A 71,764-nucleotide genomic window follows, 5' to 3' on the forward strand; every position below is an offset into this window, starting at 1 on the left:
ATTTTTATCATAAAACCATTTTTTAAAAATTAGGTGATATTTTCCATTTCTAAAATGCATAATATATACAAGGTATCAGAGAATCTTTATCTTATTCTTCGTGGATTATTTAGAAAAGTTACTAATAAATTAGCCTATTATTAGGGACTTACCTGGTCATAAAGCTTATCAGCCATCGTGGGCTTAGGGGCCGTGGTCCACTTGGCACCACGGTGGAAGTAGTCTTTGATAATTGACCGGTATGCTCGGTACTCAAAGAAGCGTGCACGCCACGCCATGGGAGCCTCGATGATCTCATTTCCCACGACTATCAGGATGTCTCGCGGCATCGCACTGTATAAACCTGACAGACCAAAAAGTTCCACAACAACCTCAGTAGTGCTAATTTCAAAGATAGAAAAGTCTATATGTTAATAATATAATCTCATTTTTAACTAAAAAAATTACTAAAAGCCCTGTACATGTGCATACATATATAACTATATAAAAATGGAAAAAAAATCTAATAATACATACTAGATTGTTAATATGAATTCTGTGTGGGGGTGGGGAAGCCAAGCAAAAAAAGAAAAAGAAAAATATGAAGCAATCAAGTCTGCACAAAGAGATCTTGAGCTGTTAAGCCTTTACCATTTGTAAGTTCCTTTCTTGCTATCCAGAAACAGAGTTCTTGAAAGATTACCAGTAACATAAGATAAAAACTGGGGCAAGAATCATTCTAAAACTATGAATTAGAACACTGAATTCAGGCACAAGAACAGTAGTGCAGCAATGTCAGTTAAAAATGGAAATGTTTCTATTCCCCTCTTAATTTCTGTTCTTGTGGAATATTAAGTGTAATCCACTGTTCTTATGTAAAGAAATGACCATAAAGTTTAGAAAAAACTGCTTCTTTAAAGGAGATTTCACCAGATTTACTATGGAGTTTAGAATGTGCATATCTTTATATCAACACAAACCAAACCATTCCTAAATAATCTTTTTTTCTGCTGGTAAACTTAATTATGAGCATTAACTAATCTTTAAAGTTTTGAAGAATAAGTAAAACAAAGGAATCTCCAAGAAATTCTGAGAGCTTTCTCCTTACATGTTAAGAAAGAAATAGAAAACGAAGACACTGATAATTTAGTTATCTAATGTCACTTACCCGTAGACTCAAAATCAGGAGTTTTATACTTCAGTGACCAGTCAATGGGGTCAGGCCTCTTCACTGTCACTCCTTCTATTTTTAAAATATTGCACATTTCTTCAATTTCAGCAACAGCCTTCTTCAAATGATCTTTGGGAAAATAATGGCCTCCATGCTTCTGGTAAAATGGCCAGTATTTTTCATATGTGTTAGCCTAGAAGCAGAAGAAAGTAAATGAAATACTTATAGGAGAAAAATATGACCCACAGGTTCACAGGCAGGAACAACTCTTTGTGTGATGTGATGGAATTGAGACTACAACCAGGACTTGTTCACCGTCGATCCCCAGCACGGAGCATACTAGCACTCTGGGCAAACACTCCATATTTGTTGAATGAAGAACTCTTAAATTATCTTCATATTTTGAGGCCTTTGGCTGCTTCCACCTGAGATCTCATGTCCAACCACTAAGAGCATGTCTGTCCACAGACAGGCTTGGAATCCTCTTGCCAGTCTGTACCATGCTTTAGGTACAAAACAGGACACAGGGATTCCCATTAGAGAGTCTCAGTGATATGAAACTAGGGAACAAACAAAATAGCCTAAGAGAATAAAAGCACCTATACTAAGCCAAAGCCATGGACGACCCATGCATCCCAGGATTCCATGGGATGCTGGAACATGGCACCTCAAGATATTTTATGGCAAAAAAGAGATATTTTAACTCTGTTAAGGTCAAGAACACACTTTCAAATATGCTTTATTTCTCTTAAAAACCCATTATTGATTTTTCCATTCAACAGACTCCGCACTAGGCAAAACTGTGCAGCTGTGCAAGTCTGCCTTTAGTGCGTCCCTGTCAATGTGTCTCATGCCAACCACCCCTCTCCTCTCCCCAATCCATTCGAGCTCTCACATCTCTTTGGGTCCTTTTGTCACAGAAGAAAGTGATCTGATAAACAAATTCACAAACTTTTAGGAGCTAAAAGAAAATAAAAAACCTTAACAACAGAAAGTTTCTAGGGGTTATATGTATTTTAAAAGACAACAAGATAGTAAACAGTTGAATGCTTTAAAATAGCTCAATCTGTAAAATATTGTTTTTCAAAAATGTAAAAATCTAGAAAGATTCTACATTCAGATTGTTTTGCATATGTCTAAAGTTCTCAATTTAAAGAAATATACTGGGAGATATACATGATGCATTCTACAATTGATCAAGATAGATGAAACAGAACTCTAATCAGAGAATCCAGAATCTAAGAAAAATCCTTGGACCTTCATCAAAAGATTTGCAAAGCAAGGTACACTTGTATGCTTTAAGTTAAAAAACATTTTCAAGTTTTTAAATTTTTGTTAAAAAATGTTTAAAGCAGAAATTTAAAAAAAAGTTTCTTTATACCATAGATTAACTGTCCAACTACCAGTACTGATCATGTCAGATAATAGGGTTTCCATCATAAATCAGATAATTTCAGATGGTGGTAAGTACTAGAAAGGTGTAAAACTGGGTATCGGGCTCAAGGGTATCTAATTTAGCTAGATATTCTCCCATTTGGTGCTCCCAGCAATGCTGCCTAAGAGATAGGGCAAGTACTCATATGCTCATTTCACATGCAAGGAATGGGGCTCAGGGAGGTCAATGCTCACTTGCTACCTGCATAAGCAGGACTAGAATTCAAATGCTCTGTTACTCTCACAGTGTTCCTAATACACCAAGGGACGTGGTTAATACACTGGTTTGAACATTTTTATCGTGATGTGTAAAAACTTTTAAAACTGGAATTGCTTAACATAGTTTATAAAGTTCCCAATGGTTTCTGCTCATCAAGACCGGACTCAATGTCTACATGTCTACTTCTTTAATGTCAAAGGAAATATTTTTTCTAGATTTTGTGTCTCTAGTTCCATTTTTACCTTCCATTTTGACAAATATAAAATACATGAAAGCAGACCTGCCTCTTGTTAGTTCAATATCTAGGTTCACATCAGTTAGGCTGGAACCTAGCTTGGTTAATAACGAATAAGCCAAAAAACAAGTCTTTAGAAAACATGAATGATGCCAGTGAAGCTCTAAAATAGGGGTTGGTAAACAAAGGTCCATGGGCCAAATCTGGCCCACTGCCTGTTTTTGTAAATAAAGTTTTATAGGAACACAGGCACACTCATTTGTTTACATATTGTCTAAGGCTGTTTCTGCACTACAATGGCAGAGTTGAGAGTTGAGTAGCTGCAACAGAAACTGATGGTCTGCAAAGCATGAATTATTTATTATTTGGCACTAGACAGAGAAAGTTTGCTGACCGCTCATCTGAATCATGAATTAGTTCCTTTACTTTTGAAGATGTACAGGCAAACAGCAGGCTCAATTTCTGGCCTATAAAAAATGTTATCAGCATTAAACATTTGAGTAATTTTTAAGACCAATCTACCCTTTCAAAAAACAAAACAAAAGCACTTCACTGTTTTCTACTCCTAGGAATTTGTGCAGCAGCAGCCAGAAAGAGAGGGTAATAACGACTCTTTATAAATTCCTCTCAGACACATCCTGGTACTACTTATCCATTCACCATTTCCTCCTTCTCATGCCAGGCACATCTCCTACAATCCACTAAAGCACAAGAAGCCTTTGAAAATTTAACCCTGGGTTACAGCGGATACAGAGTTATGTTGTCTTGCCAGACTCATTCCAAAGAATCCTGAGTGACTATTTACACAGAGTAAAGCTTGCCTTGATAAATATATAAAGTAAACTTCCCTGGGAGAAAAAAGTTATTTGAACAAATGTGAGTTTTCTTGAATAGCTGATAATCTGGCAAAGGTTGGACAAAGTCCAAATGACAGGGCGCATTACATTTTCCAAGAGACAGCTGGAAATTGTTTACGCTTCCTTTATAACCCAGCTAAGTGAGTTCATACTCATTTACCAAGCTGTCTGTAAGATAATGAACACTATTAGATGCTTAGCATATGATATTTTAAATAATCTGTTGCAGAGATGTGGCTGCATTCCTGGAAACTTTATAGTCTTTCAGAGCCTAAAATTCTTTTCCAGGGGCTTGCCAAATTAATTTTTAAATACTGTCTTTGGAAGGCTAAGAAATGACAATAGAAACCTACTTCTTATTTATCCAGCTGTAAACTTATATTAACCTTGATTAATCTTGTATTTTATAAAAGGTCCTTTATCAAAGGGCTTTATTTTAAAAAAAGATAAAAGCAAAACAAAAAGCACATATTTGATACCAAGTATTTACAGATGGTAAGTATTTTGTTTTACAGAACAAAAGCCATATATATAGCTTTTAAAGATTGCATTTCCAAACAACTGTGTTCCTCACTCCTTTTCTCAAAATTCCTCTAGCACTTACATCTCCCAACATCTTATGCTCTAATTGCTTATAGACAGTTTACTATTTTATCTTTTATTGTTCCCAAACTGATTAACATATCTGTGGCATTCTTCTCCACTAGAAGGCACAGCCTTGTCTTCTCGGGGTCATGTATGTCTTATATTTACCTTCTTCTCCCTCAATACCAACCTTAGCATGTGGCATAAAACAGAAATAACCAGGCAAATGAAATCAATTCTGTAAATGTTGCTAACATCTACAACCAGTACACTCCCAATGGACTTTTGTAACATAACTGGCAAATAGGATCCATGCAACTGTAACCAATTGTAGTTCTGTCCTTTAAAATAGTGAACAAGTAACCTTTTACCTTCAGATTAATCCTTTAGGTAGACAGCAAATTTCTTAATATCTTCATTTTACTGGGGCCCAGAAATTTCTGGAATCTTGCACAAGGTCAAATAACTAATTAAGTGAGACTCGCTATCAAGCTTTTATCAAATACCTAATTCAATCCCAGTCTCCTGACTTGTCACAAACCCATGAAACTACAAAGTCTAATAAAGTCATCTATCAAGTGACAAAGAACTCAAAATAATGTCTGAGAATTCTGATTCCATAAGATCACACGATATGAAAGTCAATAATTTTAAAGATAAATGGATGGATAAATTATTGCCTGAATTTGAACTTTAATTTCATCCAATTAAAACGGTTAGGGGATGGGACAACTTCTTTTCAAGAAAAGACTTATAAAGATTATGTGTTTTTAAAACATGTAGATGATATGTAAATTAATCTGCTCATCAAATTTCAAATATCAGAACCAAATATAGTTTCATAACAATTAGAAGAAATTATTACTTTTTCTATTACCCTGTCTCCTAGGTCTAACTCAATTTTCTTCAAGAACACTTCCTAACTATCCAGCACCTAGTCATTGCTTTTTTCCCTTCTCTCCTGGCACTAAAATTCAACTGCCTTGCCAGTTGATTGGAGTAAGATACTTAGTCTTCATTTCTATGTGGACATCATATCTCTCCAAACAGAAAGGAAGTTCTTTTGTGTTAACACCTCTAGAGCCCTGATACACAGTAGGCAGTATTTCTGATGACCATGACAATGCTGTTACAGAACTTATTTCCTCAATCCTCATTAGAAATAAAAATGTAGATATTCAGGAAGAATTTAAGTACATTGAAGATACATTTGTAACCCATTATTAATGCGAGTTTAGGCTGTGTCTACACTTTAAATGATGCTCCCTTAGTATGACCCCCTTATACTGTATACAACCTGAACACCAGTCCATAGAGGCCCTGACCATAAGAATATCACAGATTTAAAAACACCAGGAGTTTTTAAAAAGAGAGCTATTACATGTTGCCAGGGAAATACTGGAAGGCTTTGTGAAAGGAGTCTTTGGAGCTAGGTGGTGGTAAATTTAAACTACAGGTAAGAGGGTGCAGGAAGAGGGTGTAAAGTACAGAAAAGAGGATGAAGGAAGATATGTGGAAGAGATTTAGGTAGGAGCAATGACACAGGGGCTTTCTAGGGAACAGAGAATAATCTAGTTTAGGTGCTCATATGGTTATCTTATAAAGTCTGCTGACAATCAGGGTGGAATATTAGAGGAGAGGAGAGACATAAACAGGAATGAACATCTGCTAACCTGCCATACTAACACATCTCTAATGTGTTTAAACAGGGAGTCCTGGAAATACAGACAAGTGCCAGCTTGTGAAGGATCTTGAATACCATGAGGACTTTATCCTAAGCAATGGGAGGCTAGCAAAGTAGAGGAGTGAAGGGAGCAGGATGAGCAGCATGATCAAATTTGGGTTTAAAAAAATCACTTGGATAGAAGCTGGAAGGTATTTTGGAGAGAAGAGTGAGTAGGGGAGACCAGTTAGGAGTTAACTGCAATAGTTCAGGCAGCAGATGAGCTCCTGACCTAAGGCAGAGGCAGAAGAATGGAGGCAAGATTCATTTTGACAAAATATGTGTTAGATCTTGGAGAATGGATGTGGAGGGTGACTGAAGGAGAAATCAGAGATGATTCTTTGGTGTTTTAGCTTGATTAAATAGGAATGCCAAAACTTAAAAGGAAGGAATGAAGAAGGGTCTAATTTAGTGGAGTGGCCGGCAACTGAACTCTAGATGTACCAAGTCTGAGGTCCTGTGGCAATATCCAGTAAGCAGTTTACCATGTTGATTCAGAGGGAGATCTGGACCAGAGTGGAGGTGGTGGGTGGGTAGCTGTGAGAACGGCTAAGAGAAGGAGGCCAACTGAAATTCTACTCAACCCCAACATTACAGACTGTGAAGGAAGATCTGAGGAGCAGCAAAAGAACTAATATCCCCAGAAAAGGGCTCTCAGAATCCAAGAGAAGAGTTTCCAGAAGGAAGGAATTATCATTGTGTAAACAGTGTCAAATACTAGAGGTGTCAAGTAAGATAATTCAAAATTAACCACTAGATTTGGGAGGTCTGGGGGAGGAAGCCAAACTGAAAGCAGTTATAGAGGAGGTAGTAGCAGAAGCCAGACTGCAGAAGGTAAGGAGGGAACCCACTTTCAGACACATGAATATTACCTTCACCTCCACGGTGAATGGTGGAACACAGGCGTTTTCTGCTCTGCCCACTATCACTTCCTCCAAGGGGTCCCATTCATTGTAAGAGGAGACAGGGCAGTCCTTGGGTAGAGGATCAGTGGCCTTGTCATCAGCTGCACAGGAGTTCTGGGAGGAAGCCGTAGCTGCCTGGGTGCTCTGGAAATTTCGCTGCACCCATCCTGTTAAGGTTCTTCCAAGCTTCCAAGAACAAAGAAAAGATTAGTGTGCACCCCTATACAATACTTGGGAAGAGGAGGACGTGGAAACGGATGAAAACTCAGAATAACACTACCATTTAAAACCCTGTAGGAGAACTTAAACCAAGATGTTAATAGTGTATAGGTGGGTAGTGGGATTATAGGTAATTTTTTTTTACCTTCCCGTTTATCTATAAATTCTTTTTATCTATTAATTGCTAAAACTCTTTAAAACCCCTCAGAAGATTGTATCCGCAGAGACCATACACCCCCATTTATATCTCAGATTGGGTTTCTGCGATCAAGCTTTAAGCAACTCTTCTGCAGATGATGGGTCAACACTCTTTTCAGAAAATGGTAGAAGCTGCTGCACCTCTTCCTGCCAAGGGAGGGAGCCTCCTTTCCCCTTCAGTATCAAAGGTTATCAATACTAGGCTTTTTTTCTTTTTTTTTTTCCAAATGAAAATGTGGAAGCATTTGTAAAAGACTTTGTCTTTCAGAATAATCAGCTTCAAACCAAAATGTTTTCATCTTTGACATGCACTTCACATTCTTTGGCATGTCAGTTCTGAGAGTGACCGACTGCCATCTGCTTCGTTTTACAGACGGTCCACAGTACCCTAGCCAAGATAAGGATTAACCCGGGCACAAATTTAAACACCAAAAAAGGAGATCTAAGAATTTCAAGAAGCCTTTAAAAAGTGTAGGGCCTGTAAAATCTAGAGTAGGGAGCATCCCTCTCAACCACTGAGCAAACCACAACTCGCCAAATCTCTATCCTTCTGTGTTAAAAGCCTCAGGAAGGGGAGAGGAGGGAAGCTGGGGTGGAGATCAAAGCAAGAGGGAGAGTGGCAGCTGTTCAGAACCGGTTCCTGGGGGAGCCAGACTGTCCAAGCTATTCCAGTCCCAGGAGCAAGGGAGAGTCCGCAGGCGCATGCTGGCACCTCAGGGAAGCCGAGGGCGGGGACTGGGCAGAAACTGCGTGTATAGACTGAACTCGCCCCAACTCCTCTCTCAACTCAGGACTCCATGTTACACTTGAAGCGAGCATGCTCGCCCGCCCTGCGTCCTCACTCCCTTTGATGCCTCTTCTCCCCATCCATCCACTCCACACGCATTTCCCCTAAAGCCCCCCAATTCTATGCCCACCCAGGGCTCTGAACCCAATAACGCCCCCCTTTCACTACGCGGAGACCCAGTCGTCCCCACCCCCTCGCCCAGGGCGGGAAGCTCGGTGGCAAGAACCAAGGTCCAGACAAGGAAGGCGGCGCCCCTGCGCTGTGGGCCACCGCGCCGAGACGCGCAGACAGCAACCGAACCCTAAGGGGTGGGGCCGCAATGCAAGCCCTCCTGCCCCGGGGACGCCGCCAAGTTCCTGGCAGCCGACAAAGGCTCTTGAAGCTGAGCTTCCAAGGGGGACCAAAGGGCCACTGCCAGGCAAGCCTGGCTGGGGAAAGCGAGGGAACGCGGAGGCCCCGGGAAGGAAGCGAGCGCCTCACGCCGCGCGCAGAGCCCAGCGAGGGGGCGACTCGCGGCCGCCAGACCAGGCCGGTGGTGCACGCACCCGAGACCCGATGTAGTGCACCGCCTCGGCGCCGCGGCTCCCGCCGCGCAGACACCGCACCCGCAGCATCGCTCCGGCCCGGCTGGTCCACGAGCGGAATGTTCCCGGTGCTCGGCCGCGTCCGTACGAGGCTCCCGAGAGCGCGCCCTGAGCGGGGTGGGCGGGCGCGCGCCGTCCCCGGCCTTTTGTGGCCGCGCCCCGCCCCCGCCGCCCCCCGCCGCCCCATTGGCTGCCGGGAACAGGTGGTGGGGCCCTGGAGCGGGGCCCGCGCCCGCCGCCCGAATTAGGAACTGCCTGGAGTCGCGGTGGGGCCGGGTCGGGCTCCGGGCTTGCCCTTTTTTAGTTTGTCAGTCCACTGCTTGGCTTCTACTGCGCCCCGGAGCCCGGCCCGGCCCTGGCGTGGCCCGGGAGGCCCACTGGTGTCCTGGGGAAGCGGGGAGGACCCGACTTCTGATGGAGTAAACTTAATGTTATATACATATATTGTTTTAAATGAACATTTGTGAATTTAAATATGCAAAGCGTGAGTACAAGCTTACGTTTAAATTCACGTATGTGCACTGACCCAGTCCCCTCATTTTACAGTGAACGAAAGCACCTAAAGACTAGGTGGCTTCTTAAGGCAACGCCCGGTGTGAGGCTGGAGGGGACCAAGTCTGGAACGCCGGTCATCTGCTCCCCCCGTTACTGCGCTTTCCATCCACTAGCCTGTTGGGTGTTTGGAACACTTGACATTTCAAATGGTCTTTGGCCATATGCCCCTGGCTTGAGGAACTCAATCATGAAAATAGAGACAAATGTGGGTCAGATATAAGAGAGGACTAGAGATAGTTTTTTTCCTTCCAATTTATGTATTACAACTTTTATATTTATTTATTTTTAATTTTTTTCTTTTTAAAATCATGTATTAAAATTTTTGTTTCGACTCGATGGAGATGCTTTTTAAGAAAAGCGTTTCTCTCACAGTGCAGTGTTAATTTCTGTGAATTTGTGCAAAACTAAAGCACAGTTTAACGTTTAAGTTCCTAGCAGGAAAGGGGGCAAAAGATTTATTTCATTTTCGTACTTACAAAAAATTTGTAACTATTCATTTCTAATGAGCTGTCTTTTAAATTCTGGTATCTCAAACTTGTTTTCCAGAGATCATTGATGGAAGGCACCCATCAGGATGTTATGGTTGAAAGAGCCTTGGAGAGGGAACTGCGAGAACTGAGTTTGGTCTTGACTCTGTTACAGACTACTGTGTGTCTTCTTGAGTTGCAATCTTTATCTGCAAAGTGAGAACAATTGCATTTATTGTCCCTAGCACACTGGGGTTGTTGAGGGGCCAAAATGAGAGATTGTGCTTGCAGAACTTGATATGGCACTAAGAGATATATGAATACGAGGTACTATATTACCACTCTAACAATAAGGAGGCCCCCAAAAGTCATAATATGGTGAAAGGACCAAGTCTAAATTCATATCTTAGCTCTGCTAATAACTTGGTGTGTGACCTGGAACCAAATCCCTTGATCTTTCTAAGGAAGGCTTCACATTTCTAGTGAGGGTTTTGGGAAACCTCTTAACATTTCTCAAAATTTAAAAGTATTGGCTGGGCATGGTGGCTCACGCCTATAATTCTAGCACTCTGTGAGGCCAAGGCAGGAGGATCAATTGAGGTCAGGAGTTCGAAACCAGCCTGAGCAAGAGCGAGACCCCATCTCTACTAAAAATAAAAAGAAATTAGATGGGCAGCTAAAAATAGAAAAAAAAAATTAGCCAGGCATGGTGGCACGTGCCTGTAGTCCCAGCTGCTCAGGAGGCTGAGGCAGGAGGATTGCTTGAGCCTAGGAGTTTGAGGTTGCTGTGAGCTAGGCTGACGCCACGGCACTCTAGCCTGGGTAACAAAGCGAGACCCTGTTTCAAAAAAAAAAAGTATCTTCTCCCAATAATAAAATACAGCCACCTCTGAGGTCTCATTCTTTCAGTGTATTTAGGGTGCCCAGAGATGTGATCCTCCTTAATAAAGGAATGAGGAGTACAGTGTACACATTACAAGGCCTTGACATTACCCTATGCCATTTCTGTCTAAGATCTGAGGACATCCTCATGTCACCCATTTAAGACACTATTTTAATTTTGCAGATGTAAGAATTGGGAGTGCCTGGTAATAATGAGAGTAGGGTGTTATTAGGTTTTACATAAAGCCGTACAGCACACCCTTATCTCCTAGGATCCAGCAGAAAGTGTGTAGATAGAACCACCCAAATCAGTACTATTGTTATAAAAGCAAATCATATCACTGCCCTTCTCTCCTTTATTTTTTGTTCTCCAAAAGAAATTCTGTAACAATTTTTAGATTGACCTCATAAATTGAAAGCACAGCCTTCCATACTAGATTGTTTGTCTAAGACTGGGCCAAATCTGCACAGTTCTATAGCGATACTTTGTAACTCCGTGGTCTGCAGTTGCTGCCTTATTCAGAATAAATGGAATAGACTGTGAATTCTTGCCTTCCCTTCCTCCACTGGCAGTAGGTAATACTAATAACTTCAACTGAACCAGTAATTTTAGGATCTTGATTGTCTCATACTTAGTGGTTATACACATATTCAAGTCTAATAGTAGTGTACCCTTGTAGCTTAATTTAAAGGCATGATTTAGGGTAGTGTGGCTGTAAAAGGGGATAAAAGGACAAGGAATAGAAAACACATCAGAAGCATGACAAAAGATTCTGCTTTTCAATTTCTCCCTCATTACTATTCCTTTGGGGATACAACTCTACCTGGTTCCAACCAACAAAGTACAGAGTTTTTGAGATGTCTCTTGAGAGTAAAATAACACAAAAAATAAATAAAGTCATTGGGTCAACAAAATGAACAACAAAAGAGCCTGTTGTAAGAATTATTTCATTATCATGGTTGACTTCAGAATCTGTACAAAGGGAGCAAATGTACGTACAGAGTAAGGTGTTTCTAGAACTTAGAGACACAGATACTCTGTGAAACTGGTAAACCTGTAAACACAACATCTGCCCACCACACACACTGGATGACATTAGCTGTCTTCAGAAGTCACCCATTCTATGAGACATTTGTACCTATAGTTTAGGGCTGTGGTCCCCAACTCCTGGGCCATGGACCCATACTGTCTGTGGCCTGTTAGGAACGGGGCTGCAGCCATTCCCCAATGCTTGCATTACTGCCTGAGCTCCGCCTCTACCCCCACCCCGACCTCTCGACCCCCTGTCCCGCTCCCCATCCGTGGAAAAATTGTCTTCCATGAAACTAGTCCCTGGTGCCCAAAAAGTTGGGGACCACTGGTTTACGGGAAGGATATTTCTCTAATTAAATTAGAAAAAAAGATAGTATTATTCAAGTTCAAATAAGGTAACTAAAGTGTAGTCCCATAAGTGAAATGTAAATAAAGTTAAAATTTTTAAAAAATATCATTTGGGCTGCATTAATATCTTTGGAAGCATACACAAGACACTGACAACATAAGTTGTCCCTGGGGAAGGGACCTGGGTGGCTGGGGGACAGCAGTGAGATTTTTCACTGTAAACCTTATTGTACTTTTGAATTTTGAACATGTGAATGGTGAATGAATTGCCTAATACATAAACAAAAAATAGATTTTAAAAATGGCATTTACAGAAGTGTGATTGTCAACACGAAGTTTTTAAAAAGGAAGCCTAAGTGCACAATCTATCAGAGTCTTGAATGCAGCTCTGTCTAAGAATGGAATTAGGTCCGGGCGTGGTGGCTCGCACCTGTAATCCTAGCACTCTGGGAGGCAGAGGCGGGTGGATTGCTTGAGCTCAGGAGTTCAAAACCAGCCTGAGCAAGAGCGAGACCCTGTCTCTACTAAAAATAGAAAGAAATTAGCTGGACAACTAAAGATATATACAGAAAAAATTAGCCAGGCATGGTGGTGTGTGCCTGTAGTCCCAGCTACTTGGGAGGCTGAGGCAGGAGGATCGCTTGAGTCCAGGAGTTTGAAGTTGCTATGAGCTAAGCTGATGCCACAGCACTCTAGCCCGGGCAACAGAGTGAGACTCTGTCTCAAAAAAAAAAAAAAAATATTTGATAGTACAACAAAGTGACTATAATCAATAATGTTAGGGTAAAAAAAAAAAAAAAAAAAAGAATGGAATTAGAATATTCTGTCCACTGGAAAGGTGAATCCTATTGAGGATAAGAATAATTCCATGGGTTTTTATGAAATTTTCAAGACTATTCACCTTGTCCAACTTCTGAGCTCACCAAGCAACCTTCTCATTCCTTGACTTGGGGAAGGGGTTACCCTGCAGGCTGAGCACAAGTGATCTGGTGGCTAGAAAGATACACCCTTCATTGTAAAGTATTAAATCAGTATTCTAGTTTATCCCTCAGAATCTGGTGAGTTTAGTAGGTGTAGTTCAGACCTTGCTCTCTGAGTATGTTCCCCTTCTTACTGTTCTCCCTTTCCTGCCTGCTTAGTCAATTCTGGGTAAACTGATGAAATCTACTTTCTAGACCTAAAATGCTGTGGGACCGCCTCATTCCCACAATACCCTGTGTTCTATTAGCTCACAGGACCTATCACACTGCCCTGGAATTGCCTATCTGTTTGTCTCTCATTGGGCTGTTGGCTCCTTAAGGACAGGGAGCCTATTTCATTCACTACCGTATCCCCGGCACAGTGCTTGAAACAGCATGGGCCCTCAGTCAACTGTTGTTCAATGCCACACTGAAAACCCACGCTAGAATAACCAGACCTTCCTCTTTGATATCTTGCAGGCTTCAATTTCAAATGAATTGTGAAATCTTGAAAAGGCAGCCTTAGCACTGTCTCCTTAAAAATCCTTTTTGGATTTTTGTTAGTTATGAACAATTGTGTTTTTACTGCCCATCATCTCCCAATAAGGTGAATTCTTGCATCAGAAGACAACTGCAAAACAGTAGCTCCAGCTAAGTTAAACCTCAGCTTTCTCCAAGTATTTAAAATAATCTCAGCATAAGTCAGCATTCAAACTGGTCTGACTTTAAGCAAACTGAGGAAGAAATATCTGGAGTCTCCTCCAAGGGATCTTCCTGTTTCTTTCACTTCAGTCTTCAGATACCCTTCTGGAATTTAAAAGTAGCAAACATTATTCTCCTTTTAAGGTCCTGGTACACTTAAACTAAAAGGCAAAGGTCAACCCATCTGATAATATCTTGATATCACAGTCTATGGCAGGCAATTTTTGTTGATGGAAAAACAACTGCATCTGTTCCTGCCTCACTTCAGTCTTTTTTTTTTTTAATAACAGCTTTATTGAGATAAAATTCATACAGCATAAAATTCACCTTTTTAAAGAGTACAATTCAGTGGTTTTTAGTATACTCACAGAGTTATGCATCTATCACTGCTATCTAATTTCAGAACATTTTTTATCATCCCACAAATAAACCCTATACCCAATGGTAGGCACTCCCCCCCACCTCCTCCCCCAAACCCAGGCCCTGGCAACCACTAATTTACTTTCTACTTATTAATTTGCCTGCTCTGAACTGCTATAGTTTGGATATTCGGCCTTCCAAATCTCATGTTGAAATGTGATCCCCGATGTTAGAAGTGGGGCCTAATAGGAAGTGTTTGGGTCATAGGGACAGATCCCTCGCGAATGGCTTGGTGCCACCCTCACAGTAATGAGCAAATTCCCTTTCTATTAGTTCTCATGAGAGCTGGTTGTTAAAAAGAGCTTGGCATCCCCCACTCCCAGCACATCCTCTCTTACCACGTGATCTCTGCACACACCAGCTCCCTTTCATCTTCTGACATGAGTGGAAGCAGCCTGAAGCCCTCACCAGAAGGAGATGCTGGTGCCATACTTCCTGTACAGCTTGCAGAACCGTGAGCCAAATAAACCTCTTTTCTTTATAAATTACCCAGTCTCAGGTATTCCTTTATAGCAACACAAAAAGACTAAGATATGGGCATTTCATATAAACGGAACCATACAATATGTGGCCTTTTGTGTCTGGCTTCTTTCATTTAGTATGTTTTTAAGGTTCATCCATGTTGTAGCATATATCAATACTTTTTTCTTTTTTAAGACCAAATTATATTCTATTGCATGAATATACCACATTTTGTTTATCTATTCATCAGTTGATGGACATTTGCTTCCATTTTTGGCTACTATGAATAATGCTGTTATGAAATTCATGTACAATTTTTTGTATGGCCATATGTTTTCATTTCTCTTGTTTATATACTTAGGAGAATTGCTGTGTCATATGGTAACTCCATGTTTAAAATTCTGAGAAACTAGGAAACTGTTTTCAAAGTGGCTGTACCATTTTTACATTCCCCCCAATAATGCATTAGGGTTTCAATTTCTCTACTAGCCAACACTTGTTATTGTCCATCTTTTTGGTTATAGCCATTCTAGTGGGTGCAACATGGTATCTCCCTGTGGTTTTGATTTACATTACCCTAATCACTAATGATGATCATCTTTTTATGTGTTTATTGGCTATTTGTACAAGACATTGTCCCTGGGTTACCTGAATCTTAGGAAAAGTAAAAATTGAAAGACCTTTATTTAAGGAGGAACGGATGCCTATTTTTAGGAACTAACATTCTTTTTTCAAATTAAGACAAAACTAATATTTACTTAAAAATACAAAGGGGCAGTATTTCTTTAAATACATTGCATAGGACATTGGGGTTAAAAAGCCCTTTTATCTTAAAAAACTATGAAAGGTAACATCAGAGATAAATGATCAAGAGGAAATTTCTCTTTCAGAATAGATTAGTATGAAGTAAATACAGTTCACTCAAAGAATTAAACAATCGGCTTGCAAAAGACATTATTACCATCATTTCTACCTTTGAAGGAGCCTTTGAGACTTGCTTAGACGTCAGCCAATAATATAATTAAGTCACATCCACCCTTATGAAAAAAGCTGATGTTATTATTTTAATATAAACTCATATAGAAAAACTCAGTTAACATAAAAGATAAAAATATGTATGTGTGTGTGGTAGGGTCCTACCACATGGCCCTGTCCCCATAACAGTGTTCAATTAATATTTGTTGACTTTACTTAATTTTAAAATCATTTCTACTCAAAAAATAAATAAATAAATAAAATCATTTCTACTCTACTTAACAATAATAGCTACTATTTTTTAATTACTATGTGCCAGAAAAGAGCTTCACATGATCTCATTTACTCATCTATAAAGTATTCTTATAATAATCTTCTTTAGATGAGAAAACTGAGCCTTACAGAGGTTAAATAAACTGTCCAAAGTGAAACAGTGGCCAAATGGCTAATAGAGCCAAAACTCAAACCCACGCCTCTAAGACTCGAAAGCCTGTTCCCTTAACTTCTATGTTACTTGATTTTCTCACAGATTCTCAGGGAAATATCAATTACATAATGCATGGTAAATACATGTAGCACAACTACCTTCCAATGATAGATACTCTCCTGTAAGCTTCATGTTGAGTCATATTCTGCCACTTATCTCTCAAGGTATTTCCAGGTGTTTCTTCCAGGAGCATTTATCAGATAATTGTCCTTCCTAGAATAAAGCCGTATCCATAAATATTGTGTGGTGATGAGTCTTTCAAAAACTGAACTTATGTGCATCAGATACAGCTGAATGCTGAAGAGAGAGAAAGATAAGAACATAGTATGAGGGCCCTAAACAAGATCAGACATGGCTTAGATGCTCTACTGAGAACTCTATAGAGGCAAGAGAAGGTATTCTAGCACAGGTGTAGCTGTTGCCCCCTGCACTGTAGTCAAAGAAGGGAGAATATCAGAAAGGGGAAGGATGCTTCCAAAGGGTCTGTCCCATTGGGATGGTTCTGGAAATACACTACATTTCATCGTCACTTGAGTCCAACCTTAAGACTTTTAGCAGGAGCCTAAAATAGCTCCACTCACTCTGCTGAAAAAGCTGCACCTCACATGTCTCCCTAAACTGGCACTTCCCTTTCTTAACCTAACAGCTACAAGCATTGGTAGTGCTGCCCAGGGTGGGCCAGATGTAGACCCAAGAGTGAGGAAGGCATATTGGCCAATTCCAGAAATGACGTTGGCGGTTCCACGGTGCAATGGTGAGCAGTCTGGACTCCGAATCCAGAAACGATGTGGAAGTTAGTGAATCACCATCATTATATAATATCAGTGCCACAAGATGCCTCTGCCCATAAGCAATTGCTGGTCTTGCAGGAAATATCATTTTAGCACCTTAGTGATGGAAGGCAGCTGTTGCTGGACCTTCTCCTTCATCTCATTCTTCAGCTCACACTTCTCTGCCAGTATTTTTCAACCATTTTGTTCGGGCTGACTCCCTATTTACATTTTAGTCTAGAGCCTCAAAAAAATGCTATAAAATAAGAAACAGATTGAATGACCAACAACTAGGGAATGGTTAAGGAAATTACATTACATTCAGCATTTGGCAAAGTGCTTGGCTTTTAAATGAAAAATATTTTTTTTCCCTGAGGGGAGGGGAAGGGGGGAGCAATACATTTTTCTTAATGAATATTTAATTGAATGAATAAATTTAGGATTTAGAATAAATAAATTTCATCATAGGATGGTCATGCAGTCCACTAAGAAGAAGGTTTACAAAGAGTTGTTTTTTCGCTCTGTCAACCTGGCTCGTAGCTCACTGCAGCCTCAAACTCTCAGGCTCAAGTGATCCCCCTGCCTCAGCCACCTGAGTAGCTGGGACCACAGGTGTGAGCCATCACACCTGACAAGAATTTTTTTTTTTTAATAACCTAGGACAATTCTTATGTCAAGATATTAAGGGAAAAAAACAGAATATGAAATTGTACATATAGTATTCTCTCAACCATGCTAAATATATATATGCATATAAAGTCCCAGAAATAAATTCACCAAAATTTTAATAGTGACTATCTTTGCACAGAGATGTAAGGGTAATCTTTATATTCTTCTTTCTGCTTTTCTGTAACTTGTATACTTTACTAGATATTATTACATTTACAATCAGGGAAATAAAAACTCTAAATGCTATTTTTTTTTTTTAGAAGAAAAAGGCTTGTGTATGTTTAGAAAGAACTCTTGTTGTCCCAAATAGTTTCCCTTGCAGCTCTGCCCCAAGAAAACTGTAGACAATGCTCTGGGAGAAAACCTCCCACAGCCACCTGGCTCCTCTCATGTCTACACACGCCATGATCTGGCAGGATGGGGAGATTAGCGTGGGAAAGTACTCCTGCCTGACTCTCTGTTGTGTACTTTGCCCGGTTCTCTCAGTCTGTGCTTGCTATCTCACTCTTGTCTGCCTCACTTGTTGGTGGTGGAGAACTTTCTAGAATTATCATTCCCAGCAAAAGGCATTTCTCTAGCTGGGCGCTGGGAAATGGAGAAGTTAACATTCACCAGTTTTCTGCACCCTCCTCTAATATTCCTACTTGTCTTGGACAATATCCCAGGAAATAGCACCCATCCCCTCCAACCATGATCATTTAAGTGGCAAAACTTCCCCCATACTCATGTTCTCCCTGCTAAACAAAGGTATGTCTAAACACAGTTATTCAGAATTTGCAAGCTTAGGATTGACGTAGGAGCCAATTTTTAACTTTTGCTTAGGAACTCTTAATTTTTGTTTTTATCATGCTATTCAGAATTTAAAAGCAAAACTAAATACCAAGACTATATATTGCAAGGCCTGAGCTAGAAATAGTCAGCCATAAGATGGAAATGGAATGATCTGAGAGGAATGAGTTTTTTATAAAGGCTTGATTTAGAAATGACAGACTATGACAGCCAACACATTGCCTTTTCTAGAAAAGTTATTTTGTTCATGTGACAGCAATTAAGTAACCTCAGGGCACAGATTTCGTGCATATCAATATTCCCAAAAGAATGTATCTGCAACATGAGACACTGTATATTTCTGGTCCAGCTCTGTGGCAACAAAATTTCTGACTCAGCGGCCAGTTTATCGCTGGGAAAATCCAATAATTCCCAAATTTTCATACATAGCCAATTAATATAAATGTTTACTACTATAGGTCTGATTCCTCACTAACTCTGGTTAGATCAAATAGTGCTATTTGATAGTATTTCCTGTTTCTTATGTCCAAAGCTTCTCTAATCTCTCCTGGCAGAGTGAAACAATTTCTCCCTGTGCACCAGTGCACCTTGTTAATATCTTTTACGGGACTTATCACATGGCTGTAACAGCTTGTTTATAGATCTCTCTCTTTCACCAGACTTCTGGAGAGCAAGGGCTATACCTCCTAACACAGTGATTAGCACTTAATAAATATTTGTGGAATATTTGATTAAGTATCTAATCAAAATTTTATTTTTTCCCTTAGAGTTGATACCACACTTTAAAACAATATTTAAAATATTTGAGACATGCATATTTACAGAATTTTAGAACTGGAAGGGACCCTATTTTGCAGTTGGGATAACCATGGCCCAGGAAGGCTAAATGCCCCGTCCAGATTGATCAAACACTGCTGAGATCAATCCTCAGTGCAATTCTCTTTTCAAGAGTTAAGTAAACTTTAGGAAAGTGCACTTTGATTTTATACTGTGGGGATTCATATCTGTAAAACTTTAACTTCTAGGTTTAGCAAAATGGTGCTATAGCCCTTAAGAAGGGTTTTAAGTGTGGATACTGTAGGTAGCTGTTTTGCACAGGTCTGCTTTCTAAACTTGTGGAAGTCTATATGTACTTCATATGTTAAAACAATTTTTATGAGTTTGTGGGAATTTTATTTTCTATTGCCGTGTTTTTGATTTACACAAAAGTTACAAAATTAGTACAGAGAGTTCCTGTATACCCGTCACCCTATTTCAGTGTCCCCTAATGTTATCATCTTACATAGCCATGGTACATTTGTCAAAACCAAGGAACCAACACTGTCAATTATTATTAACTAAACTCCAGACTTTATTTGGATTTTACCAGTTTTTCCACTAATGTCCTTTTTCTGTTCCAAGATCCAGTCCAGGATATCATATTATATTTAGGCGTACTGTCTTCTCTGATCACCTCTGTTCTGGGACAGTATCTTAGTCTGTCTTTGTTTTCAGGACCTTGACAGTTTTAAGGAGTACTAGTCAGGTATTTTGTAGATAGTCCTTCAAATTGGGTTTGTTTTATATTTGCCTCATGGATCAGACTGGCATTATGGACTTTTGGAAAAAATACCACAGAGATAAAGTACCTTTCTCCTCACATCACATCAGGAGGTATATGACATCCTCCTATCACTGGTGGTATTAACCCTGATCATTTGGTTAAGGTAGTGTTTGCCAGGTTTCTCCACCAAAAAGTTAGTGTTTTTTCTTTTTCATACTCTCTTCTTTGGAAGTGAGTCACTAAGACCAACTCCCCTAGAAGGGGAGAGGGGTTTATCTACAAATATTTTTTGGAATTCTTCTGCAAGGGAGATTTATCTCTTTTCCTCTTGTTATTTATAGAAATTTTAGTTTAATAAATAATAGCAAGTTTTGAATTTATGGGAAGTTAAACTAAAATTAAAATTGTGTAAGACAGTAACTTTGGCAGATATAAAATAAGCATATGATGTTGGAATATGAGTTTAAGAGATAAAAACCTCTTTAGGTGACATCATCATGGCCAAGACATTTCATATCAACAAACTTTTCAGATCACTGAAGCTTATTCCTTTAACATTAAAGTTTTTTAATATATGAACTTCTCCCATTTTTATGGCTGTCTCTCCAAGATGAATCAAATAATTTTTACCTTCTTGAACAGAATATACTGAACACAATTTAATCTTTTTACAAAAATTGATCATTGTACTGAAATTCATAGCGGTGATGACGGTTGAACTTGATGATCTCTAAGATTTCTTCCAGTCCAAATTTCTACGCCTTAATAACTATCAGGCAAAATTAATGAAGCTATGTTCCCAAATAACCAAAGATGTCTTGTTAACTCAAAGTTTTTACCTTGGGGTGAGGGTACAGTAATTTCAGCCTTACTTCTAGACCAGAGAGGAGCAAGAGGTGTTCACACAAAGGCATCCAGGGCAGCACATGCAAATCACCAGGGAGCTTGTTAAAAGGCAGATCCAGAGTCCGGCTAAGATTTCGCATTCCTAACAACCTTCCAGGTGCTGCCAATGCTGCCAGTCCTTAGGTCACATGCGAAGTAGCAAGGACCCTGGGAATCCCACAGATCAAACACTGTCATCTGGCTGTTGACAGGCCCAGTGAGTTCCTGGGGCACTGTGGAGCTTTTTTCTCTTGCCGCAAAGTGTTTTCAATAGACATGGAGAAGGACCTAGGTGACAGAAATAAAAGATATATTCCTCTAATAGAAACCAAACAAGAAAGGAAAATGCTTTTCCTAAAAAGAACTACCTTTTAAGGCAAAAATTTTCTTGACTCTATGGTTCTTTTGATGGTGAGAGGAAGTATCCAGACCACATCAAAAAGACAATAGGCTGGTTTTATCCTCAGTTTTGTGAAGAGAAAGTTCACTTCTAGACCTTGAAGCTTCTTATCCTAAAATTGCATTTGACGGTTTTAGAACAGCATCAATGCACATTTTGTAAGATTGCTTCTGCTACTATTTTCTTACAAGCAGAAGGTAGGTTTGTCTGTCAGGATCTAAGCCACAGCAGCCAACCCTTAGCTGCTTCCAAATTAAGGTAGTATGACATATGGAATTTACTTATTTAAATATAAAATGAAGCATATGTTTCCTGAGCAAAATGTAGTACCTTTATTAGGGCAACGAATAAAAGATTTCTTGACTGTGAGAAGTCTTTCACATCACTATCCATATGACTGTAGTCTGTCTGAGACAGTCCGAGTCAGAAACGCAGTGCTCAGGGGAGTGCACCATGCGTGCAGATGTGGAGATCTGAATTCTAGCCACTGCTTGACCATTAACTACTTGGATAACCTTGGACAGGTCCCTTAAATCTCTCCAGGCCTACCTGTACAAACTAGTTCTTCTCAAGGTTTCTTTTAAGTCCTAGTTTTTCACCATTCCATTCTGATACCTTAGGAAGATTATTTTGTATACATTTCTAAATAATGTTCATCGGTTTTAATAATGCCATTAATAAAGCTGATTCTGCCAACATTATGCTTAATACTTGAACAAGTAGCAGCTTGAATGTTATCTTAAACCAAGTAATCAGCAGGAAAAAATGCTGAGATTTTGACCTCATTTCTTGAATAGATACGTTTGTGCTTGTAAGCTAGCAAGCAGTTCAGTCGATATTGTGCAGAATTGTTGCTAAGTTCTCATTTTCCCCAGATAATTACTAAAATCAAAGTTGGTAGCATGAATTATACCAGTTGATAAGATTCTGCATTTCTTTTAACTGAGTAACATATTACATTAGAGTTGGTATTAGTCAAAAATGACTCTGGCTTCAATGAACTGTAAAAGGTAAAGAGGAAAACTTCTGGCTTCAGCCTGAAAAACTTTAGCTTGGCAAATGGGTATCTCAGACAGTGGCAGGCACCATGGCAGAGTGAAACACGGTACAGCACTGTAGGAAAGAGTGTGGGCTCTGGAGCTGTGCTACCTAGGGTTGAAGCCCATCCCTACAATTTACTAGCTGTATGGCCTTGTGAAAGTTATTTAATCCCTCTCTACCTCAGCTTTCTCAAATGTAATAGGGATGATAATAGTATGTACTCCATAGAGTTGTTACGATGATTAAATACATTAATATATGTAAAGCACTTAAACACTCACTACATGATAGCTATTGTTATTATCATCATTAGGAACTGAAATGGAGAGAAGGGGAACCAGTCAGGACAGGAAGGTGAAATTGGTCACGTTAAAGAGGGAAAAAAATGCTGAGAGCAAGTTCAGAAAGGGGGAAGAAAGTACTTTCTACATCTGGTTCCTACATTGAGCATTCTCTGTGCAACTACGACACTCTTGTATAAAAACTCTTCACCATGTGTGTACAGTTTCAAAATTAGTTCATATATATAATCTCATTTAATTATCACCAATCTACAGAGGTAAAGTCTCTTACGTAACTTAGCAAATACCTCTAACTCACAGAATGTGGGGTAAGTCAGGCACAGCATGGACCCTGAAAGCACCAAAGCACAGCACAGAAGAACACTGCAGGCCACCCATTCCTATATGGATTCTGAGAAGTGTGACTGCTGGGCTCCTTGATATGTCACCAAAGAGGTATTATGGGGCCATTTTGTTTCCCAAGATGACTTCACCATACATTTCCCACAAGCATTGTATTTCATCATCTTCATATCTTCACATTCACCAAATATACTTCATGTTCCTTGGTAGCAAGTATATTTTGCATGCTCTGTCTGGCTTTTACTACATGTTAGATCAACTTATAATAAAAGTAGCCACTAAAAGCATTTTCTCTGTTTAGCCCTCAGAGATACTTGTATTTTTGTTTTGTTTTTGATAAGATAGCAGAGCAATATCCTATAGATCAGTGCCACAAAAATATTTCAAATACAATTAGGGGACCAGTATAAAACAGTATATGCTGATGACCTAGAACATAATCTCTAGTCAAGTAATGGGAAATATGTCTCAGAAAGGTCACTGGCTTATATTATTAATTAAAGTAATAATTAAAACTTTTTGCTTAATATGTGCCTGGAAGTATGCCAAGTACATTATGTGAATTTAATTATCATAATATTGCAGTATGCCTAGCATACAGCAAATGGTAGGAGCTCAATAAATATTTGTTGAATAAATGAACTAAGGTATTAGTTTTATCTCTATTTTACAACGATTAAAATTAGGTGAATTTTTAAGCTTTGCCTAAGGTCACATAACTATTAATTAGCAGACTGGTTTGCAAGTTCAAACTTGGTTATAGCATAGCATAGTGTAGTGGTTCTGAGTGGAAACCCTGGAGCCAGCCAGACCACCTAGTTTTGAATACTAGCTCTGCCACTTACTACCTGTGTGAACTTGAGTTAGTTATTTAACCTCTTGTGCCTTAGTGCTCTCATCCATAAAATAGAATAGTTCCAGCCTCCCAAGGTTATTGGGAGGATTAAATGAGATCACACATGTAAAGCACTTAGAACTGTGGTACGCTACATGTATAGCTATTATTGTTTGGTAGAGCCTCACATTATATGCCAAGAGAGCTTCTATTTCTCAAAACAATTTCCATAAATTATCTTATATAATAACATCCTTAGAAGGTAGGTGATAATCATTACAATTAATATAAGTCAGGTTGTGTATGCCGTGTCTGAAATGCTTGGGAACAGAAATGTTTCCGGTTTCAGATTTTCTTGGATTTTGGAATATTTGCATTATACTTACCAGTTCAACATCCCTAATTTGGATCCGATATCTGAAATGCTCCAAAGAGCATTTCCTTTGAGTACACGTCAGCACTCAAAAAGTTGGGATTTTGGGCATTTCAGAGTTTGGATTTCCAGATTAGGAATGCTTACTTGGTATCACTTAATCCTCACAATAACCCATTTTATAGATTATAAGAATCAGGCTCAGGCTGGGCGCGGTGGCTCACGCCTGTAATCCTAGTTCTCTGGGAGGCCGAGGCGGGTGGATTGTTTGAGCTCAGGAGTTCGAAACCAGCCTGAGCAAGAGCGAGACCCCGCCTCTACTAAAAATTAGAAAGAAATTAATAGGACAACTAAAAAATATATATATAGAAAAAATTAGCTGAGTATGATGGCACATGCTTGTAGTCCCAGCTACTCGGGAGGCTGAGGCAGGAGGATCACTTGAGCCCAGGAGTTTTGAGGTTGCTGTGAGCCAGGCTGACGCCACGGCACTCTAGCCCAGGCAACACAGTGAGACTCTGTCTCAAAAAAAAAAAAAAAAGAAATCAGGCTCAGAAAGATTAAATGAATTGCTCAAGATCACACAGCAAGCCAGTAGCAATGCTAGTCCCCACTGGAAGAAGGTAAAATGAAAGATGAAAGATGACTAACACATAGTGTCTATTCTTAAAATCAGGAAGGAGTAGAGGGAAGACAGATAGGAAAATTAACTCAAGGCAGAATGAAGCCAAGTACTAAAAAGGAGGCAGGTTACATGCTGAGGAAAACCAGAGGAAGAACTGATGAATTCTGTCTCGGGGCAGTATGTTCGCTGAGACTCCAATCCAGTGGCCCAAAGCAGGTCAGGCACTATTTCATGGTTCTGGAACATACTGAGTTTACTTGAAGTCAGAAAAGTTTGCAGGTTTGAGAGTAGCAACACAGAAAGAAGTGGGCCAAATAGAATTGTGAAAAATGCCTAGGCATTCATAACTACTCCCACACATTTTTGGGTATGGGAGAGAAACAGTGACCTTCATTTCAATGGACAAATGAACCATTCATTACCAAGGATAATGTGAAGAATGTAATTATTCTAAAGAAAGTTCCCTATCTGCACAGTTTGAGAGGATTCAGAACATGTATCTTCCTCCCTTTTTCTTCAATTTTGCTACTTTGGGGCCCAGTGGATCAATTTCTTTTGGAGCCAGCCCTCTCATTTTAAGGCCAAAAGGTTGGGAGATCTCTCTCTCTCTCTCAGGGATTTTACCATTACAGCGAGATCTTGTCAATCAGTGAGATAATGGTGCAGCAAAGAGATATTTCTGTCTCCTCTGTCTGATTCTGGTGCCTTAGAAAGTAGAAATTAAAAATTTCATTCCATGGCCAGGTGCGGTGGCTCACGCCTGTAATCCTAGCTCTCTGGGAGGCCGAGGTGGGCGGATTGTTTGAGCTCAGGAGTTCGAAACCAGCCTGAGCAAGAGCGAGACCCCGTCTCTACTAAAAATAGAGAAAGAAATTATCCGGACAACTAAAAACATATAGAAAAAATTAGCCGGGCATGGTGGCGCATGCCTGTAGTCCCAGCTACTCGGGAGGCTGAGGCAGGAGGATCACTTGAGCCCAGGAGTTTTGAGGTTGCTGTGAGCCAGGCTGACGCCACGGCACTCTAGCCCAGGCAACACAGTGAGATTCTGTCTCAAAAAAAAAAAAAAAATTTCATTCCATTTTTTGTATGGAGTGTAGCAAAGCACTAGAGGAAACTTTAATGAAGTAGATACCTGTGAATCACTATGAATAAACCATTTTCAGACAGTCTCTTCCCTATCTGTAGGCTGGCCTTATTTCTAGTTCAGTCCCCAAGACCAGATCTTACATAATATTAGGTCAATTACTAGACAAGTTTGAGTGTTCAAAAGCTCTAGGAGTCATTATGATAGACTAAAATTCTCAGCTCTAATGTACTTTAGGTATAATATCTAAACCAGACTTTCTGAGATTCTTCAAGCTCATTCTCCTAAATTTGAATAAAAACTAAGTGAATCTCTTGTAATTGAGGAAACAGACATTTAATTATTATACATAGAGCATTTTGCTCAACATTAGGGTTGGGAACAAAAACTACAAAATATTAGAAAAGAAGGATACAAATTCCCAAATCACTTAAAGATCTCACTGGAGATATAATAAAAGTCACATTAAATAATTGCCTAACAATGCAAACAGAATGCAAGTAGATACATAAATGTATGGTTAGTGCTACAGGAACTCAGATTAAGGCAAGAGCAACCTGAACTGAAGATGTGAAGGAAATCTTTCTGGAGAAAGTTAGATTTGTGCTGAGGCTTTACGAATAAACGGACCAGAGTAAAGGATTTATTTGCGGAAATGAATAGCAGTAACTGTCCTCTCTACCACTATCCTGTAGTACTCTGGATGTCATTTTTTCCCATTTCCTAGCACATTGCCTGTACACAGAATGAATAAATAAAATGGTATTCAAGGCTTTCCATGACTGAACCCCACTTTATCAATCCAGCCTTGCCACTATTCATTCATTCAAAACATCTTTATTTCACACCTAAATGCTTTAGGCACTGTGGTTGGTACGGAGCATCCAGAGAAAAGCAAGACTCATTTTCTGTCCTTAAGGGGTTTAGACAGACAAGGACATCACAACTATAACACAATATAATAATTACTCTAAGAGGTATGCATAGGGTATTGAGGAAACCCAGAGCAGGAAATGCTTATCTTGGAGGAGGGAATTAGGTCAAGGAAAGTTGGTGAACTTTTCTTGAAGTTGCTATGAATAAACCATTTCCAGACAGTATCTTCCTTGTTCCTGTAGGCTGGTCTTCTTTCTGGCTCAGTCCCCAAGATCAGACCTAGATCAACACTTAGACAAGTTTGAGAGTTTTAAAGCTCTAGGATTCATTAAGACAGACTAAATTCTCAGATCTAATACATCTCAGACATAATCCTCAAACCAGTTAAAGTATAGTAGTTTTCTTGGCTGGATTAATATAGTGGCAATGTAAGGAGAGACTGGAGGGTGGAGTTTAATCAGGAGGCTATTGCAATAATCTAATAAAATTAATAAAAATTCCTATTGATGATAGAAATAGAAAAGGATAGATGAATGTTTAGATAAGCCAGCAGCCCATGGGTTTCCAATTGCATGTTTTATTTGACCTTAAGATAGAGTATAATGTATTTGAACATTAGCAATGATTATGGAGGCAATCCTGAATTTTAACAGACTCTTATAATTATTGATTTAATCAAAAACTTAAAAGCATGCATAAGGAGGGATGGTGGTGGCAGGGGTGGGGAGGGGTGGCCTGTTAGGAATATGAACACCTCCCTTGAAGATCACATTCAACGTCTACCTAAATCTGCCCTGAATAGTCTGCTATGTCTACATAGAACAAGATCTAATCCATACAGCATGAGTCACCAGACTATTCCTTAAATTCAATCAAATTCAATTCAACGAGTACTTACTGAGCATCAACCATATTCCAGCATACAACTAGATTCCTGTAAAGTATGCCATAGATATGTATTTTTTAAAGTTAGTTTCTATCCTTAAACAACATACTATCTTTTCAGGGTAACAAAATATCCACCCATATGCAAAACATCAGAAAAAAATATTACTAGAAAATAAGTGCCAAAGGTATGGTAAAGACAAGACTGACCTTTTAATTTCTGAAATGACAAGAAGCACATTTCAACCTCAGGGCATTGGCACAGGCTTTTTCCTTCCCCTTCTCCTTCTCCAATTCTGCCTGGCTCCTACTCATCCTTCAGGTCTCAGCCGAAATGTCACTTCCTCAGAAAGGCCTGCCCTGCTTTCCTGTTGTGAAATAATAAGAAATATAGATATTGGTCTCTAGCCCCAGTCCCTGGCACAGAGCTCCTAAAAACCTTGTAATTTTCTGTGTGACAGAGGTTCTAGGAGAATCTTTTGTTCTAATGGTTCTGCTCTGGTTTCTGACACAGAACCTTGGTGAAAGGAGCAGTCTTTTGTTCTACTGAGGCAACTCTTTCCAGGGTCCTGGATAGAGGCTGGTCCCCAGCAAGAGCAACCATGATTATAAGCTTGGAGCTTTCAGCCCCAACCTCCAGTCTCCAGAGAGGGGAGGGGGCTGGAAATGGAGTTAATAATCAATCATGCCTATGTGATAAAGGCTCCATAAACATCCCTTAACTACAGGGTTCGGAGTGCTTCTGAATTGGCAAACACATATCTGAATGACATAGGGTAGTACACTCCAACTTCACGGGGACAGAAGCTTCTGCACTAGGGACCCTTCAGACCTCCTCCTTTGTATCTCTTCATCTGGGTGTTCATCTGTATCGTTTACTATATCATTTATTAATAAGCTGGCAAATGTAAGTAAAGTGTTTCCCTGAGTTCTGTGAGCCATATCCCAGCAAATTAGTAGAACCTGGGAAGGGGGCCATAGGATGTCTGATTTACAGCCCATCACCAGTCAGAAGCACAGGTTACAACCTGGGACTTGTGATTGGCATCTGGAGTGGTGGGCAGCCTTGAGGGATTGAACACTTAACCGGTGAAATCTGATGCTATCTTCAGGTAGACATTATCAGAATTGAATTGAATTAGAGGATGCTCAGCTAGTGTCTGCCAGAGAATTGCTTGTTTTGTGGGGAAAATCCCAACACATATGGTGTCAGAAGTATTGTGTTGAGTCACTGAGTGGTGTATGAGAATAGAAAAAACTTTTTTTTCCCCATTCTTAATACCTGTTTAAAGTAGCCCTTTTCTGTTTATTTCTTTCATAGCAATTTTCATCACCTTTAATTATCTGGTTTATTCACTTGTTTACTCCTTTAATGTTTGACTTCCCCACTAGACTACAAACTTTATGAAGGTAAGCATTACAGTGTTTTTGGTGGTGGTGGTGGTGGTGGGTTTTTTTACCATGATGTACTCAGCCTCTGCTACAGTAACTAGCATGAGGTGGATGTTCAATAAATATTTGTTCAATAAACATATTTTATTAGTTGAACAGTGTGAACCAATATCATAGGAAAAAATTATCTTAAAATTAACTTCTAAAAATCTTTGAAATAAGAAATTTCCTGAAAATCTCCAAGAACACACTTTCAGAATGATGTTCTATGAACTGTAGCCTGATGGTCATTTGTAATACAGCAAATACTTTCACCCACCTTCCTCTGACTCTATATCTTACTCTACATCTGACTCTGTAGCTAGAATTACTCTAAAGAATAATTATAGCCTGGATACATGATAAAGAATAAAGATGGAAAATTTTAATAATGTCCTGTAATTTAAGATAAGAACATCTGTTTGGCATATTAGGTCACTTAAGATATCTGCATGAGCATGCTGAGATGAAAGCATTTGCAAATCATGCTTTTTCCAGTGTGGCTAAAGGAATCTCTACGTTCATCTATTACAACTCATAAGCATTGCTAATGTTCAAATATGTTAGGGTTCTATATAACATGAAAATGGAAACACAGGAAAGGATTAGCATTCATTGATTTACAGATGACTCATGCTATTGGCTTAACTATTTTCTTTAGATTTTTCATAATTATGGTAGGTTTCATGTACTGAAATATATTTAATATATAATATTATTGATGCTGAAGGCACAAAAATCATGTATAATCATTACCCTAAAAAAGAAACAGTTTCCAATTATTTCTTTTGAATTCTAGATATATTGTATTGAATATTAGACAGATTGTACCTAACCTTGAATGTATAATAGCAAATGAAATAAAGTGAATCTATTTGTTACATGTCTCTTTTTAGGAAAATCTCACAAAGGATTTTGTTTGGCAAAGCTATTTGAAATAAATCAAAGATAGAAATGTTTCTAGGCTACAGCAAGATGAATTCCATATGTTTGGATTTTGATCTACCATTAAATTTTGGAATTAGGGAGGGCCTCATTTTTATATTTAACACAGAAATTAAATTTTAACTTAGAAACTGAGTTCTACATGGCCTGAGGCATTTAAAAATTATGTGAAAATAAAGTTATTCTTATGGTCTGAATGTTTGTGTCCCCCTCAAAATTCACTTGTTCAAATTTCAACCCTCAGGTATTAGGAGGTAGGCCCTTTGAGTGGTGATTAGGTGATGAGGGAAAGCCCTCGTGAATGGGATTAGCACCTTTATAAAATAAACCTGAGAGAGTTAGTTAACACTCTTCACCATGGGAGGACACAGCGAGCTATGAACTAGAAAGAGGGCCTTCAGCAGACACTCAATCTGCCTTGATCTTTTATTTTCCAGCCTTCAGAACTGTAAGAAATAAATTTCTGTTGTTTGTAAGCTACCCAGTTTATGGTATTTTGTTACAGCAGCTCAAACAACTAAGACACTTAACACATAGAGATAACAGATGGTTTCAACACCCAGGTGTGAATCCTTGGAAAATCTAGTGGAAGCCCCAGTAAAGACAGTTCTATAGCATAATAATCCTGTAATCTTCAGGCTTAATTGGTTCTGGACTCCCTCTAGTGGTTCAACCTTTTGGTGCTTTAATTGGTGCTCTTCAATTCATAGAATTACCATTTTAGGTCAGTTTGAAAGCAAATCAGCAAAAGAACCACACAACTCCCATTAGAATGGTTTTCTACAAGTTTATGTCATTGAATGGTATGATAAATGTGGATGTTTGATGGCTGAAATAATAGTGTTGCAAATAATCTGACAGTATAGGAATGGATTTTACTGGCTAACTGGAAAAGACACAGTTTCGCTCAAAGTAAGTGGATAAGAGCTGAAGGCCCAGTAACAGAATTCCTCATTGCTTTTGTTTGTGACCTAAGGTGAGGACTAAACCTTTTAGAGGGAGGGTGAAGTGAATATTTCCTGGTATATGGATCCTACAAGGTCAGAGGATTCTAGTTTGACCTTGTATAAAAATCAACCTCAACCCAAAGCAACATGTTGTTTCTTTCACATCATATTCCTAACATAGCCTCTACCTCTGTTTTAAATCAATGCAGAAAAATTTAAGATTAATTTAACTTTATCTGCCTCCTGTTGGCTTTGGTTATGCCCCTTGGCCGTATCTTCCACATGACCATACTCAAAATATGAGGAGGAAGACTCTTAAATTCACTACATTAAACCTTCACTTCTTGGCCGGTTTTGCACTACAGTGCACACCGGCACACATAAATCTACTAACTCTTTTATATGACAGCCCTTTAAATATTTAAAACAGTTATGTCCTCATTAAGTTTTCTTTCCTTTTCTTAGCTTCTTGGAACTGGAATAAAAGGAACTTCATGAGGTACAGGCATCACGACAGAATAACTTGATAGGCATTTTACTCACACCTTCAGGGGGCAGTAAACATAATGGCTTTTGTATGTCAGAAAATGCAAAATTTATTCAAAAGTGTGAAGACCAAAGAGAACAGAAGCCAATGAGATTAAGAGAAAGAAGAAAATAGGAAGTAGTGGGTGACTTACCCATTTCAGGACCTCCTCCTGCTATTTCCTGATTCCTAAACTGTTCCAGCACTGGAGCTGGAAAAGTACAGCAGAGGCTAGATAAGTTACTGTGGAGTCAAGTCTGTCATAATGTCTGCCATGAAGTTTGGATAGAATGAGACCAAGAATTGGCGTTGGTCTTAAGATCCCAGATGCGACAGTACTTTCCATTGAGAGGACATTGCTATACGGTCTGTAATTGATTATTTGTATAGATAGAAAAAATATCTCCTGGCGACTTAAGCACCTTATCTGAAATATCAATTTTGTTATCCCACATATTTGGGTTGCCATGAAGATGGGAAAAACAGATGTAGGAAGATGTGAGTAGAATAAAAAGAAGGCATATTTTCTTGCCTGTGACTATCTGTAGTTCTTTTTAATGAGAGCTAATAGGGCTAGGAAATATATTCTAGCTGATAAAAAGGAAAGAGGAATTCCCTGTGGGGAAGGGAAAGGTGGAAAGCAGGTGGAAAAATAATAGCAGACAACTGAATCAGTTACATAAACAGGTGTCACCTCTAATACAGGACTTAGTACCACTCTGCCCCAAATAGACAGTAAACACTTATCGTATGAACAGAAATAGTAGTGATTAAGTTGTTGCCAAAGAATAATTTAAAAAGTCAAGAATCAGAACAAATGTACCATCGGTGAGCTACAAATACATCAGATAGCCAAGTGTTCCTTTTTTTCCCTCTCCAAGGGATTTTAAATGACACAATGTGCCTTTCCATAGGAAAGACCTCAAACAGGTTGGAACCCCGGTTATCAAAGGTGCCAAGGCTGTACTATCAGCTACTCCAAGTCACCTAAAACATCTGCACCAGAGCGCCCAAAATACTGTGCCTATGGGATAGTCGTAGTTTCTACACAAAATAGCAAAGTCTCTAGGCTGATATTCCAACAGCGGCAGTGGCGATGCTCCAGTGCGAAGGCCAAGAAAACAGTGTGCAATCAGGGCCCGTGACTTCCAAAGTGTATGTAAACACCAAGGTACATGCTTAATGACCTAGCGAAGTTAGCTTACGCTGGCTCCCAGACACTTGTAATGAAGACCATCTCCAGAAAGCTCTGAGGCGGCTGACTCGATTTCACCGAAACAGACACCAGCACTGCCCGGAGGACCGGAACACCGTCTAATTTTCCGATTGGTCCTTTCGGCCTTCACTCAGTCGCTAGCAACCAAGAGTCTGCGCACCACCTGCTTCCGGCCCGGGAGCGCGGTGTTCCGGTCTTTCCAGGCCGGGTGGGTTTCCTGCCCCACTTTCTTCTGGCAGGTTTTCTGTGTGCAATGGGTCCGGACTCGGGTCCTTCCCCTGAAGGGCCGTTCTTAAAGTTGCTACCCTTAGACGCTAGAGACCGGGGCACCCAGCGCTGCCGCTTGGGTCCGGCCGCCCTCCGCACCTTGGGCGCGCACTTGGGCTCGGCGGTGAAGATCTCGCTGCCCGACGGTGGCTCCTGCCTCTGCACTGCCTGGCCTCGGCGGGACGGAGCGGACGGCTTTGTGCAGCTGGACCCGCAGTGCGCGAGCCCCGGGGCGGCAGTGGGGGCCCCGGAGAGTCTCAGCCTGAGCAGCTTCCTGCTGGTGCCCTGTCCGCCCCTGCGGCGCCTCACCGTGTGGCCAGTGTTGCAAGAGCGGGCAGGCGCGCCTGGTGCCCCGAATCCAGCTGTGGTGCTGGATGCGGTGCAGGAGCTACTGAGGAACCGGCCGATCTCCCTGGGCCACGTGGTGGCCGCTCCGCCCGGCGCCCCCGGCCCGGTGGCCGCCCTGCACATCGTCGGCGGGACGCCCAATCCCGATCCCGCCGGGCTGGTCACCCCTTGCACCCGCATCGGCCTCAGCGAGGAGCCTCCGTCTGAAACGCCGCCGCTGCCCGAGGTGCCCCTGGGTGGTCTTTCGGAGGCGGCCGATTCGCTGCGGGAGCTCCTCTGTCTGCCACTCCGCTACCCCCGCGCCCTGGCCACGCTAGGGCTAGCGGTGCCCCGCGGAGTGCTCCTGGCGGGCCCCCCCGGCGTAGGCAAGACCCAGCTGGTGCGGGCCGTGGCCCGGGAGGCGGGCGCGAAGCTGCTGGCAGTAAGTGCTTCCGCGCTGCAGGGCACTCGGCCTGGGGAGACCGAGGAGAACGTGCGGCGTGTCTTCCAGCGTGCCCAGGAGCTGGCCAGCCGCGGGCCCAGCCTCCTCTTCCTGGACGAGGTGGACGCCTTGTGTCCCCGGCGGGGCGGTCCACACCGAGCCCCCGAGAGCCGCGTGGTGGCTCAGGTGTTGACGCTGCTGGACGGCATCAGTGGGGACCGCGAGGTAGTGGTTGTGGGAGCCACCAACCGGCCGGACGCGCTAGACCCAGCGCTACGCAGACCCGGAAGATTTGACCGAGAGGTGAATAGTCCTGGCGGGTTAGCCCCTTGTCCCTGGAACCGCGGCCTCTCTGGCCCTGGTTGGCTGCTCCGGGTCGTTTACCTCTTGGGTTTGGGAGTCGATGAGGCTGCAGTGGGGCTCTTTGTAATGCAGAGAACACATTCTCTGCCCTTGTATGATCTGTGAGCCAGGACCTGTTTTTTATTTTATTTTTTTGGTCAGAGTCAAATTGTTCTGGGAAGCAGGACGGCCATTAAAGATTAGTTTTGTTGTGCAAGTCCTGAAGATGTGTACTGTAATCAGTAATGTTAATTCTTAGGAGAACTAGTTCTGCTAAGAGCATATTAAACTCACATAAGATTTGGAATGAAAATTTAAAGTAAAAGGGTAGCCTCAAGAAGTGCGTTGAAATAAAAAGACAGAAAGCAGGAAAGAACTAAATCAAAGCAGGCATTAACTTCTGGATTTACTCATTCCTTCTCAAGACACCACGATCCTATCCACAATTGAGAAAGTATCCACAATTGCTCCCTGAGTTGCTAGAAAGGTTGAATGAATATTCAAAGCTGTCCTGTTTTATAAGTTTTGGTCCAGAATCGACTCTTAATTTCTAAAGAATAGTTTGAAATTTAGTGACTAAGTGATGTTTGGATTTTGTGATAGGATTCTAAAGAGAGATGATAATTGCGCACTTTTAGTTTAATTTGTTCAGGACTTGAGTGGATTTCTTCCTTGCACCATCTAGTCTCCTGAATAAGCTCCCTAAGGGCAGGGACCTAGACTCTATGGTTTGTGATTCTATCCCTGGCTCTGAGAACTTAGTAGCTTCTTAAAAATAACAAAAACTTGTTAAGTGACATAGAAATTTTATTTTTAAACTATACATTTTTCTTGGCTTTACATACAGGTTGTCATTGGAACTCCCACACTTAAACAAAGAAAGGCAATTCTGCAGGTGATTACGTCAAAGATGCCCATCTCCAGTGGTGTTGATTTGGGCCTTCTTGCGGAAATGACAGTTGGCTATGTTGGCGCTGACCTGACGGCACTCTGTAGGGAGGCTGCCATGCACGCACTCCTTCATAGTGAGAGGGTAAATATGAACATTTATGTTAATCTTTTCATTAATGTAACATTAATTTTGGGGGTAAAAAAAGTGGTAAGTACATTTTCTTAAAACATTTGATAGCTTCCACAGCTGTTAACATTTTACATCTCAATAAAATATATGGTTGAAGGTGGGGATAAAGAGCTGTGTCCTCTAGATCTACTGAGTGAATTTTCCCCCACTCTCATAGTAACTCCCTAGTGCTGAAGCCCAGAGCAGCCAAGAAAGACACTGTGGCCCCAGAAGAATCAAACACTTTTTTTTAACTTTGAATTTTTTAAATTTTTGAAGCAACTTCAGACGTAGAAACTGCAAAAATAGTACAAAGAATTTTTGTATACCCTTTATCCAGATTCTCCAAATGTAACATTTTGCCTTATGTGCTTTATCATTCTGTATTCATGTGTATGTATTTATATACATATAAATATTTTATGAAACATTGGAGAATATACTGTAGCTACGATGCCCCTTTACCATGAAAGTTAACTTTCATGGCTTGGATAGGTGGTGTCTAAGATTACTCCATCGTCAAGATATAATTTTTTCCTTTGTTATTAATAATAAGCATCTTGTGGGAGAAATTTTTATAACCAAGAAGAAGATTGGGCACCTGGAATTTTATTTAAATTTGTCTTTGATATTAAGGTCTGTAATTCATGACTACCTTTCTTAACAATATTTAAGATATTAGCTTAAATATAATACTTTTCAGCACCATTGATTGGGGAATCCAGTCATTTTGTATATATAATAAATAATCCTGAATCTCTAAACCCTTTCAGAAAAAAATTAATTTCAGCAGTTTGAGGATTCTGGGACAAAATTTTCAATCTGGTTGTGACATCAAAATTGTTTGATCTTAAACTACAGAAGGGTGATTTATCATCCTAAATTTTAAAAAACCGTTGTACTTAAATAATTCATACCCTCCTCACTTCCTTTTCCTTTATTGTTACTCTTACACTGAAGGTGGGAGGAGTTATGTGATCTGAGTCCTCATATTGTGTGTTTAGAACCAAAACTGCTTGAAATTTTTTAAGTCCCATGTGTAAAGGCGTGAGAATATATGTCTTAAGGGAGAGGATGAGAGTGCCAGGAGTGGGAGGGGAGATTTACATTTAGGATTTCCTCTGCTTTGAAGTTCCAGGTCTGGCTTAGGTGGACCAGTCAGCTGCTGTCATCCTAGGGTGGAGCCCACTGCTACTTCAGGAGGGGCCTGCCCAGGTGTAGTTACCACAGGTGATGGCTGAGTTCAGAAACAACCCAGGGGAAGTGGAAGGAAGAAGGGACAGAGACATCTGGGAAGGTATTGACTCCATCTTTTTTTACTTTCCCCCACCAGGCAGCTGAGGGGCTGCTGCTGCCTCCATCTGTGCCAGGGCAGACAGAAAACATTAAAGTTTGTTAAACTTTTTGTAACATATTCCTATTAAAGAATTAGAAATGTTTAACACACGTATAACACATGTGGAGGGAAAAGAATTTATATGTCTGAAGGGTCATGAGAATCAAGTGAAATAATGTACACACAAGTGATCTTGAACTATAAATGGGATTTTCGAATATTAGTTGGCGTTATCTAAAAATGCTATTTTTAAAAATTACATAATAGTGTTCTTTGTGAGAAATTAAACAAGATAGAAAATTATAAAGAAAGTAAGAATTCCCTGAAACCTCGCCTCCCAGAGATTACAATTGTTAACATTTGGGGGCATGGTGTTCAGAATAGCTCTGTGCATATATATCCACTTACACAATTTTACATAATTGGGATGAAATAGTTTATTATTGGAAATGGGAATTTGTGGACAACTAAATGTTCAGAATTTTATAAGAGGGAAAATACTTTAATAAATATAGTACAGGTATTACAAATAGAAATGTAAGGACTTTTTAACTAACAAAAAGTTTGCTTCACTAGAATAATCAAGGAAATTGCAAGTAGTCTCCAAAATGTCACCTTGGAATGAAGATGACCTTTCTAGGCATAACAGAAAACCAAATAGCCAAAAAGGAAATTATTTGCTAATTCGACAATTTGGGGATGGCAAAACAATACTGTAAGTAAAGTCAAGACTAGGAAAAATACTTTTAGCCCAGTTTCCTTGAGATAGAAAAAACTTTTACAAATCATTAAGGCCAACAATCCAAGAGAAAATAGGTAATAAGATAGGAACAGGTAGTTGACAATGAAAGGAATACCAATAAACATGAAAAATCTTTAACCTTAATTTCTTTTAAAATTATTATCTTTTGAGGTTTTTTTAAACTTTGTATTTTGAAAAATTTTTTCTAATTGTTTTAAATTGCATTTATTTGAGTGGTAGTAAAGTATAAATTTTAAAAAGTATATATTGGCTCTTTATTTTTTTCTTTTGTGAATTTTCTTTTTTTTATTTTGAAATAATTTTAAACTTACAGAGAAATTGCAAGATAGTTACAGAGAACTTTCACTAAACCCCTTATCCAAAATCACTAACTTTTAACATTTTGCCAAATTAATTTTATCATTTTCTCTCCCTCTGCCCCTTTCTGTCCTTTTCTCCCTCTCCACCACCCCTACCCCCTGTGTACATATGTACATATTATTTATGGGGACCATTTAAGAATGGGTTGCATATATCATGACCCTTTATCTCTTAACATTTTGATGTCTGTTTACTAAGAACAAGGATGTTCCCATATGTAACCATAGTATAGTCATATTTAGTCATTGTATGTAGGAAATTTAACATTAATACAAAATGTTCTAAAGTCTACAGTTCATATTTTCATTTTGGTAATTGTCCCAATCTTTTTAGCAATTTTTTTCTCTAGTACAGGATCTAATCCAGGATAATGATTGCATTTAGTTTTTAGTCTTTTTAAATCTTGAACACTTTTCTTGTCTGAGACATTTGACATTGCCATAACTGAATGCAAGTCAGGCTCAGGTTATGATCCCCACTGGGAATACTACATAAGCAACATTGTATCCTTAAGACTGGTAACCTGTGGAGGCGTAAGATGTCCATTAGCTCGCCATTGGTGATGCTAATTTTGATCAACTAGTCAAGGCAGTGTCCAGTTTCTCCATTATGTAGCTACTGTTTTTCCCTTTGCCACTAATAACAAATCTATGGGCAGATATTTTGAGATATCCTGGTCCTCATCAAACTTCACTTATCTCTATGTAGCATCCCGTTCTTGCCCAAAACAGCCTTTACTGTGATGGTTGCAAAAGTGATTTTCTAATTCCATCATTCTCTCTACCTTACTGTGTATTGAAGAAATTAACACAATAGTGAGTACCGTTTCTTCCTGTCACGTTGTCAGAAATTTAAGACTTTGGTAATATCCAATATTGAAGAGGTATGGGAAGAACAGCAGTTTCATATTATTGGATGAGAGTAAGTTGATGCAGCTTCCTTTGAGGACAGTTTGGTAATAGTTGTCAAAATTGTACATGTGCATGTTCTTAAACCCAATAATTCTACTTTGAAGAAATTATTGTATAAAATACCTGAACATGAGCACAAGGACTTTCAGTTGCAGCATTGTTTTTAATGACAAAAGACTGGGAATGACCTAATGTTTGTCAGAAAGATGTAGTTATGGTACATTTATTCAATGCAGTTATCAAAAAGAGTGACATAGAACTATATTAGTTGACATGAAAAGATTTCTAAGGTAACTGAAAAAAAGTACAGATTGATATGTATAGTATGGTCCCATTTGTAAATCTGTTTAAAAAAATACACATGTGTTTATTGCCATAAAACATATTGGAAGAATATATAAGAAACTGTCGATATCCACTGGGGATGAATACTGGTAGGAATTGGCTGGGAGACGTTTCATTTTTTTGTACTATGTGTATAAATTTCTTTTATAATGATAAAATAGATTTACAAATTCAAAAGAGGATTTTGTTGAATGAGGTACCTTCTTAGAAAAACAAAAGAGGATTTTATTTTTAAAAAAGTAATTTTGCTTATGTGCCACAAAGAAGGCCCACCTGACTTTTTGTTTGATTTTCCTTTTTTGGGTGTATTTCTTCAGAATGAGGACAATCCTATGATTGATGAAACAGACTTCCTTGAATCTTTTAAAAAGATTCAACCCTCATCATTTCGAAGCGTCATCGGACTGATGGACATCAAGCCTGTTGGCTGGGAGCAGATTGGTGGCCTTGAAGATGTAAAACTGAAGTTAAAACAGGTAAAACAGATAATCCGCTTAAGCTAGTAGAATATTACAGATTAATAGTCTGTGTATTTATGATGAAAACATACCACGCTGAGCTGCTCTTGCTGCTATCATTAGCAATTCTAACGTCTAAATCCAATGATCACTTTTCAGTCCTCATTTAATTGGACTTCTATAGATATCAAAACTTTTTCATACTTTCCCACCTCAACCTTCTTTTTTCTTTGTTTTAAAGATTTTATAATTTAGGACGGAGGTCAACAGATTTTCTGTAGGGAGCCAAATAGTAAATGTTTGAAGCTTTCTGGGCCATGCAGCCTCTGTTGCAGCCATTCAGCTCTGTCATTATAGCGCAAAAGCAGCTGCAGACAATACGTAAATGAGTAATTGTATTCTGATAAAATTTTATTTGGAGCACTGAAATCATATCATTTTCACATGTCAGAAAATACTATTCTTTCGACCTTTTTTCCAAGCATTTAAAAATGTGAAAACCATCCTTATTTTGTGGGCTGTACAAATATAGGTGGCAGGCCTTGGTTTGCCCTGGACCTCTGATCTAGAAGACAGTAAATGGACACAATACAGGGACTGGTAAAAGCACAAAGTTGCGGTGAACAGTCATTGTGGCCTGTGTGGTTCCTTAGTACTGGTTTTTACCATGGAAGTTGGGGGGTGCACTCTCCACATCCTCTCACCTACATTGCAGGTTCACAAATTGATTTTGCCAGTTCACCTACCTGTGTGATCTTGCCCTGAGGAATTAGGTTTCATAAGTACCAATTACAATTTATTCATCTTAACTAGGAGCTATGTCTCCAGTGAACCCTAGAGTCCTTGAGTCCATGGATAAGAGCACTTATAATATACACTAATATTTTTATGCATCGTCTCATTTAATCTTCACAAGATGCATGAGAGAAATTAGCTACCTATTCCTGTTGGAAACACTCAGTTTCCTTAGCTTTGAGATGTTAAGCTCTCCTTCCTTTGTGAGCACTCTTCTCCGCTCCCTTAAATGTTAGTGCTCCAAGAAGCTTCTGGAAGTGCTCTTTTTGCAGGACTGTGTCGTTAATCTTTGTGTTCAAGATCTTCTTGATGTCAAGGGCTTCACCTGTCCCCTGAAAACTGTTGACTCAAAAATCTATATATAGAGAGTAGACATTTCTTCTAATCATAAGAACTACTTAGCTGCCTGCCTACTGGATAACCCCATTGATCTCAAACTCAGCTAGTCTATTCCACCCCACCCCCTACCCCCAGCTGGATTCCCTACCTCAGTGAATGCAGACAGCCCCTCCCATACCCTAAGTCAAACAGTTTCATGCTCTCTGTATATATTCCTTCTCCTTGTAATACCCTTTTCAGGCCTGGTTGTTAGTTTACAACCTGTTCTCTATAACTAGAATGCGGGTAGCTTAGGTATAGAGATGGGTCTTGTCTTATCCCTTTTTCATAGAGAATATATCAGTAGTTAAGAGCTGGTACTCTTGAGTTACATTGCCTGGGGTCATTCTTGGTTCTGCCGTGTCACTAGTGATAAGGCCTGGTCAAGTTATTTAACTTTATAAGCCCAAGTTTCTGCATCTGTAAAATCATGATGATAAAACCATTTACCTTAAGAGGTAATGAGGACTCATTCACTATTCATTTAACATTTACTGAGTGCCTGCTTTGGGCAGGTGTCATTTTAGTTGGGGATTTAGAGAATTTAGAATTTCGGTTACATTATAGCAGAGCAGAATGACAAACCCAACATGGAAAAATAAGAGTAGTGAATTAATAAGTGTTGCAGAATATGGGCAGTAACATAGTGACTGGGACAAGGAGTTTCTACTTTAACTAAGTTCTCTCCAGGGAAATGACATTTGAGCTGAGACCTGAATGACGAATAACCACACAGAAATTTTGGGGGGATGTTCAGGCAGAGAGAGAACAGCAAGGAAAGGCCCTGAGATGGAAACAAACTAGATGTTTGGGAAATAGTCAGATTATATAAGGCTGTGTAAGCTACGGTGAGTAAGGAGTTTGGATTTGGATCTTATTCTAGTTCTAATGGGAAATCATGGAAGGATTTTAAGCAGGAATTGATGTAAGCTGACTTAGGTTATAAGATCTCTGGCTGTTGTGTGGAGAATGGGCTGAGTTTCCAGCTCATAACAAGTGCCTGAGCTTTTTTTTGAATGAACAAATGAATTTACTGAATTATTTAACATTTTATTGTTATACTAAATGACTCTTCTTTTTGTATACTTACAGAGCATTGAGTGGCCTCTGAAATATCCCTGGGAATTTGCTAGGATGGGTCTGACACAACCAAAGGGAATTCTCCTCTATGGGCCGCCCGGATGTGCTAAAACCACCCTGGTGAGGGCCCTGGCCACAAGCTGTCATTGCTCTTTTGTTTCAGTGAGTGGAGCTGATCTCTTTTCGCCTTTTGTTGGAGATTCAGAAAAAGTCTTATCTCAGGTTTGTTTGTTTATTTCTCCATGTGTGTAAGTTTACTTTTGAATTTTTACGTCATGCTTTATGGATAAACCTTATTTTTAAAAATATTACAGCTTTTCTTCTGATTATAAAAGTTATACATGTTTATGTATAAGTAAGGAATCTTCTATAATCCTTCTACCTACTGTTAACATTTGATTGGATTTCCTTTCTTTTTTTAAAAAACAAAATCGAAGGCTGTTTTTATATATCTATAGCTTTATCCTACTTTTAAAACTTAACATTATCACTTTTGAAATTCCATAATAAATATTCTTTGAAAATAATGATTTTTGTAACTCCTACGTAATACGATTGCTCCTTGTTTTATTTATTATTCCCTAATTCTTAGACGTTTAGAATCTTATATTTTAAGTTATAAATAGTAATGCAGAGAACATACATTCACATGACCAATGTATAACATATAGCTTTTTAATATTTTTTTTCCTAACAAGGTATTTCGACAAGCAAGAGCAAATACTCCGGCAATTGTGTTTTTGGATGAAATTGATTCAATCTTGGGAGCTCGGTCAATCTGCAAAACGGGATGTGATGTTCAAGAGCGAGTTCTTTCTGTTCTCCTCAATGAATTAGATGGTGTTGGACTTAAGACAATAGAGAGAAGAGGAAGTAAATCAAATCAGCAGGGTAAATACAAGGAGCTGAAAAAAATGAAGAGGTATTTATTAGCCAGAATGCACCAAAAATCCAGGCCAGCATTAAATAGAATGCATATGTGCTGTAGCTGTTCCTATGCCTGAATTAGTGTCACAGAAAGATTTGTATAATTTCAGTTTGACTCTGTTGGGATTTTTACAAAGCTAGTTAAATTTGTGATTTGGCTAGGAAAGGTGAGCTAAATTTTATAATAAATTATCTTAGATATATATGAATGTGAATTGTATTTTGCCTCAGTATGGCCAGGCATGGTGGCTCATGCCTGTAATCCTAGCACTTTGGGAGGCTGGGGCGGGAGGATTGCTTGAGGTCAGGAGTTCTAGATGAGCCTGAACAACATAGTGAGACCCCATCTCTACAAAAGATAGGAAAATTAGCTGGGTGTGGTGGCACATGCTGGTAGTCCCAGCTACTTGGGAGGCTGAGGCAGGAGGATCACTTGAGCCCAGGAGTTTGAGGTTGCAGTGAGCTTTGATGATGCCACTGCACTCTAACCCAGGCAACAGAATGAGACCCTGTCTCAAAAAAAAAGAAAGGGGGAAAAAAAGAACGAGAAATACAATTTTACTTATTGCTAATGGAGAAGGGAGTTCATTCTTATTTCTATGTCCTGAAGAACCACTGTTCATCCTTTTCTAAAAATTTCATTTGTAAAATAAAACATTATAATTTCCAATAACTTTAATAGTTGAAAACTTTTAATTTTCTTGAGGAATGGGTTTCCTTGGTTTTAATGAAGCTAAAACGACCTTTGGAGGTCCTCTTCGTCTCATTCTAAGTCTCTTCTCCAGATACAGTTTGGTATCCTTGGCAATTTTTTTTCTTTTATGCCTCTCTTCTTAATTGTTTTCCATTTTTTAAATTGTCACATGGAAGGAGAATCTTACAGCTCCTTAGGAATATATCATCCTAGAATTAGAAGGGACCCACAGAAGTTATTTAATTAAATCATCTCATAATGCAGAAATTACTTCTACAGTATCTAGCAGGTATTCACCCAGCCTCTGCAAAAATACTTGGCAAATACAGAGAACTCACTACCGTGAGGGATTATGTCACTGGAGAGTTGCTCTGATTATTCAATTCAACAAATGATTTTAAGTGCTTAGTGTGTGTAAGGCCTTGCCCTGTCTGCTTTTAGACATTTTTTTATGCAGGATTTTCATACCTGCAACTTAGATTAATTGTCATTATTTCTGCCTCTGGGAAGAAAAATAAGTAAAAAGTAAAGTAAATCTCCCTCTTTAGGGATATATTAGCCAAGACTTTTCATAGCCATACATCTCTGCCTGTTAGACATATGCACCTGTATTTTCAAATAGTCCGTTTAAGTTGTAATCATTTCCTGGGGGCTCATGTGCTCCCAGGTCACCTGATAGGCATTCTCTGCTGTGGGGTAAGGCTTTTCATTGGTTCTCACATGAAGAAATGTCTCTCAGGATTAGCCACTCCCTTCACCGTGCACAGAGTAGCTCTTCGATTAACGATTTGCATCCGGATTACCTTGTTATCAAGAAGATGGTCTGGAAAGGGGGTATAAGCATTCTGGTCCTAAGAAAAGGATACCCCTATTTAAAAACTAATGGATTTTCTGATTTATAACTTAAAAAAAATTAATATTAACAATTTATTGACAGTACTTTGTTGGGTGTTTTCCCTCAGAGTTTCAAGAAGTTTTTAGTCGAAGTGTCATGATTGTTGCAGCAACAAATAGACCTGATGTGTTAGATGATGCCTTGTTACGACCTGGAAGATTAGATAAGATTATCTATATTCCACCTCCAGACCAAAAGGTAATCATTGTACACGTCTACTGTGTGTGAGCATTCTTAACAATACATCAGTGTCTGTACTCTAAGGAGCTCGGCAGAATTGACCTCCAAACTGAATATAGGTATACGTGGTGTCCTACTCATACTGGGTTATACATTCGTCCTTGCCTAATGGTCCTTCATAAAATCATAGTTTTGATCTGCTTTTGCTAAACACTCTGGCTCTGTTTTCAGAGAAACAAGCCTAAAAGTAAGGTAGTTACCTTTTTTTTTTTTTATCACCCAGGCTAGAATACAGTGGCATAATCATAGCTCACTGCAACCTCAAACTCCTGGGCTCAAGTGATCCTCCTGCCTCAGCTTCCCAAGTAGTTGAGACTACAGGCATAAGCCACCACGCCTGGCTAATTTTTCTATTTTTTGTAGAGATGTTGTTTCGCTCTTCCTCAGGCTGGTCTCGAACTCCTGGCCTCAAATTGATCCTCCCACCTTAGCCTCCCCAACTGCTAGGATTACAGATGTGAGCCACTGTGCCTGGCCTTGGTAGTTATTTTAGTGTTGTGGTGGACTCAAAATACTGAGTTTCTTGAGTTTACTCAACATTATCTTGCAACTAGAATGGAGGAATCCTAAACTGTTAAAAGGGGCTAAAAGGGTTTTGGAGATTATCTAGGTCAGCATCCTTATTTTATAGTAGAGAAATCTGAGATTACAAAGATAATGCAAAGTATCCACAGTCGGTCAATCAGTCAATCAGTAAACACTTTGCCCTTAACAAAGGGCACTGACAGGGAGTGGTGAAAGACACAGGATGAATTTTTTTCCTTCCTTGAGCTTTTATCCAGTTTTAAAGGGTCTGAAAAATAAATTTTAATGTCTATTATACTTTTAAGTTGTGTCAGATAATTCATGTATTTGCTTCTTAAGCCCTGTCTAATAATAGTACTATATGTACCCAAAAGAGAGATTCACCTTATCTCTTAAAAAGATATGTTTACAGTTGGCTATTTTTTAAAATTAATTGTAAAAGTATTAAAAGTTTTTCATGATGTTGTTATTTTTACCATGTAGGCCATTGGTAACTTAAGTCTTTGTAACCCCTTAGAAGCAAGATTTTTTTGTTTGTTTGTTTCTCCTATAGCAGAAAAATATCATTGTGTCAAACATAAATGTTATAAGATTATAAATACTTATTATTTTGTTCCAGGGAAGGCTTTCTATTTTGAAAGTCTGCACAAAAACCATGCCAGTAGGGACTGATGTCTCCTTAGAAAACCTAGCAGAAGAAACCTGTTTTTTTTCTGGAGCTGATCTGAGAAACCTCTGCAAAGAAGTAAGTGATTAGTAAAGAAATCTATGGTTCAAAACATTTCTTCATCTATTCAAATCTTGATTCAGCAGTATTTACTAAAAGACATCTATGTGTGACCTCTTCCTTTATGGCTTACAGTTGGATGAAGGGGTACAGAGAGGCAAATCATAGTACTAAATTGGCAGTTGGAATACGTAGTGAGTTGTGCCCAGTCCAGACTTGGCGTGTCAGAGAAGGCTTTCCCAGAGAGGGGATGTGTAAACTGAAGTTGGAAGTATGATTAGGGAGTTAGGTAAAATAGGGAAGGGGGAATGTTTGAGTCAGAGGGAATAAAATGTGCCAAGGATTAGAGGTAAGAGATGATGTGACATTATTAAATCTTAAAGTAGAGAATGGCAAGAAATAAAGCTGAAGGAAGTGGACAGGGTCCAGAGCACACAGGTCCTTGTAAGCCACTTTAAGGTGTTTTATTTTTAAGGCAAAGGAAGCCTTTGTAGGTTTTTCCATTTCCATAAACTTTTACTAAATATAACATTCGCAAAAAGGCACAGATCTTAAGGATATAGTTTCTTTTTTCTTTTTGAGACAGAGTCTTGCTCTGTTGCCTGGGCTAGAGTACTCCCGGGCTCAGGCAGTCCTCCTGCCTCAGTCTCCTGAGTAGCTGGGACTACAGGCATGTGTCACCACACCTGGCTAATTTTTTTTTCTATTTTTAGTAGAGATGGGGTCTTGCTCTTGCTGAGGCTGGTCTCCAACTCCTAACCTCAAGCAATCCTCCCGCCTCAGCCTCCCAGAGTGCTAGGATTACAGGCATGAGCCACCATGCCCGGCCAAGGATACTGTATCTTGAATTAACATAAAGTGTTCACACTTTCACAAGCACTACTCACATCAAGAAATAGAACATTATCAACACCCCAGAATATTCCTTTGGACCCTTTCCCAACGTCTGTACCCTGCCTCCTTCCAAAAGGGACCCACTGTCCTGACTTCTAACACTGGATTTTAGTTTTACCTGCTTTTCAACTTTATATAAATGGAACCATATGGTATATTATTATTTTCTGTCTGCTTCTTTAACTGCAGAAGAAATTCATCCACGGGTTTATGTGTAGCCATAATTTGTTCATTTCCATTGCTCTGTAACATGGTAGTATATGAATACTCTGTATTTATCCATTCTTTTATTTTTGAACATTTGTGTTTCTACTTTTTGCCTATCGTGAATTATGCTGCTATGAACAATCTTGTACGTGTCTGTTAGTCTCTGTGTGTATTCATGTCTGTTATATGTATATAACTACAAGGAGAATTGCTAGGTAATAGAGTATGATTTGATCTTTTCATTTGTGATCAGTGTCGGCTAAAGACTTTCCTACTCTGCGGTCAAGAAGATATTCTTTCATCCTTAAAAATATATGTGTTCATAATGTATATATTCTGCAGCTGGCTTTTGCTTTTTTCTCATTTAAGGCTAGAATGTAATATAGAAGAAATTATGGTCTACTAAGTGGATTTTTAATCACTGTATTTAACTTAATGTTTTTAGTGACATGAATATTGGAATCCTATCAAGTGAGACTGAGATGTTGCATTCAGATTTAAAGTATTACCATATATCATAAAAAAAAAGAAGCAAAGTAATTGTGTCTTATTGCTTATCTCTTATAGGCTGCCTTGCTGGCTCTGCAAGAAAATGGACTAGAAGCCACCACAGTGAAACAAGAGCACTTTCTAAAATCACTCAAGACTGTAAAACCATCCTTAAGTCTCAAGGACTTGACTTTATATGAAAACTTATTTAAGAAAGGGTTTTCTAACTTAGAAGATATTTAAAAATGACTTTACACACGGTTCAGTTGTTCACATTAATTGAAATGTGAATTTGCTTGTAGTTTGCAACTTCGCACTTTTAGAATTTGTGTGTATATTTCCTGTAAATAAAAAAACTTGTGCCTGATAAGCTAAGGCTCATCTTGTTTCTAAAGGTATATTAAAATACTGTGCTAAAGTACTTTGGGAAGAGAGTATGTGTGTGTGTTGATTTTGTTGTAACGGTAGCTGTTTTTGGTTGATTGCTTTTTAACTTTGAAATTCCATACTTAAAGTTGCCAAAACAGTACAAAGAACTCTTATATACTCTAAGCCAGAGTCACCAGTTTTTAACATTTTGCCACATTTGCTTTCTCTCTCTTCCCCTGGCCCACATATACACGTACATACCACACATTTTTCTGAACAATTTGAAAGTAGATAATATATCATGCCCCTTTACCTCTTTAGTACTTGTATTATATTTCTTACAAAAAAGGTTATTTTCTTATATGACCACAGAGCAGTTAACCCGATTCAGGAAATTTAACATTAATACAATATTTTAACTTGCTGTCTAGCGAATTTCATGCATTGTCCCAATAATGTCCTGTATAGTAATTTTTGCCATTACAGGATGCAGTAACGGGAAAAACTATAAATTTGGTTGTCATGTCTCGTTAGCCTTTTTTTAACTTGAAACAGTCTTGACCCTGACATTTTTGATGAGTACAGACCAATTATTTTATAGAACAATTCATTCCTGGATTTGTGTTTGATGTTTTATCATGACAGATTCAGGTAATGTATCACCAGTAGAACACTACATAGTGGTGTTGTGTCCTTGTTCTCACCAACAATATCTGGTAAATACAGTGCCATTGTTCACTCACAAAGTGCCATGCAGGCACGTCCAGTGAATGAGACAGATGTGGCACTGAGGGCAGCTGGGAACACAGCAGACAAATTGTCAGTGAATTAACGACAGTGGTGAGAAGTGCTTCAGAAGTATAGGGTATGATAAGAGCATAGTGCATGAAATACATGAAGTCAAACGTTAAGCATTTGTTAGTTTCCAATTTCTGACTAGAGCCAGTGCTATTGGGAATAATTAAGGGAAAGATCTGTCTAATTTGTAGGTATAAGATGTAATTTCATTACAGTTATTCTAACAAACTGACCCTTGCTTTTGAGTAATAGGAAAATACCTAGAAAACTTACTAGAATTCTGACTTCATCTTTATTTGTTATTAATCTTATAAACAAGGCAGCCATTATGCCTTTGTCATCCTAGACCTGATAAACCCTGACCTGAACCCCTTAACTCTGACGTCTAGCTGTGGGCCCTTGTTCTTTCCTAGAAGAAATTTCTAGTGGTCAGGCTGGAAACTTAGCAACCGTGCTTTTGTTCAGGCTGAGGTGATTTGCAAATGTCTTTTTACATTGTAATTGCAGTTGGCAGTCCTTATCTGTGGGTTCCACATTGGCGGATTCAACCAACCCTGGGTTGAAAATATTCGAAAAACAAATAATATAAATAAAAAGCCATACAATGTAACATCTATTTACATAGTGTTTACATTGTATTAGGTATTACAAGTCATCTAGAGATGATTTTAAAGTATATGGGAGGATATTATGTAGGTTATCTGCAAATACTATGCCCACCATTTTATATTAGGGACTTGAGTATCTGCAGACTTTGGTATCCATGGGGGGGTCCAGCAATCAATTCTCCAAAGATATTGAAGGATGACTATAATTTCCCAACAGAACTTGGGAAGCCTCCTAAGAAGACCATGTGTCTCTTCTCAATGAAATGCTCAATAAATGGCAAAGTCAGATCAAGAATTTCTTTGATCTCATTTGCTTGCAAATTTAAAATAAATAAGTTAAAATAAATTTTTGATTCAGTTTTAATATGATTTGAGGGTGGCTCTGGGCAATTTATAAAAGCTATATTCTTGATCTGTGAGAAAATTAAAACACTTTAGCTTCTAAACATCTTTCCTCTGGTATACTGGGAAGTGTGAACAGTTTTCCCTATATATTGAGCTGCCTTTTGGGCCACATTAACAGTCAACCTCAAACAATATAGAACGTTCCCAGAAACCCCCAAATTTAGCAAATCCAATATTATAAAACTGGTAACAAGGTAGCCACTGAAGGATGGATGTCAGGATTAACAAAGTCCACTAACAGGGTTGGGCAGAAAGAATGTCAACACAAATATTCAATAATAGAATATTCTATTTTTCTTATAAAGCCTGAGCTGGGCTGATTAAGTTTAAATTCTTGGTGCAGGAACCAAGCAGCCATGTCTCTATGCCCCTGCAAGCTTGGTGGCAATAGTTAGAGAAGGTTCTAGAAGTTTCTTGCAATTGGGGGTGGTAGGGAAAGCTCCTCCAAGGGATTATGGGCATTGAAGCAGCCACAGAAGATGACGCTGGTGAATGTCTTGAGTGGTCTCCTTTGGGGCTTCAGAGTTTGATGGGGTGGGAGCAGTGTCTGCTTCTCATCCCGGCCATCCAGGCAGCACTGGCCTGGCCACGCCTTCGGGGTGCCCTGGCCAGCACGCAGGGTTTGGTGCAAGGAGGACCCCGATTTCATCCCTACCCTCTAGTTACCCGTAGTGAGGCTATGAATTCGTTACATTTTGGGGTGGGAAGCATTCTTATTGCTTAAGAACTGGATGATGGAAAATTATTTTCTAGGTAGTCTAGCCTCCAACAATTTCAGACAAAAATGGCAAAACTGAAGGTTCTTTAGTCATATACAGTTAACCCTTGAACGACACAGGTTTGAACTTTGAGGTCCACGTACATACGAATTTTCTCCCATCTCTGCCAGCCCTGGGGCAGCAATCCAATCCCTCCTCTTCCTCCTCCTCCTCCTCCTCCTCCTCAGCCTACTCAACATCAGGACAACAAAGATAAGACCTTTGTAATGATCCACTTCCACTTAATAAATAGTAAATATATTTTCTCTTTCTTATTTCCTTAATAATATTTTTTTCTAGCTTACTTTATTGTGACCTATAGTATATAATACATAAAACGCACAAAATATGTGTTAATTAACTGGTTATGTTGTCCATAAGGCTTGCTGTCAACAGCAGGCTATTAGCAGTTAAGTTTTGGGGGAGTCAAAAGTTATACGTGGATTTTTGACAGCTGAGGTGGAGGCAGGGGGGCGGGAGGTGGAGAGAGTTTGTGCCTCTATCGCCCAAGTTGTTCAAGGGTCAACTGTGCTTGTTTTTGCAACAGTATTTATTTATTTATTTATTTATTTATTTTGAGACAGAGTCTCACTCTGTTGCCCTGGCTAGGGTGAGTGCCGTGGCGTCAGCCTAGCTCACAGCAACCTCAAACTCCTGGGCTCAAGCGATCCTCCTGCCTCAGCCTCCCGGGGAGCTGGGACTACAGGCATGCGCCACCATGCCAGGCTAATTTTTTTCTATATGTTTTTAGTTGTCCGATTAATTTCTTTCTAATTTTAGTAGAGGTGGGGTCTCGCTCTTGCTCAGGCTGGTCTCGAACTCCTGAGCTCAAACAATCCGCCCGCCTCCGCCTCCCAGAGAGCTAGGATTACAGGCGTGAGCTACCGCGCCCAGCCTGCAACAGTATTTATTGAGCAGACAATTTAAAATTCACATTTGCTGCATTTGTCTTAACATGTACATGTGATTAACTGTAAAATGTAAATGGGCCACCCAAAATGCAGTGCGGTAACTCCTTGAATCTAAGAAAAGACCAAACTACATATTGACCTTGATATCCCAAAAACTCAATACACCTGGGCATTATCAAAAAGGGGAAAAAGTATGGCTTTCTAGGTTTAATTCTCATTGCTGCAGATAGGAATAAGCAGATTTTAAAGGTTATATGGGCACGTTATATCTGTAACTACCTACAATTTGTGAATGAAAAAAAAATTTAAAAACATTTCCAAACATACATAAAAATTGACTAACAAACCTCCACATGCCTATCATCTACATTGGATAATTATTAATATTTGACTAAATTTGCTTCATTTGCTTTTTAGCTGTATTTTAAAAGTAAATCTCATGATATTTCTCCCTTAAATATTTCTATATACAAGCTCTAAAAAGGGGGCTATTTTTATTATATAACCATAATACCATCATACCTACCAAACTTAACAATATCTCTTTAATATTATCTCATGTCTGGATTCTATCTTATTTTCCCAGTTGCCACCAAAATATCTTTTTACAATGGTTTGTCTATTTGTATGTTCAAATAAACATTCCCCACCTTCGGTAAGTTTTCCCAGACCCTCTTAGAATTAATCATCTGTCTTTAGCACCAGATCATGCCTCGTGCTGTTTGTGGGCATGAAATTGCAGGCACCTTGAAGTAAAGGACTTGCGTCTTATTAATCTTTTGAATCCTACCATGCCCCCATCCTCAGAATAATGCCTGGACTGCACAGAACAGCATTACATTTTGAAAAGAAATGACACTAGCAAAGCAGGGCTCTGAGTTTAAGGTCATTAGCAGGCGTGGGCTACACATTTTAATTTGGGGGTCCTTAAACATTCCTGTAAGATTCCTCCTTCCTTTTCTTTCTTTCTTCCTTCTTTTCTTCCTTCCATGAAAAACTTCTCTTTAATTGTTAACAAAATGAGGCTTCTTTTTTTAGAACTTTCTGACAAAAGTAACCTTAGAAATCTTGCACAAGGAGCTTTAAAAGGCTTCTCTGATTCTATATAAGGAGAATTAATATTGAATTTTCTTTGAAGTATACAATGTGGATCTAACCAATCAATAAATGTCTCTGGTTACAGGTCTTGAATTATACTGTTATTACAATAAATGGGTGGTAAACTACATTTATGATCTGCCTTATTTATATAAAACAAATCTTTGCAAATAATAACTGTTAATTAAGTGCCTACCATATGCCACATGCTTTTCATACATTCTAATATTTTTTCAACTCCCTCCCCAGCTAGGTTGTCCCCATTTTGCAGATATATAAACTGACTCATAAAGGTCAAGTAGTTTACTCAAAGTCAGCTAACAAGGATAGGCACTGAACTCAGGTCCGTTTGACTGCAAAACGAATGTCTAGAACTAAAATGGGGTTGAAATAGAGCTGGGTCTGGCAATGTCCAGGGAACGTTAAGATGTGTGCGTTTTAACTCACGGCTTGAACTTAAAACTGTTTTTAAATAACCGTTTTAAAATAAAGGAACCCTTGACCTAATTGCAGTAGCTAAGAGAGGGTGCGGAAAGAGCGGTGGTGTTGGGAGTCAGACAGACCTGCTTTCTGATTACACTTACCAGCTGTGTGACTCGAGCCTCTCTGAGTCTTAATAATAACGTACCCACCTTGCACAAACGCTGAGAGGAATCCGGCTCCGTGTCTGGCATACAGCCCCTGGCTGGATGAAGTTGGTATCGTTTTTTCCCGGTTTTGCAGCCGCTGGCAAACTCTGCTAGGCTACATCTTCTCTTAGAAAACTTTACAACTGATTCTTTCGTTTCTTCTCCCTCAACCCCCAGTTTTTTTAGTGGAAACAATCAGGACCCCGTTGGCATTATTCCGAAATGAACTTTACAATTTAATTTTAATTATCTCCATATGTGCTCCGCATCACATTTTGGAGCTTTTAATGTGATTGGATTAATTCTTATTTACCTGCCTGCACCTGGGAGGCTCCCCTGGAACTCAGGGTGGAAGCCAACCCTTGGATCCCCGGCTCTGCAACTCCTTTCTCCGGACCCCTTTAGAAGAGTTGGCTTTCACCCAGACCTTAGCCTTCAGCGCTCTCCTTGCTCTCAGGTTCCGTCTCCTTCACTCCAAACCCCCAGACCCTTGCAGAGGGCGGCCCAGACCGCCGCCGGGCGGCAGGGATGGACTGGCAGGTGGCGCCCGCATACGCGTCCGACGGCGCCATGTCTTCCGCACGGCTTCCTGCAGGGGGCGCCCAGGAGCCGCGCGCGGAGTGGGGAAAGCGAGTCAGGTCCGCGCGCTGCCCGCCCCGCCCGCGTGCCCGGAACGCCCCTGTCCGGCCCTTCCTGAGCGGCTGTGGTCCGTATATAAGGCGCGGAGGCCGAGGCCGGTCGGGTTCTGAGCGTTAGCATCTCCCGCGCGCCGCCCCTCCCGCAGGTGCGCCTCCCTTCCGGGGGGCGCTGGTGAGCCGGCCGTCGCCTGGCTTCGGGGGCTCGTTGCACCGTTTGGTGCCCACCAGGTTGGATCCTGGTGGCCGAAGATTTAATATCTCGGATTTTTTTATTCTAGATTTGGCATTCTACACTGAAGTCATCATGGGCTTTTTCCAACTCCTGATGAAAAAGAAGGAAGTAAGTGTTTAAAGCAATTGAGAGCTCGACTAAAAGTGTGAATTTTTAAGGATGTGAAGATGGCGCAGATTTTGAAGTAAGGGTAAAATGACATGTAGCTATTTTGTTATATTTCGAATGTTTGCTATTGACACATCTGAATATTTACCTTCGATCTGTTATCTGTTAGCTGATTCCTTTGGTGGTGTTCACGACATTTGCAGCGGGCGGAGCCTCGTCTTTTGCCGTATATTCCCTTCGGAAATCCGATGTGATGTGAGTAGGCCTCAGTCTATAAAAACGTCTTTGGCGGTGTTTGGTTGGCCTTTAGTTTATGAAATGCATGAGATTAGTTTCCTAGTTTTTTCCCATGAATAATAATGTCAAATTGTGAACTTGGAGTCAGGGCTAAAAAGCAACTTGATATCAGAAGACTATAAAATTATGATATTAATAAAACCAATTTATTCCTTGTGTTTAAATAACCTTTTATCCACTCCCTTGGACCTCTTCCACTCTTCCTACAGTGAAGCAAAGTTTGAATTTTTTTTTTAATTTAAAGTTCTTGTATGGTTTTTTGAGTCATGTATCATCAAACTTAAGTAATCATTTTAATTAAAATTTTAAACTTCAACTTATCAGAAAGTTGAAATCTGTACTAATGTGGTAGAATTGATAATTTCGGTTGTCAACAATGAACCCGATACCAATTTTGGATAGAAGAAGACACCCTCCACCCCACCAATGTATCCTTGAATATGAGAGAAATAAACTTGAAAACTGATCTAGGTGGGGCTGGAGCTGGAGAGGGCAGTAACTCTACCCACTGGCAGAGAGGCCCTTGCCCTGAAGTTCACAACCTACAGAGTTCAAGCCCAGCCTCTCCCTTCCCAGGAACCAGGAAGAACATTATTGTTTGTCCTCAGCCTGGCATTTCCACCTCCCTTGTTATTTGGTTTGTGGGATTGTTCCCCAATCTAGCCCAATAAAGAGAATACAGACCTCTTAGCCTGCAGAAGTGAACCTTAATGTTTCAGCCAAACCCATGAAATCCCCTTAGGGAATTTTCCATTAATTTTAGTTACACTGATGGTTCCTGATAGTTAACTAACAGAGAGAATACCTCAGTATGGAGATTGGGTTTGTCCCTTGTATGTTTATAGACCCAGTATCAGTGATGGTTTAAATTCACTCACTTTGATGTTTAACTAACCTTCTTTTAATTTTAGCATTGATCGAAAAGGAAATCCAGAACCTTGGGAAACTGTGGATCCTAACGTACCTCAAAAGGTATTAAGTTAAAAACAAGTGACTTACCTTTTGCCCAAACCTTAGCAATTTTGTCAGCAAAATAGATTTAATGCCTTACCCTTATTGTGTAACTTAGATTGTTTGTGCCTTCATTGAGTAATTACAATGAGGAAATTTTAAGAGCCTACTGTGAGCTAGGAGCATTGTACATACACTCACAGGAAGCAGACACACTCTTTGAACTTAAGACTCATGTAATACCTTGGAAAATTAAAAAATATGTATACTGCTAAGTGAAAGTAGGGCCACATGTGTTTGACCTTTCTTTCTGCTCTATAACACTTAGGAATCCAAGGGCTTTTTAGGGGGTGGAGTGGTAGAAACTAGCCCACATTACTGTTTTGTGCATGTTTTAGAGGTGGAAAGAGATAGTTCTTTGACTACAAATGCCATGGTGGTGCTTTTTCTACAGGGGAGTGTGGACAAATCCCAAAAAGGGGACACGAGGATGACGGGCAAATCTTTAACAAAACATTTTTATTTCTTTCTTTTTAAAGCTTATAACAATCAACCAACAATGGAAGCCCATTGAAGAGTTGCAGCAGGTCCGAAGAGCGACCAAATGACCAGTCCTCACTTCTTTCTTCCAAAGAGTACTCTATGAATCTAGTGGAAACATTTCTGCACAAACTAGATTATGGATACCAGTGTGCGGAAATGCTTCTGCTACATTTTTAGGGTTTGCCTACATATTTTGGACTCTGGATAAGGAATTAAAGGTAGTGCAGCAGTAACCACATAGCGCAAAAACAAGTTTCTATGTTTGTTTTCCTGTTGTAAATTTGAATCTTGTATATTGAAATTTTTATGTTTACAATACCTGAATGTTTTTCTTAAAATATATAAAGATTTGTAAATTAGTTTGTCATCCGTAATAAAATACCATTTGTGGAAGATTTCTCAAAGCTATATATTTAGATGGAGGAGAAAATCTTACGGGAGAAAAACACATTTGCAGTATGAAACTTCATCTTTTAAATAATATCCAGTGCAAATTTCTATGTAAGCTTTTTTCCCAAGTTTGTTCATTCACCAGAATTTATTGAGCATCCACTGTTTGCAGTAAAGCAATGCACAAACCCAAAATTTGGAGGGATGTGAATAAAAGATGGTAAGTACAATGAGGAAAATGAGGTTGGGTACTGGGTTTGAGACTTGCATGAGGAAATGCTGGAATTCTGGTGGTGAATCAGAATGCAGGGCAGACTGAGATCAGCCCTAAAGAAGCCCAGGCAAACTGTAGTGCTCCTGTGAGGACTGGGAGTAGGAGATGGGGAGCTTTGCCAGCACCCTGCAGAGTCTGGGGCCACTCTTCACTCTGGCCAGTGGTGACTAGAAGGCTGAAGATACAGTCAGACCCAACGTGCCCCAGGGCTCCCTTGACTGTCCGTAAAAATGGAATCAAGTGGAAAGTGGCTTTTCATTAACTTATTTTAAAAATGGAAATATAATTCACATGCTGTAGTACTTGCTTAAATTGCACAATTCAGTGGTTTTTAATACAGTCACCAAGTTGTGCAACCATCTGCATCATCTAATTCCAGAACATTTTCATCACCCCCAAAATAACTGTACCCATTAGCAGTCATTCCCCTATTCCCAGCTGTGGGGAAGTACTCATACACTTTGTCTCTGTGGATTTGTCTATTCTGAAAATTTCATATAAATGGAATCATACAATACGTAGTCTTTGTGTCTGGCTCCTTTAACTGAGCATAATGTTTTGAAGAATCATCCATGTTTTATTGTGTTATCAGTGTTTTATTCCTTTTTTCTGACAAAATACTGCTGCATTGTATGGATATACCATTTTCGTTTATTCCTTGGTAAGGTGATGGACATTTGGGTTATTTCTATTTGGCTATTATGATTAATGCTTCTATAAATAGCCATGTACTAATTTTTGTGTGGCCATATATTTTCAGTTTCCTTGGATATGTACCTAAGTTCATTAACTCTTTTAAATAAAAATGATAAATGCTTTAAAATTTTTTTTCATATGGATATAATAGAAACATAAGAGAAGGACTAAATTCTTGTCATTGTAGGAGGAGAAAGGGGGTGATCCCTTTCCTCCCCATCATAAGGGTCATGGCTGACATCCCTACAACAAAAGACAGGTTAACAAGAGAAAAACATAACAAATTTGTTTGATCATAGTTTTACATGACATGACAACCTTCAGAATAAAGACCAAAAGATACAGGGAAAACTATTTTTTATGCTTTGGTTCAATGAGATAGGGACAGCCGTGTAGAAATATGATTGGACAAAAAGGGTATGATCTAATGCTAATAGACCGAGTGGGGAAACCCAGCAAGGCCTGTCCATTCAGATTCTTCTTGGCTTTTCTGTGGAGCATTTCTTCCTGCTGGGTATGGGGGAAGAACCCCTCTAGAATGAGGATCTTGATTTCTTTATGGCCGGCTGTTAAACAGAAAGGTGGGGGAAGGTTAAAGTAATATTTTTAGGTCTTATGGCTGGCTTTCAGGAAAAAGGGTTCTGGTTTTTATGACCTGTCTTGGAGAAAAGACATTCCAGTTTCTGTGGCTTGGTTGGGGGAGAATGAGGGGTGAGAGACAGTATGGCAGAAGAAGGTCAGAGAGAAAGTTTGCTTCTGAAGCCTTGATTTGGGGGTATCGTTTCTTGGGCCTCAGCGTCACCTTCACAGCAATAAAAAATAATTAGCTCTTGCCATGGACTTGGCAATTCTGAAGGGACTAAAGCAAGATGACTGTTGCCAACTTTTGCGGCTTCCTTACCACCTCAAGTTTTCCCAGATGAAAATCTCTGATAGCTGATCTCAAGGTATCACAGGCAGCAGTTGAGAAGCACATTTTTATTTGCATAAGCTTCTAAAGTAGAATATGATACCATTTAAACAAATAAAAATGAATAGCCTAGCGATGGTTGGCAAACTAAGAGCAAATTGTGGAGCGCTTTTTGAAGGGTAACTGTGCCTTTCAACTTTAACATACAAACCTGATTGAAATGCGATGGTTTTATGGTGCGAACATGGCAACAGAAGGTACTATTCTGTAGGTTGGGGCGGGGAGAGAGGTCAAGAGCAATGCTGACACTTAAATTTCAAAAGGTTTTATTTTTTTGCTTGTCTTTTAAGCATTTCCCCCAAACATTCATTTTGAAAAATTTCAAATATGCAGAGAAGTTGAAAAATTAGTACAAAGAATCTCACACTGATCAGTTAACATTTTGCCACATTCGCTGTATCTCTCTGTATATGCTTTTTAAAAATTAACACTTTAAAAATAAGTTACAGACATCATAAAGCTTTTCCCCTAAAAATTTAAGCATGTTTTCACTGCCTAAGAGAAAGGACTATTCTAGCTGACGAGAATACCATTACCGTCCCAAAGAAAATTAGCATTAATTCAATATCACCTATCATATGATCCATTTTTTATTCTGTCTCAAATATCCTTTTTCTGCATTTTTAAATCATCCAATCCAAGGTTTACTTGTTGCAGTTGACTAAGTTGTTGTACTGAATACTTGACTGACATGTGGTCATGAAAATGACTCCAAAAGAGCTTATATAAAGGAGTTATCTCTACAGATAATGAGAACATTGTCTGGATAACATTCTCTTACATGTGGACTTAATTTTTGCTTGCAATATATTAATAACTGTCTGTGTTGCTATAAAGGAATACATGAGGCTGGGTAATTTTAAAGAAAAGAGATTTATTTGGCTCATGGTTCTGAGATTGTCAAGGAGCATGGCACCAGGACCTGCTTCTGATGGTGGCTTAGGAAGCTTCCATTCGTGGTGGATGGCAGAGGATCCAGCCTGTGCAGAGACTGCTTGGCGAGAGAGGAAGTGGGGAGAGAGGTGCCAGGCTCTTCAACAAGTAGCTCTCGTGGAAACTAAAAGTGAGAACTCACTCATTGTCACAGGGAGGGCACCAAGCCATTCATGAGGGACCTGCCCCTAAACACCTTCCACCAGGCTTCATTTCCAACACTGAGGATCACATTTCAACATGAGACTTGGAGGGGACAAATATCCAAAGAATATCACTAATAATGACACATTTTCACATAATTTAAATCTATAAGAAGCTGTATCATTGATAAGCATTCACTGTGTGCTAGGCCTCAAGGCTCTGACAGCTTAGGAAAGGGAGACACACCTGTGAACGGCGAATCAGAGCATCGGAGCAGTGTTGAGACGGTAAAGCAAGGTCGGAGGTAGGTAAGCATGTGGTAAGAAGGAAAGCTTCCCAGAGGAGATGGATCCCTGAAACGCTACTCAGACTCATTTCTTGAAAAACAAATAACTAGCAGTCGGCAAGGCAATTGAAGTAGAGGTGCATATTTACCAAGGCAGAGAGGCCTAAAATAGCGTGGTATCTTTTGGAAACTTGATGTACTTTAATACATAGAATTTTTAATATGGCATGTAAATTTGGAAGGGTAACTAGAAAAAAAAGTAGGTGGTATGTGTAGGGCTTTTTGTGCTATTATTCTGCAGGCGCAAAGGAACCAGAAAAGGTTTTGAGTTGCGGAAGGAAGATAATAAGGTCTGCTCGATGGAGAGTTGGTTATAGCAACTGGAGGCAGGGGATGTGCTCTGAAAGGGACTTTGGTTGCAGGCCAGAGACCAGCTGTTGCCGATGATCCTGCAGACAGGTGGAGAGGGCCATGACTAACCGAGACAATGGCAGAGGGAATAGGGGAAAAAGGGTATGTTTGAGAGCAGCTGAGGAGAAATAAATGAGAAAATCTCATTGGGTGAAGACTTATTGGATGTAGCTGGGGAACGTTCAAAATGACTCCCAGATTTCTCACCTGCGTAGCTGGGTGGGCTGTGGCGCCAAGACAGGAGTGCGGGAGAAAAAAATGGAATGTCAGGGGAGGAGTGGACAAAGAAGAAAATGATTAGGCTTTGGAATTGCTGGGTCAGAGAGCCCCGTGAGCTATCTAGGTAAAGGAGTGGTAAGATCAGGGCCATGGATGAGATTGCCTACAGTGGGCTTCTAGAGTGAAATAAAGACTGAACTGGGAGGAACATCATCACCTAGCAGTGGGCAGAGAAAGAGGATCCCGTTCCTGATGGGGACTGAGAAGTGGTTAGGGGAGGAGAAGGAGAAGAGGGGAGAAGTGCTGGAGCCCAGAGGGGAGATTGTTACCGTTTGCAATTAAGCCAAAGCCCAGAGTCCTTTCAACTTTATAGCCTTGAGCCTTAAGCAAACACAGTTCTCTTTTACATACAAATAAAATATGAAGTAAGTTTTCCAAATAAAACAGTTAAAATCATATTTCATATCACTAAAAACTGGAGTGAGAGCTAGTTAAATACTCATGCATCATTTTTATTCTCTTGAAGAAATTCTTTTACAATTTAGTTGAGACTCTATGGTAAAGAATGAAATATACGGGCTCTGAAATTAGACTGCTCTGCCATTATTGCTTTGGAAAAGCTTCCTCATCTATAAAATTGGGTTAATTTGTACCTGCTTATGTTGGGAAGATTTATGTATATGAGATAAATACCTAACGTGGGACTAAACATGTATTATCTGTTCAGTAAGTGTACCCTTCTCTTTTTAAAAAACGGTCATCACTATAAAGTAAAAAGCTCCTTAATGTGTTCAAGATTATATTCTTCCAGGAGTGAGAGCATTGCCTATTTGGAATTTATGCACACCTACCTCTGGCGACTCCCGGCCCACCTCTGGTTCACAACACCCCAATTGTAGAACTTTAAGAGAGCACACACACACCCACAGATAAATGCATCTCACGTTCACTCTCACCTACATAGGTACCGAGCCAAAAATAAGAACTCCTGCACACATGCACACATAGATGATCTTACATCCAGAAAAGATATAGCAAAAACATATATCTCCTCAGAAAGAGTGCCCATATTTTAGTAATCACACAGCGCATTACATATGTTCTCATACTCAAAAGGGATGACATGTGGTTTGAATAAGGAAAGAGGGTGGAGTTGAGTACATTGTCAGCCTAAAGAAAGGAACTGAGGCAAAATTAGAAAGTTTATTTGGGCCAAGGTTGAGGACTGCAGCCCGGGACACACCGCCTAGCTGCCTTGGGGAGTGCTCCCCTCGGCCTCTGTGACAAGCAGGTTTTTAAAGGCAAAAGGGGACAAGGAGTGGGCTGAGACAAAGTTGTTTGACAGGAATTCTCATTGATTTACAGAAATAACATTGATTAGTGATTGGCCATATGTCGTTGAACTAGAGGGTATGAGTTACGGTGTCCCCCATGTGGCATTTATGGCTACTTGGTATCAACGGAGAGCCCACAAATTATTTAGCTCAAGGCAGGCGAGCAAGAGGTGACTGCTGTCACATGTTGTCACCTATCAGTGCCTCTCTGGGCCTGATGAAAGGGGGCTGAAATTCCTCAGATAAAAATCTCTTTTCTTTCTTAGAATAGAATTGTTTTTTCCAGTAATTGTCCCTTGTGATGTTCCATGCTTAGAAAATTGCCTCAGGGAGTTGTATAATCTCTCTCTAGAAATTAAGACTGTTTTTTGGTTTTTGTTCTGGTAGCGTTTTACTACATCATTTGCCTGTGTGCATACTACTTAACTTTAAAATGAAAATGAGAATAAAATTAAGGAAGATCCCAAATTTTATAACTTTTGCAGACATGTTAAAACCAACTTGCTCATTCACCTGGTATGACTTATAATACATATATAATAAAATATTGCTTATTTGGAGAGTGGGTATACTGTTACAAAAATTAAACTCCACTTTTTTGTGTTTACATCAAGTAATATATGTGTTTGTTTTTTCTTTACTTACGTATGTAATCACAAAGTTGATACTATTTCTTGGTGTTTGTTAAGATTCTATTGCTTCAGGCAGGTTAGCCCGGCTTATTTTATCATGCCTGAATTCTCCTTAATATACATGAGAAATGGATTAATACCACAAGGCAAATGTGACCTAGTGTTTGCTTATTATTTTGGAGACAATTTCTTTGAGTTAATCAATGAATATTTCTCAAATCTTAATTACGCCAGGATTTTTAAAGTAGTACCATTTGTTTTTTAAATTATTATTTTTTAAACTGAGGTGTAGTTTAGATACAACAAAATGAAAAGGTCTTAATTATTCAGTTGAAGGAAGAATTTTGATAATTGTATGTACCCATGAAATCATCATGCAAAACAAGCTATGGAACATTTCTATCACTCCAGAAAGTTCTATGGGACACCATTTACTTTTTAAATTAAAAACCACCAAATTGTATACTTTCTTTACTTTTTTTTCTTTCTTTCTTTCTTTTTTTTTAATACCGTCATCCAGGCTGGAGTGCAGTGGCATGATCATAGCTCACTGCAGCCTCAAACTCCTGGGCTCAATTGATCCTCCCACCTCAAGCCCCCTGAGTAGCTGGGACTAGAGGAACACCAGCACACTCAGTTAATTTATAAGTTTTTTTTGTAGAAACCAGGTTTAACTATGTAGCCCAGGCTCGTCTCTTAATTCCTGGCCTCAAGTGATCCTCCCAAGTTGGCCTCCCAAAGCACTGGGATTATAGGAGTAAGCCACCATGCCCAACCAAATTGTATAATTTAAAGGGGTGAATTTTATGGTTTGTGAATTATATTGCCAAAAAAGAGAGAGAGAGAAGAATTCTTTTTTTTTTTAATTTTCATTTTTTATTTATTTTTGGGGGGGAGAGGTCTTCTGGTGAAGACCAGAAAACCTGCTAGACAAATTCTAAAAGAGCTGTAACACTGAGAGAGAAGAATTCATCCCTCATTTACTTGCCATCTCACTTCCAGAAATAACAGAGGCTGCCATAATTGGTTTTATATTATACTATATAAAGTACATGAAGTATCCCCTCCCCCATATCACTGTTATCAAGTGTTATCACTTGATTTACTTTTTTTCCTAAAACAGGAAATTGGAAGTTGCTAAACATTGTACAAAACACACCACGGCCAGCTGGGCCAGGGCTTGTAATGCAGTCTACCCCTGCAGGGTTGACAAACAGGCTTCCCTGGGCCCTGGGAGCAGCACTAGTGTCTAAGTCATGCAAATTTATTACCCATAGAGCAAGGGCTCTGGCAGGGTGCACAGTAACCACAGCAACAAGAGATCTCTGCAATAAACCCTCTCCAGAGCAAGGCTGTAACCAAGGGAGGCAGGAGAGGTTACAGCTGGCTCCACAGCTAGACTATCAGCATACTCTTCACCAACTCCTCATCCACTGGTGTGTGTCAGAGCTAATCCAGAGAGCAGGGAGCCCTCCATGTCACCAAACCAAAGCCTCCTAAACCACACTAGGAATCTGGCTAATTCCCTGGAACAGTGATTCTCAAACTTTAGCTGTGCATCAGAATCTCCTGGAAGGCATGTTAAAATGTGGATTGCTGGGCCCCAACTCCAAAGTTTCTGCTTCTAGTCTGGGCTGGGACCCAGGTATTTGGGTTTCTAACAAGTTCCCAGGTGAAGCTGCTGCTGCTGGTCCAGGGACCACACTTTGAGAACTACTGTGCTAAAGCTGTCTACTCCTTATTACAACATTTGGTACTGAGCTGGGAATTCTCACCCAGTCAGTAATATCCTCGAGCCGTCCCGAACTGTGAGTCATAGTCATGCTATCTGGAGAGCAGGATCAGGCCAGGTATGGAAGACCCAAGGATGGGAATGCCTCCCCCACCTGGGCTGTCCTGGCTGCCTGTTCAGATACACTAACCCCAGCACCCTCACCTGAGGAGTGGTGGATCTATCAGGTGTGTAGATAGACACATGTGCATTTGCGAACACTGCCCTCCATAGCAGAGATGACACTACTGACCAGCCATCTCAGGACAGTTTGGTGGTGCTTCTGCCAATGACAAGTCTCACAGTAATTCAGCTTTGCAGTTGACTCAGTGGGCCAGGAGCAAGCAGACTGGTTGGCACCTGGATCCAGGCTCTGCCAGTCAAGAGCTGCATGGCCTGAGCAGGTTTCCTCACTTTTCAGAACCTTGTCTCAGGGGCAAACTTGTGGAGTAGGTCAGTATTTAGGCCAGGCAGTTTTAACTGAGATACTTCTGGCCTGTATTTTTTCCCTCATTGCTCTTCTTCATTCCAACTGTAAGCTGGGAGTGTTCCTGGCTCCAGGGCGAGGGCTGAAGTTTCGAGGACAGTCCTCCACGTGCAGTTGGTGGACAGGCAGCATCAGTGTCACCTGCAAGGGATGCAGATTCTGGGACAGCAGCCCACACTGACTGAATTTCCGTCTCTGGGGGTGAGGCCCGGGAATCTGTGTTTTAACACATGACCTCCTCAGGTTATTACGTGTGGCCAAAAGCTGAGAAGCCCTGGCCTAGAACAAAGAAATTTCAATGTAGGGGCTTCACAAGCCATAGCTGAGCGCACAGGCTGAAAGCCAGGATGCCTGTGTTAGGAGAGGAAAGACTTTTCTTTGGAGGGCAAAGCTTGGGAAACCGAGCGTAGAGTTCACGTTACAAATCATGGCATCAGGAAGGATCTGTGAAGATGCCATAGCCATCTCTACACCTAAAGGAGGAACGGTTGGATCAGCAGGGAGGAGAGGAGGACCAGATGGGGAGAGATTAGATCTCGGAGGACTTGCAGTGTTCAGTCCCCCTCGCAAAGGCGCCACCGGGCCCTGGCTTGGAAAGGTTTATGACGTGGGTCAGACTCTCCCCCAAGAGCTTGAAGTAAGAGACAATTGAGAGTCCAGTCAGAGGCATGATCCTGAGGAGAAAAGAAAGGGCTGAGAGGCCATCTCAGGTCACCTGGCACCCCAATTCGTGGAGGGGCTAGAGACAGAAAGGGAGTCAGTCAGGAGAGAGAAGGGGGAGCTGAGCAGAAAGCCAGGGAGAAGCACAGGGGCGACAGCACACGTCCAGGGCCAGCGGATTATTGTGAGCTAAGAGCCCCGGAAAAGAGCGAGGGCAGCCTCTGAGGCAGGGCACTAGTGGGGACGGAGTCCTCCCCCTTGGCCTGCTTGGTGAGACAATGCAGCCCACGTGCCTTATCTGGCTAGTCCCGAGGGTCAGGCCAGGCCTACCTACGGCTGTGCCCTGTGCTGACCCTGGGGAAGGTTCTGTCAGGGTTTGTCCTGGGCAGACCTCTGGCTATGGAGGAGCTAACACACAGGAGGGCCTCCCCTCAGGGCCCATGGCCGAGGGAGGGGCCTGGGAGGCATGTGGCTCCGCTGCCCTGCTATCTTGGGCCACCTGGGTGTGTCCCCGTGGTTCCTGGAGAGTTGGCTCATTCCCCTCCTCACCGAAAACAGACGCCCATGGTGAGGTCAGTTTCAGCTGAAGCTGCTTTGCATAATAAACAGAAAATCTCCTTCCTCTTGACAGTAATACTTACACCTAAAAGCTTTTTGAACTTGGCACCAAGGACTGGGCAGTCAGGAGATGTGGGTTTTCCTCTTGCCCTGCGGGACCTTGGGGAAATCACTCAACCAGCTAACGTGTGTCGGGCACACACTGCATCATGCACCTTGGAATCCTCACCACAGCCCTTGAGGCAGGGGCATCGTTTCCCCAGCTTTTCAGATGCTGAGAGGCAGGTGCTTTGTACTCAGCGAATCGGCAAAGCTGGGATTCCTGCCTGCTTGTCCAGTCGAGTCACGAGCCATCTGAGCCATTTGACTGCAGGAGGCCATGGCTTAGGCTGGTTGCGCCTGCTTTAATCTTGGGGGCTAGGATGTCCCCTATGGCTTCATCCCACCCTGACCACAGAGGAACAGCTTCACCTACCTCTGCAGCTTCCATTACAGGGAGAATGAGGAAGACACCAGAGCAGCCACAGCAGAGGCGTGGGTCTCACCACCAGCCTGTACATTTTTTAAGGGCAGAAAGCCTGTTTTTTTCTACCCTTATTGGGGTATAACTACCCCAATACTAGAGTACAAGGCATGTGGTAGGCCCTCCTCAAATGTTTTCTTTTTTTTTTTGAGACAGAGTCTCACTCTGCTGCCTGGGCTAGAGTGCTGTGGCTTCAGCCTAACCCACAGCAACCTCCTGGGCTCAAGCAATCCCCCTGCCTCAGCCTCCCAAGTAGCTGGGACTACAAGCATGCGCCACCATGCCCGGCTAATTTTTTCTATATATATTTTTAGTTGTCCAGATAATTTCTTTCTATTTTTAGTAGAGACGGGGGTCTCGATCTCGCTCAGGCTGGTCTCGAACTCCTGACCTTGAGCAATCTACCTGCCTCGGCCTCCCAGAGTGCTAGGATTACAGGCGTGAGCCACCACGCCCGGCCTCAAATGTTTTCTAATTAGACCCAGTGACAAATCCTTTTGCAAAGATTCATACCGTAATCGATCTCTGGCACACTTCATTATGAGATTTTTAAGTACTCACTTATTCAACAAATATTTAAATGAGTGCCTAGTGTACACCAGGGACACACCAGGTGACAGTGATCCAATGGTGAGCAAAAATAGCTCCTCGTGGGGCTCTGGGCTTGTGGTATGATGAGGTGACCCAGGGAAAGGGGCGCAGGACTGCGGATATAGGGACAAGGCCTGCCTGGGGTTCAGGGAAGGCGTCCCTGAGGGAGGAGTTTGCACATCCACCCCCCCACCCCCATTATGGCAGGTTCCAGAGGGAGCTCCTTTCCTCATAGGTAAGTGGATCCTCTCTTCACTGAGGGGAATTACATAAATGTCAATTCAAACTATTTTGAGGCCACACTGTATACCCATTCAGTTATAGGGAAATGGGTACAAATTACAAACTGCGAGGAGCACTGTAGGTTCAGCCTTTCCGGAGGACAACCTGGCAATATGTATCCAGAGCTTTAGACACGCTACCCTAGGGATCCGACTTTGGGGACTATTCCAAAAGAAAAAAGGGTGGTATTTGTAATAAAAATTTTAAAAAGCCAACATCCAAAAAAAGGGAACACTGTTACATATTAATATACGAAAGACAATAATATGTAAATACGTAGGACGCAGCAGGCGCTGACGGGTTATAGTTCTTTATGTGCCGTCCTGACGTTCACAAAATCACCTCCCCGGATGCTCACGCTTCCTGAGGAGCAAGAGGCACCCAGCTAATGAGGGCAAGTGTCCTGCGTGCCCCCTGTCCGCGTCCCCTGGGGCCCCAGGCTCTCCGTGCTCCTGCGAGGGCCCTGGGGCGCAGTCACGCTGCCCAGGGGCGAGGGAGCTGAGGTCACCGTCTGCTTTCCACACTCGTTCCTGAGTCACTGCCCGGCCAGAGAAGGGGAAACCCAGCCTGTGCCGGCCGCAGCCCGGCTCTCAGGGGTCTGGGGCGTCGTCGCTGTCGCGAGGGCAGCAGGCTGGCGGTGAAGTCAGAGCCCGTCCCACTCTGCCGCCCCTGCCGTCGCCCGCCCCGGTCCTCGCATCGGCCTTGTTCCCTGTGACCCGCGCACCGTGGCTCCCGCACGCCGAGAGCCGGGCGCTCTCGTTCCGGGCAGCGCGCGCCCCGCGCACGGAGACCACGGAACGTCCCCAGGAGGCGTCTTCGGCAACCCCAGGCCGCGGGAAGCTCGCCGCCGGTGGGACGCAGAGGATGCGAGCGAGGAAGCGCGGCCCCGCCCGGGCTGCCCGGGGCCCCTCCCGAGCGGACGGGAAGGCTCTGCGTCTCCACGGACAGGACCAAAGTATCCGAAGCATCTGGAGCGGGAGCGTCTGGGCTGCAGGTGGGTCTCGCCTCACACACTTTACAAAGACCCCTCACCCTCCGCCCCGCATTCAGAGCCGCAGTTCTCAGCCCTGGCGGCGCGCTGGAGCCCCCGTGCCCAGGCTGCACCCTGACCCATCGCTGCAGAGTCTCTATGAGTGAGGACCACTAGTTAAAAAATAAAATTCTTATACCAGATCTTTCTGCAGTTTGGGATGCGCTCCCCACCTTCTCTGGCTATGGAGATCCTGCTTGTCCTTCAAGGCACATCTCAGATAGATAACCTCCTCTTCAGGGAAGCCCTCCCTGACCTCCTGTTTCCCACCTACCACGGATTCTGTTAGGGATTGTGCTTGGGCACGTCGGGTCTGGGACTGCCGGGGTTCAAATCCTGCCTCCACTGTTGACTAGTTGTGCCAGGGACAAGTCTCTCCACTTATGAAAGCCTCAATGTCCTCGTCTGTAAAAGGAGAACAATAAGAGTGCCTGCTTTATAGGGTTAATGTACAATTAAATGCAACAATCTGCTTTTAACAGTAGTGGTCAGTACATTCTAGCCATTTTCTCAACTTCTCTGTACCTTCAAAATGTAAACTCCCTGAGGGCACAGCAGAGCGTGTGTCTGCCCTAGTTTTGTGTTCCCGGCACTCTGTCTACACAGTGCTTTACACACAGCACTCACTGAATAGATGAGTTGGAAGGGAATTCTTGTGTAACATGAAGACTTGCTTCCTAATTTAGCTCTGGAATAAATCCACAGTCTATATATTGATTTGTTCTGCACTTTTTTTTCTTTGTTGAGTGTCTTCTATGTGCTGGGCCCTAAGAATTTAAAGAAAAAGTCTCAATCACTGTCATCGAGGAACTGAGAGTCTGGTAGAAGACGCAGATTCATGACCTTGTTATTGTCTTTATCATGCTGTGACATTGGTATGGAAGTACTATGGGCACACCCAAGAGGAGGAGGAGGAACGGGAGGGAGGAGGGACACATTAGCACAGAGGGTACAATCCAGAAGGAGCTTGCCAGGTGGAAAAGCATGGAAAGGCATTTGAGGCTGGGGGAGCAGCACCTGCAAAGCCAGGGAGGCCCAGAGGGCTTGGTGCAATCCGAGGATGGTGTGAGATGGCAGGAAAAAGCACAGTGGGGTCCAGAGTGGTGAGGATGGAACAGACGGGCAGATCGTGGCCGGAATGGGAGAGGCTTGAGGGCTGGACTAAGAGGTGGGGACTGTATCCTGCCAGCTAGGGAGGGTCCAACATGTTTGTGAGCTGAGAAGGTAAACAGAGCACACCTGGCTGGTTTCCTTCTTTAAGGCGGTCCTGGTGGCCACTCCTTACCAGCGTGGGTTCTAACTCAGAGTCCCTGCGTGGCAGAGGCCCGTCAGGTTGGGTCAAGCTTCATCCCTACCTCTGGGTCAGTAGGGCAGATGACCAAGAGTCAGTGTGTAGGAGGATGTAGGTTGGGTGGCATGATTCCGCGAGTTTCATTCCTTGAAAGTGTAACTTTTGGACCCAAACAAGCTGCAAAAGTTGGGGCAGCCCATGAAAAGCAGGCAGGGCAGCAGGTTTAGCTGAAGGGGCCCTGGGTTGGGTGATAGGCAGGAGACCTGCCTTTTCTCTTTGTTTGTTTTAAATCGTGACTCTGCCATTACCTGCTGCCGACACCATGGATACTTAGTCCCCCACTCGGACCTCAGTTTCACCTTCTGGAAATGAAGGGGGTGGACCAGGTGATCTTTCAACTCTGTAATTCCAAGGAAGGAGGAAGTTCAGGGAGCATCGTGGGTTTTGTAGATAAGCTGCCAAGGGCGGGGACTCCCAGACAGAACAAAGTCTCTTCTAGAAGGAACAGCAGCCTTTTCAGAGTGGGTGGGTAAGAGGCTTGCCTTCCTGTCCGGCCTCCGCTGCTCCTAGGCCTGGCCTCAGCCTCAGGGCACCGGCAGATATGGGGGAGGTGGGGGCAGTGGAGCTCCTCCCTGACCCAGCAGAGAGAAGAGACACCTCAGCGAGGCTGCCCAGCGCTGGGATGTGGTGGCCCCAGGCACCTTGCGGGGTCCCCTACGATCCCAGCTGCTCTTCCTCTCCCCAGCAACATGTAGCCCACAGGAGCTAAGTCCAGGGGCAGCCCCTGGGCTTGTTCGGGAGGGGTGGTGGGGGACAGTGGGAGGTGTAACTCTCCCCCCAAGTGGCCGTGCATACTTTGCATCTCTGGTGCCTCGCACAGTGCCCCACATACTAACAGCTCAGTTAGTGTTTAATGGATGCAATTTGGGTCGGAAGTTGTGTATACAACTTTATATCCAAAAGGGTGGGAGATAAATTACTATTTAGTAAGTGCAATGTCATAGACATCTTCCAAGACTCGGTGCACATGAAAGAAAAAGTCGTTTTAGTTTGTGTGAAGCCGTGTTCAGAGGCCTGGGGTGCAGGTTGGGGCAGGAGGAGGGATGTGGGAAGGGCAGGTGTGGAGCAGGCAGGGGGCCCCTGGGCTTCAAGGGTCACTGGACAAAGGAAGCCCTGCAGGTTTGGCAGCTGGTGCTTGGAGCTGCCTCTCCCTGAGAGACGGGAGCCCGTGGGGAGGGGCGGATTTGGAGGAGAGGTGATGAGTCTGAGAGATTGTGGGACATCCAAGGTGATGGATAAATTAGAAGGTGCTAGAAGCCTTAGGTGTGAGCAAGAAAACACAGAGATGTGGAGACAACATTTAAGGGGGGTGGGGCAGAGGAGCGAGTGGCCACGGAGCTCTGAGATGCACCACCGGGAGTGCTCACCTCAGGACTCGGAGTCCTGTGACCCCTCTCCTGTCCCTGGTACCCGAGGGTGGTGGCCAGGGCAGGCAGAGGTCCCAGCACTCCAGTGAAAGCCCAGCTCCATGTGGTTGCACTTCTGCCCTGTTCTGGCTCACCTCCCTTTTGTGGTCACGAGGATGCAAAGTTCTGTGGTTTCCCCCTCTGAGCGTTCACAGGGCCAGCTTCCCAGACTACTACACTCTCCCCTCAACTCCTCGCTGAACTTTCTTCATTTCTGCAGACTAACCTCGTTACCCTCCTCATACCCCGGCCGTCCTCCCGCTAATCCCCCCAGATCAGTCCTGCCACCCAACAGGTGAGCCAGGCTCTTCCTGGCTGTGGCCCATATGGGGCCAAGGTGTTTCCTGGTTTCCTGGGCGTGGTACCGCGTCTCCCTCCTGCTTGCTCCCTGCTGAAGGTGGAATGGCAAGAGACGTGCTCTCGCACAGGGAATATTTCCACCCTCCAGACACAATGGGCGTGAACAGCCTCAAGAGCATTTATAATTGCAAAAAAATAATTAGGAAGTGATGAATTTTGAGTATGTATTGCTTTTTAAAATATGACTTATTTTCTCATAAGTTGTTATAATTTAATTTTTTAAATAATGATGGTTTAACAACTGGTTTGCAAAATTCCTGAAAATTCAACAATTAGCTCTTGGAAGCAATAAAGCTGGCTCCAACAAATCATAATTTGCCACTTGGGCCAGGAGGACAGGAAGAGACTCCAAACCCCAAACTTGATGGGGCCTGTTCGCATGGATGTGCCCCCTCTCCGGGCATCCATCTCTCACCCCTCTCCCCACCCAGATGTTGGACACCACCAGTCTGGGCAGCAGGTCTCAGAGTCCCCGTACAGTCGGACCCAGGAGGGGCAGAGCCTGGCCCTGGGCACCCTCCCACCCAGCAGTCATGCCCTCTCCTGGACTGGACCTGTGGGCCCCGTGCTGCCCGGGCCTCGGCTCCGGACACCTGCCTGGCAGCTCTAGAACAAGGAAGTTTTTGTGGTGCAATGTCCTTCCCCCTGAAGATGTGAAATCCTGTGAGGGCTGGAATTTCCACATTGCTCAGACAGTGGGCTTCCCCAGCATCCCCATGAAGAAAACAAAAGAGAACCAAAGAGGCCAGCTCCTCTTCTGAGCCTCTCCTTGTGTCCATGGTCTGAATAGAGAAGGGACAGAAGAGAGCTTTGGGGTGCGACTCAGCCTGGAGCCACTTCCGAGCAGTGAGAACGAACAGCAAGGCTGAGTTCATTCCACAGATTCTAAATGTGCCTGTCCTTGTGCTGGGCCTTGGAGACATCAGAGGTGGTGACCCACGTCAGTGAAAACCCTGTCTTGGCCACCCCAGGAAA

At 41.3% G+C, this 71,764-nt stretch overlaps 3 protein-coding genes across 3 annotated transcripts in view; 2 read left to right on the top strand and 1 right to left on the bottom strand.

The window, feature by feature from the left end:
- Nucleotides 1-9,161, bottom strand: part of GATM (glycine amidinotransferase (L-arginine:glycine amidinotransferase)) — a 14,808-nt gene extending 5,647 nt beyond the window's left edge. Inside the window, exons 1-4 of the mRNA XM_012649428.1 lie at nucleotides 8,859-9,161; nucleotides 7,077-7,295; nucleotides 1,148-1,343; nucleotides 153-343 (exon numbers count right to left, since the gene is read on the bottom strand). Coding sequence (XP_012504882.1) covers nucleotides 153-343; nucleotides 1,148-1,343; nucleotides 7,077-7,295; nucleotides 8,859-8,927 — 675 coding nt within the window. The 5' untranslated portion in view covers nucleotides 8,928-9,161. The remainder of the gene's footprint in view (nucleotides 1-152; nucleotides 344-1,147; nucleotides 1,344-7,076; nucleotides 7,296-8,858) is intronic.
- A 23,697-nt stretch (nucleotides 9,162-32,858) lies between these two features.
- On the top strand, nucleotides 32,859-47,492 carry SPATA5L1 (spermatogenesis associated 5-like 1). The gene is made up of 8 exons (XM_012649529.1): nucleotides 32,859-34,013; nucleotides 34,900-35,085; nucleotides 39,145-39,303; nucleotides 41,551-41,760; nucleotides 42,237-42,429; nucleotides 44,122-44,252; nucleotides 45,439-45,564; nucleotides 47,215-47,492. The coding sequence occupies exons 1-8, from the start codon at nucleotides 32,928-32,930 to the stop codon at nucleotides 47,377-47,379; spliced, it is 2,256 nt and encodes a 751-aa protein (XP_012504983.1). The 5' UTR covers nucleotides 32,859-32,927; the 3' UTR covers nucleotides 47,380-47,492.
- A 5,981-nt stretch (nucleotides 47,493-53,473) lies between these two features.
- On the top strand, nucleotides 53,474-55,885 carry LOC105814285 (chromosome unknown open reading frame, human C15orf48). Its single transcript, XM_012649196.1, has 5 exons — nucleotides 53,474-53,496; nucleotides 53,629-53,690; nucleotides 53,860-53,945; nucleotides 54,899-54,959; nucleotides 55,478-55,885. Exons 2-5 carry the CDS (start codon nucleotides 53,655-53,657, stop codon nucleotides 55,544-55,546), a joined length of 252 nt encoding a protein of 83 aa, XP_012504650.1. The 5' UTR covers nucleotides 53,474-53,496; nucleotides 53,629-53,654; the 3' UTR covers nucleotides 55,547-55,885.
- The last annotated feature ends 15,879 nt before the right edge of the window (nucleotides 55,886-71,764 follow it).

Source organism: Propithecus coquereli, unplaced genomic scaffold (assembly GCF_000956105.1).
Source record: "Propithecus coquereli isolate 6110/MARCELLA unplaced genomic scaffold, Pcoq_1.0 Scaffold3, whole genome shotgun sequence".
Classification (NCBI taxonomy): domain Eukaryota; kingdom Metazoa; phylum Chordata; class Mammalia; order Primates; family Indriidae; genus Propithecus; species Propithecus coquereli.

Excerpts from the sequence above, each read along its gene's own strand:
- SPATA5L1 (XM_012649529.1), top strand. The coding sequence starts at position 32,928 with ATGGGTCCGGACTCGGGTCCTTCCCCTGAAGGGCCGTTCTTAAAGTTG. Across the intron at positions 35,086-39,144 it reads CACTCCTTCATAGTGAGAGG|AATGAGGACAATCCTATGAT; the intron begins GTAAATATGAAC and ends GTATTTCTTCAG. Across the intron at positions 45,565-47,214 it reads TGAGAAACCTCTGCAAAGAA|GCTGCCTTGCTGGCTCTGCA; the intron begins GTAAGTGATTAG and ends TATCTCTTATAG.
- LOC105814285 (XM_012649196.1), top strand. The coding sequence starts at position 53,655 with ATGGGCTTTTTCCAACTCCTGATGAAAAAGAAGGAA. Across the intron at positions 53,946-54,898 it reads CTTCGGAAATCCGATGTGAT|CATTGATCGAAAAGGAAATC; the intron begins GTGAGTAGGCCT and ends TTTTAATTTTAG. Across the intron at positions 54,960-55,477 it reads ATCCTAACGTACCTCAAAAG|CTTATAACAATCAACCAACA; the intron begins GTATTAAGTTAA and ends TTCTTTTTAAAG.